General features: G+C 29.9%; 2 protein-coding genes, 1 long non-coding RNA gene and 1 other non-coding gene across 4 annotated transcripts; 3 read left to right on the top strand and 1 right to left on the bottom strand.

Annotated features, from left to right (window-relative positions):
• The first annotated feature begins 3,950 nt into the window (after nt 1-3,950).
• LOC105642487 (Tetratricopeptide repeat (TPR)-like superfamily protein) lies at nt 3,951-7,613 on the top strand. Its single transcript, XM_012227331.4, has one exon. The coding sequence runs from the start codon at nt 5,321-5,323 to the stop codon at nt 7,322-7,324; it is 2,004 nt and encodes a 667-aa protein (XP_012082721.1). The 5' UTR covers nt 3,951-5,320; the 3' UTR covers nt 7,325-7,613.
• LOC119370647 (small nucleolar RNA snoR86) lies at nt 4,330-4,452 on the top strand. Its single transcript, XR_005178207.1, has one exon. It is a non-coding gene; the product is annotated as a small nucleolar RNA snoR86 (small nucleolar RNA).
• Nucleotides 7,614-23,744: 16,131 nt separating the features above from the next.
• Nucleotides 23,745-27,748, top strand: LOC105642477 (beta-glucuronosyltransferase GlcAT14B). The gene is made up of 4 exons (XM_012227319.4): nt 23,745-24,561; nt 24,678-24,753; nt 24,846-24,961; nt 26,783-27,748. The coding sequence occupies exons 1-4, from the start codon at nt 23,982-23,984 to the stop codon at nt 27,295-27,297; spliced, it is 1,287 nt and encodes a 428-aa protein (XP_012082709.1). The 5' UTR covers nt 23,745-23,981; the 3' UTR covers nt 27,298-27,748.
• An 11,255-nt stretch (nt 27,749-39,003) lies between these two features.
• On the bottom strand, nt 39,004-41,777 carry LOC110010388 (uncharacterized). Its single transcript, XR_002285364.3, has 2 exons — nt 41,409-41,777; nt 39,004-39,190 (listed from the first exon to the last, which is right to left on the bottom strand). It is a non-coding gene; the product is annotated as an uncharacterized LOC110010388 (long non-coding RNA).
• Nucleotides 41,778-60,948: the final 19,171 nt, after the last annotated feature.

Here is a 60,948-nt window from a genome sequence, read left to right as displayed (position 1 = left end):
TCTAGTATGAGAGTTTAATTACACATAGTACTTAAATAAAACTCAACAATACTTGATAAATATTCCATAATCAATAAAGATAATGAAAGAAATAAACAAGATTAAGAGTTTAGAAATAAGAACTAGTGATAAATTGCTTGGATGGCTTCCTTGAAACTTTGCACAACTCTTGAATACTTAGCTTCTAAAAAAATAAAACTATGTACAAAACTATAAAATGAGAGATGAGAGAAGAGATGTAGAGTATGCCAATCCCTTTTACAATGCATCCTTCCTCTCTTTATATAGACTTTTTGGGAGAGAACTTCTACATTGTTTAGGGAATAAATTCCACCTTGTTTATGGAATAAAGTTCTCAATCAAGCCTTGAATTTCTCTCAATCATGTCTTCCATGTGCATAAATTAAGGCTTGATTTGTATGTGAAGAAAGTTGTCCAAGATTAGCTCCATAAATTGGTGGAAGTTGGTTGGCAACTTTTGACTAAGTTTAGGATTCCTTGCTTGGCACGGGCGTGCACTGTAGCACGGGCTGGGGCATGCACTCCTCTAGAAGTCTGATGCAATAACAGCATGGGCGTGCTGATTAGCACGGGCACTGTAGCACGGGCACTGTAGCAGCACGGGCACTGTAGCATAGGCGTGCTTAATGAGTTTTTACCTTATTTTTGTCCTTTTTCTTGCCAAACCCTACATTTTTTCTCAAAATCAAGTGAGTTGTGTTTCAAGGAAGCTTTTAAATAAAAACATATCAATGTTACATAAAAACTAATTTAAATAAATTAAAAGTAATAGAAATTTTAATCAAAATCACAATAAAAATACTATAAAAATAACACTTATCAGCTGGCAAAAGGCTTGGGAGGATCCTGCATTCAAGAGAAAGCAGGAGATATTTGCACAAAACAGGCGCAGTGAGACTGACGGTGATGGAGCAAGACCTTCTCGACACACAGGCGGATCAATATTTGCTATAGAGACAGCTCGATTATTAGTAAGTTAACTAGTCACAATATATGAAACTGATGTTTAATGAAAGGACACTATATATATTAATATATCATGCATAAAAATTAATTACAGGCTAAAGAATTAGGTCATGAGCCAACACCGATTGAGGTGTTTACATAAACTCACACGAAGGACCACGATCTTAATACGTTTGTCGACAGACATGCGGTAAGTGTCAATGTAAGTAACAATGAATAATATTTACATTTACCCTCTACTCGTTGCGAAGATGTACAAAGTTCAATATAATAAAGCTTGCAATTGCATTGATTAATTAATTTTTTTGTTGTTAGGAGAACTATACTACAGTTCGGGAGCGTCTTGTTTCTTCTTAGACTGATGAATCTGAAGCTGAGTTAAGAATTGATGAGGTAGCACTTTATCTCGAGGCTATAGGGGGCGAGAAGAAGAGGAAGGTATACGGCATCGGGTTTCAGGCATCACAGTTTTACTGCGGCTCAACAGCTCACGCTTCTGCAGCCAGCGCAGGACCACAGCCCGAGCACAGTGCCGAGGAGTTTACTGAATTACGGGCTCGTGTTGATGATCAGCAGAGACAGATTGCAGAACTTAGAGAGCATGTCATGCGGCTATCTGGTCACCCCGGTGCTGGTACTTCTTCCTCTAATCCTGCGCCTGCTACAGATCGAAATGTTTCGACATCTCAGCAGCAGCCACTACAGTCTCTTGATCCCAATGCTGCAGACGATACCTTGGTCACCCCTCCCGGCACTACAGCACATCCAGCAGGTACTCCTCCTAGCGATTCCGCATTGGATTGTGCAGATGAGCAACCGCGTAGATTTGATTTTGGACCTTTTTAGTTTTCCAGTTGTTTTTTGACATTGTTCAGTATAATAACAATTACATTTTTATATTGTTTTTGAGTTGTGTTTGTGATATATATATATATATATATATATATATATATATATATATATATATATATATATATATATATATATGCCAGTTTTCATAGATGCAATTTAAAATTATGGTTTTATAATAATTTTTATTTTTTTATTTTTTTTTAAATTTTGCAACCGATTTGCGACCGAATTTCATAATTGCGATAGACTTATTCTGCGATCAATTTGCGATAGCGTTTCCAACGGCAAACACAACCAAATTTTGCAACCGATGAAAAAATTGGTCGCAAAATTTTTTGCGACGAGCATTGTTGCGACCGATGTTTATCGGTCGCAGATCGGTCGCTAATTAAATTTAGCGACCGATTTCTTGCGTTTTGCGACCGATTGGTCGGTCGCAAAATGCTGTTTTTTTTTGTAGTGTAGGAAAATTCCACACAATTGAAATTAGAGACTTATACCTCAAAGGGGAGTGTTTCACACAACCTGCCCAGGCTGAGATATTGGAACTGATCTGACCCCGCAGCATGCTTAAGCGCGCTGGAAGAGACAGCTTTAACACCTTGAAAAATGAATTCATTCCTCCATTTCCAGATACACCATATAGTGATCATTAAAACCTGAAGAGGACTGCTATCCTGAAAGCACTCATTCACCAAAATAGTACAGTTTTGGACCCAGTCAGAAACCCCATATTGCATAAACTGCATCATTGAAGATCGGTCCCAACCATTGTCCCAGATTTCCGTTGCATAAGCACAATCACGCAAAACATGGGCACAAGATTCAACAGCCATACCACACAAGCCACAAGCAGCAGCAGTAGTAAATCCTCGCCGAGACCGCTCTTGATTAGTGATTATCCGATCATGTTGGACAAGCCAGGTGAACATGCGGATGCGCTGAGGGACTTTAGCCTGCCAGATTTTCACCCATGACGGACTAGAATTCCCTTTAACAACATTCTTTGCTAATCAATATGCAGATCTAACCGAAAATTCCCCAGTATTAGTACCACGCCATGCATAACAGTCCATAGCCTCCATATCCGACACCAAGGATATTGACTCCAATCTACGACACATAGCCACAGTTAAATACAACTGGAGCAAGCTCCATTTCCAGCCTTGCCCATCCCAAAAGAAGGCGACCTGCCTGATTTTAAAAAAACTGAAGGAATCTCCATTAATGCAAAATCCCTCAATGGCTGAGGCATCAACCAAGTATCTTCCCAAAAATATGTTAATAAACCATAACAGACAGCTTTGTACAAGCCTTGGCTAAGACAGCAGCACTGTTAACTATACCCCACCAAATAATAGAAGCATGAGCTTTGGTAAAGAACATAGCCATACCTGTTCTTCCTTTCACATATTTACCTATCAAGACCGAAGCCCAAAGCCCTGCATCCTCACGAATGAGCTTCCAGCCAAGCTTAGCAAGGAAAGCACTAGTTCATCTCCTTGCATGTGCGAATTCCCAGCCCACCCTTGTCAACTGGAAGTGTTAACTGGTTCTAGTTTACTAAGTGAACTGTCTTTTTCCCTTGGAAATCACCCCAAACAAAGCTTCTCGCTCGTTTATGAAATTCATCACATATCGCACGAGGGATATAAACAGACTGATCACATGGTTACGCAGCGCAGTAAGAACCGATTTAGCAAGCCTAATCCGGCCAGCTAAAGACAAATAATTTACCTTCCAACTCGCAAGATGAGAATCAATACGAGAAGGCATTGGAGCAAACGCAGACTTAGTGACCCGTCCATTAAAGATATGAACTCCCAAATAAAATGCTTTTGATTTGATTCGGTTTAAATAATTATTTGTTATAATTTTAGTCTCTAGTGTTTTGAATTAAATTTTATTTTAACCTTTTAATATTCATAAAAATTCTAAATTATTAAATTAAAAAATACTTTAATTTTTAAAAATTTAATTATTTAGTCCTTGTATAAAGAAATTATTTAAATAATTTCTTTATTTTGAATAAAAATTTAACGCGCTGTTGATGTTTGCATCCCTCCATCTAAATAGTTATTCCACCCAAATTTTCCATTAAATCACAAAAAAAAAAAAAAAAAAAAAGAAAAGCTGAGATAAATTTTTCAAAATGACAAAAATTGCCCTTACCTGCAAAAGACAGTTCATTGTCCACCTCTCTTTAGTCCAAACCCAGGCCCTCCTCGACTCCTTTCCACGGCCACCGCCATAGGTCACCGCTCTCTCCTCCTCTCCACCGCTCACGCACGCCGCCGAGCCAGCAGCCGGCGCATGATGCTTCGAGATCCCTCTGTCCGAGTTTGGGAAAATGCAGCGGAACAGCTTGAGGAGCGTCAGACCGACTGGTCCTAGTCCAAGCCGATTATTGTGTTCAATGTGTTCTGGAATTTGGCGTTTGTGGGGATTGTTGCAGTAGTAATGGGGTTGAGCGTCAAGGAGGAGCCTGAGGTGCCAAGAGTGTCAATAATGGGCGAAATTTGCATTGAAGGTTGGCGATACCATAGCAATTCTCCGTGCCTATCAAATCTTTCAATTTCGTTTTCATTATGGCCTCGAACAAGTTGCTACATTTTTTTGACTTGCTTATTTAATTACTTTTTCCAAATTGAATTGGTGAAAATATATGCTTTTTAATATTTCTTTTTATTCAATTTATTGTGAATGTTTTCAGTTTCGTTTTAAGTTTGTTTGGGATTATTAGCTGATGAATTAACCTATTTCTGTGCAGAATTCATATTGGAAATTAAGTTTAAGAGCTTTAAACATTGATGGTTTTTTGTATAAGTTCTGGTGATTGTTGGATGTAAATAGAAAGTGTTAGGTGGATGTTTTTAGGGTAGTTACTGACTGCAGTTATCAAAGTTGCTTGTCTTGGAGTTGGATAATTTAAAATGTTGAACCCAAAAGCATTTCAAGGATTTGCTTTTTTTCTGTATCCTTCATTTTTATAAAGCCAATTTGCAGAACTAGGGCGTCAAAAAAATGGCGTGTTTTGCAGTGAAGGTGGTGGAAAAGACAAGATCTGTGGCTATTATATTCCAGGGTATTTTAGTCATTTCATTTTGACTTAACGGGAAAAAAAGAAGGAAATTGCAGGAACTACTCAGAACAAAGGAAGCTAACGTCGGCGACATCCTGAGTATTTGTTCATGTGAATAGGCTATTTAGACAATTTCGTCGTTCTTCAGGACTATCTAATTAATTTCCCTTAATTTTTTAAATTGTTGCATCGTGATAGTATGAAACCTCAACACTTCTTTTTAATTAACCTGATGAACTGTCATCTTACGAATTTCTAACTGTCGAAATATGACATGTAAGAAAATGACAATGCCATTTTTTAGCCTAATGCTGACGTGGCAAGAGCTAAACTGGGTCGTCTTTGTTCTAGCTTAAGCAAAAGCGACCAACTTCCACTGGTCCAAAGGAAACCTCGTCCATGTCTTCGCTTTCTCTATCTGCTTCTCCCAGGCAAGTTTTAGATCCCGCTTTATCTTCCATCTTTTCTCTTCCATTATTACCCTTAACCAAGTCCCATATTTACACCAAGGCAAAACCCAGAACCCACTTTCTCCTCCTCTCTGCAACCAAAAGAGATGTCTGGACAAGTAACACAACCAACAATGGAACGACACGGTACCGTCCAAGAAGACAAAAAAGACAACCGGTGTATTTAGACCACAGTATAGACATGGACGAGCTATTGACCTCCATCAGCCAAACCCAAAACGAGCAAGAACTATACTGTTTGCTTTCGCCCTTCAAAGACAGGCAACTCTCTATTCGTTTCATGGTCTCGCTTCTTTCGCGTGAATCAGATTGGCAAAGATCCCTCGCTGTCCTTGATTGGATTAACGACATTGCGCGTTATTCTCCTTCTGTGTTCGCTTACAATGTCGTTTTGAGGAATGTGCTTAGAGATAAACAATGGGAAGTTGCACATGGCCTGTTCGACGAAATGCGTCAAAGAGCTCTTGCACCTGATAGGTATACTTATTCTACGCTTATTACTTATTTCGGAAAAGCGGGTATGTTTGATTCTTCGCTTTTTTGGCTCCAACAAATGGAGCAAGACGGTGTTTCTGGTGATCTTGTTTTGTATAGTAACTTAATTGAGCTTTCGCGCAAGTTGTGTGATTTTTCTAAGGCTATTTCCATATTTATGAAGCTAAAGAGAAGTGGGATTACACCAGATTTAGTTGCTTATAATTCAATGATTAATGTTTTTGGGAAAGCTAGATTGTTTAGGGAGGCGAGGATGTTGCTAAAGGAGATGAGAGAAGTAGGGGTCATTCCTGATACAGTGAGTTATTCAACTCTTTTGAGTATTTATGTTGAAAACGAGAAGTTTTTCGAGGCCTTATCTGTTTTTTCAGAGATGAACGATGTCAAGTGCCCGCTTGATCTTACTACGTGCAATATTATGATTGATGTTTATGGACAGCTGGATATGGCTAAGGAAGCTGATAGATTGTTTTGGAGTATGAGGAAAATGGGGATTGAGCCGAATGTTGTTAGTTATAATACCCTTTTGAAGGTTTATGGCGAGGCTGAACTTTTTGGTGAAGCTATACATTTATTTAGGTTGATGCAGAGGAAGGATATTGAGCAGAATGTTGTCACTTATAATACTATGATCAAGATTTATGGGAAGTCACTCGAGCATGAAAAGGCAACAAATCTTATTCAGGAGATGCAAAAAAGAGGGATTGAACCAAATGCCATCACATACGCGACAATCATTTCTATTTGGGGTAAAGCAGGGAAATTGGATAGGGCAGCAATGTTGTTTCAAAAGCTGAGGAGTTCAGGGGTTGAGATTGATCAAGTACTATATCAGACAATGATTGTGGCTTATGAGAGGGTAGGCTTGGTTGCTCATGCCAAACGTTTGCTTCATGAACTCAAATGCCCGGATAATATTCCTAGGGAGACTGCCATCAAAATTCTTGCCAGAGCTGGCAGGATAGAAGAGGCCACATGGGTTTTTCGCCAGGCTTTTGATGCTGGAGAGGTGAAGGATATATCTGTTTTTGGATGCATGATTGATCTTTTCTCAAGAAACAAAAAACCTGCGAATGTCATAGAGGTGTTTGAGAAGATGAGAAGAGCAGGATATTTCCCAGATTCTAATGTGATTGCTCTTGTTTTGAATGCTTATGGGAAATTGAGAGAATTTAAGGAGGCAGATGCAGTATATAGAGAAATGCAGGAAGAAGGTTGTGTTTTTCCAGATGATGTTCACTTTCAGATGCTGAGTCTTTATGGTGCAAGAAAAGATTTTGTGAAGGTAGAATCTCTACTTGAGAAGCTGGATTCTGATCCTAACATTAACAAAAAGGAGTTGCATCTTGTTGTTGCTAGCATATATGAAAGAGCAAATAGATTAAATGATGCATCTCGAATCATGAGTCAAATGAGCAAAGACGGAATTCTGAGATAATGACCGTTTTAGACGTTTAAATCTGTGGTGTCTTGTTGATTATGCCAATTGTTGTATAGTTCACCTTTCTGCACTAATTATTTTTGTGAATACTTTCTTGAAAAATTACATTTCTGTAAATACTAAGCCTGCTAAGCCTGCCAAAAATAGCACTGCTTTTGCGGACTTGTGTACTGTTTCTGTAGGGATGTAAACATAGCCTTCTTCCGAGCCTGGATAAATCTATGAATAATCTATATGGCTGAAAATTAATGTGATGTCGTTTGACTCTGGTGGAGATTTATTGTTAGTTTTTGTTGAGTTTGGAAGATTATTTGTTCAATCAATATGGAGAAACGCATGTTGCAGAAAAGAGAGCTTGGAGACTTATTTGTTGATCCAATATAAAATGTCTCATACCTGGAAGTGGAAACTCGTGTATGGTTTAGAGGGGATGTGTTTGGTAAGCTTTTAATCTGTAGGTTCATAGTTGGTAGAATTCCTAATTAGTTGTTGATTTCATCGTCAACTAGTTTTGAGAACTTTTTTCATATCAGATGCAGGGAGCAAATTTAACTATTATTTTATTTGAACTCCATTAACCTCAGAAAAATGACTATTGATAAAATTATTTTCTTTTTCAAATTAATATTTTTTAATTATTTTATTTATAGTTAGTTAAGAATAACTTTTTTTTTTAATTTATTGGAGATTTTTAAAAGGCGAAATAACATTGCAGGCTACAGTAGTCCTTTTCTTAATTCACTAAATTGGTAAAAACAACTATGATTAGTCAAAAAGACTTTAACTGAAAAAATCAACTAGACCACCACCTGATTGACAGTTAAACATAATATTTTTTGTTAAATATTATTTTAAAAGGTAATATATTTTTATTTATATAATACATTAAAATGAAAAATAACCTATTTACCTTAATTATTAAAAAATATACTTTATACATAATAAAATATAAAACAGTTCTATCTTTATGAATCAAAATAAAAAACAATTATGTTTTAACGGACATTTTATATTTTAACAGGAATCATTATCAAAATTTTGCTAAACACCAGTTTTAATTAGCTACGTATGAGCCACTGAACTAAGCGGGTCCTTAGTATGCTATGATTGAAGTTGTAGTTGCAATAACTACCAATGGTATGAATTATGAACCGCTGAACCAAACGGGTCCTTAATCTGCTGGGTTAATTTCACTCAAAAAGGTATTTTACTATTAAAACAAAAATATAAGGTCGAGTATTTTTTAAGTGATAAATTGAAGTTGGTATCCCATTAAGTGATTATCTCTATAGTTCAGACCCTTCGAGTAAAATTAACCAATTGAAGTTGTAATTGTGAAGTAACCAAATTGACAGAAATGAGGGCAAAGGATTCAAATAAACTCCTTTAATTTTGGATCCACCAAAAAACTTTCTTAAGGCTACTATGAAGATCAGGATCTAATTTCTACTGCAGAAAAGTAGTTCTGATTCTCTAACTTCCAAATTTTAACTTTTTACCGTGTTAAAAACAAAATGTTGTTATTCTTAAAATAAGTCAATTTTAAAATATTGTTGCATGCAACACGAAAACAAGATTACCCGATGATATAAAAAATTCTATGAGTACCATACTTTTTTTCTAAGTTGCAACAAGATAACCTAAATAAGAGTAATAATGAAAAAGTTGTGGCTATAGTTAGCATATATGTGAAGTCAATTTAAGTTTATATCACCCATGTTTCATTTGAAGAACACGAGCATAAAATTTTCATCGGTACTTAATTAAATTACAAAATTATATTAAGTTAATCGGAATTAACGAAATCATGTACATATTTATAAGGTGTGATATCAATATAAAATGACATTTTTAAATTGATATGCAACCTTCCAATTATGCATTCATATTATAGGTAATTAATCGAACTGTCACTTACATTTGTGCTCACATTCATAAAATTGAGTATACCGTTAAAAATACATAGAAAATAGTCATTTAGTAATATTTTGAAAATTCAAATGCCTTAACATTCCCTTTTGTCTTTCACTTTTTTCATTCAATGAGCAACTTTCACACAAATGATAAAGCTCATATGAGAACATTTTGAATTTTTTTATTTGACATTCTTCCCAAATTTTATTTAAAGTAATATTCTCTATAAAAAAATAACTAAATTAGAAAGTTTGTCTACAAAGAATATAGAGAGCGTACTTCACACATAAATAAATAAATAATCATCTAGTATAACTACTCTCGATTTTATGTTGAACTGTCATACCTGTCTGTTAGGAAAATCGCTATTCTCCCGCCCTTCGGATCGGCTTCAAGCAGGAACAAATGAGAAAATAAAATAATGACTGAGAAATTAAAAAAAATAAATAACACAATAATTTAACATGGAAAACTTCCCAAGTGGAGAAAAACTACGGCCATTGCCAAACGACAACCAAGAAAAATATTCGCTATGTGGCAAATTGTTACAACCACAATTACAAAATATTTTTCTACCCGACACCCTCAAAACACCCCAAATATTTTATACACCAAGGGACTCCAAGAGACTTGCTCTAAATCCCTAATATAAAACACATTCAAGTATTTTTGGTGTGTTTTGAAATCTAAACTTTGGCTTCCTTTTATAGCCAAACCTACCACCCTCTTTTGCTCATCTCCCTGATGTGGGATTGAGCAAAACTATTATTTTTTTTTATTTGTTTTCAACAAAGGCGACTAACAATCTCCACCTTGAAAATACAATAAAAAAAAACACACAACATTGTCTGCTACCGACAATCGTAATTCTTATCGTCAAGAATTATCATACTCCACCATAAAAGAGTATCGCCACTTGGAACCACTTTACCGACTCCAAGAATTTTCCATCGGCCATGTCGGATCCCGCTAATAGTTTATGGTGCAACCCTCCTGTTGACTTTTCCGAGAGTTCATTAGCCATCGACATATTTTTTCCACCACACACTTTGCATCAACTGTCAACCAATGTCGTGCGCATTTCCGTGGACCAGCTACCAATAATCCGTCCTCTTTCATGGCATCTCAACGGGTAGCAATCATGTCATGAGGACACACATCTCTCAATTACAAAGAGATCACATCATCTCCTTCGCCACAGGAGATCACATTGGCAGCAACAACGTTAGAGCTTCTAGCCGAATCAGCTCCACCGTTCGGGCAATCCTTCCTCACGTGTCCAGTTTGACCACAACCCCAGCAGACAACCTTCCTCTTTCCGGAGCTTTTATTCTTTTTCCTGTTACCGACAGATAAAGCTGAATCCTCATATGATTTATTTTTCATTTCATTCAGTCTTCTTTCCTCAGTAATGAGCTTACTAACCACATCCGCATACACCACTTTCTTACTACCATATTTCAGAACAGGTTTCATGTGCTCATATGTCGAAGGAAGTGACAGGATGAGTCGGAGAGCTTTATCTTCATCTTCGGTTTGCACTCCAAGAGTTTCCAATTCAGAGACGATGCTGCTAAGAACACTCAGGTGATCTGACAGCTTTGTACCTTCCGCCATTTTCAATGTATGAAATTGCTCCTTCAAATATAACCTATTGGATATATTTTTTCCCTGGTACAATTCTTTCAGTTTCTCCCACAACTCTTTTGTCGTGGACAATCCAAGCACATTAGCAAGAACATTTTTTGCTATACGCATGCGAATTTGACTTGCCGCTTTGATATCCAGCTCCTCCCATTCTTCATCGCTAATCTTGGATTTTCTGAGTCTCTACTGCCACTGTCTTTTCCTGAATTCTTTTCGCTGACTGGTTTACCCTGTAAAACCTTATGCAGTCCAGACTGAATCAACACGTCTTTGACTTGCACTTGCCACAATGCAAAATTCATTCTCCTGTCAAATTTCTCAATCTCACATCTCATAGCCGACATGCTTACTTATGCTTATAACAGTGAACCCAATAATTAATGAAGTAAACCGATTCAGCAATACTCAGAAAAGACCACAATAATCTCCTAGACAGTATTACCATTCCACGTAAAAATCCCAGTTGGGTGGAGGGGTCACAAGTGGTCCCACTTAAAATTCGGCCTTCTATACAGAAATTATGTGCACGGTATGTTATTAGAACTTTCGTACCAAAATAACTTCAATAATTATCGTCAGAACCTTCACCACCGGTACTCAAGCACACCAAAGCAAAGCTCCACCGGCTTCAAGACTTCCAAAACTCCACTTGCTTTTAAAATAAAATAATTTCTAACAACAGTATTTATGATGTGGAAGATCAGACTAAGCCGCAACCACAGTGCATACTTACAATTACAAGAAATTATTTTAACACTAAAAGCTCCGCCTAACAACTAGGCTCTGATACCACTTGTTGGGAAAATCGCTATTCTCCCGCCCTTCGGATCGGCTTCAAGCAGGAATAAATGAAAAAATAAAATAATGACTGAGAAATTAAAGAGAATAAATAACACAATAATTTAACGTGGAAAACTCCTCAAGTGGAGAAAAACCACGGCCGTTGCCAAACGACAACAAAGAAAAATATTCACTGTGTGGCAAATTGTTACAACCACAATTACAAAATATTTTCTACCCGACACCCTCAAAACACCCCAAATATCTTATAGACTTGCTCTAAATCCCTAATATAAAACACATTTAAGTATTTTTGGTGTGTTTTGGTGTGTTTTGAAATCTAAACTTTGGCTTCCTTTTATAGCCGAATCTACTACCCTCTTTTGCTCATCTCCCCGACGTGGATTGAGCAAAACTATTAATTTTTTTTTATTTATTTTTAACAAAGGCGGCTAACACTGTCTTCTAGAAATGCATTCGCTTCCCTAGCAACGCTGATTGAAAATCATATTAATGTTGGGTGACTTAGGAGTTAGGACCCAATAAATAAGATGGGCCCATATGGCTTGTGATCCATAATATAAATGGCTAAGTATCAACATACAAGGATACAACCCCCTAAATAATTTATTATTAATACCTTTAGAATTTCTAATAAGCACTTTACACTGGGTATATTACAATTTAAAATCCTCGATTTCAATTTTATAACCACGGGTTCCAATTATAAAAAATATAGAACTGAAATAAAATTGATTTTAGATGGTTTAAGACAATTTTGGAATGGTTTATTTCACTTTTATTCCTGTTTTTTTCCGGTTTGAAATCAAAATTAAATAATTTATTTTAAATTTTTGAAAATTCTTTTTTAGATTTAAAAGCTTTAATAAATAATAATAATAAATATTATTATTGAAAAGCACTAAACTAATTCAATAAAAATTCTTAAAATTTATTTTAAAAAAATTATAATAAAACAAATAATAAGTTGGAAGTTTCTTTGAACGGAATGAAACTTGAAATACACAGTTTCAATTATAGTTTAAAATTAAATATTATTGACCGCGGTTAGTGCCGGTTTTGACCGGTTTAATTTTGATGGGATTTCAGTTTAAAGTGAAACCGTGGACATTACTACTTTACACTGTAGCGTTGTTAAGTGATAACTGTTAATGTCCCCCTTTTTTTTTTAAGGTATGGTTTAGGTAGAAAAGTGTGAATTAAAATATGATTTAGGGATGAAATATATTTTACCCCATTTTTATTGCAAGCGTGGAAGTCATTTTAAATTATCCTTTTCTTCTGATTTGGTTTTCCAATACGGATTTTGTATTTAAAACTAGGTTTCTTGGAATCCTTGCTTTGCCCTTTAGTGTAATGTCCCCATCATACTTTCTGCAAAATTGCAGCCATCTTTTTTTTTTTTCATATTTCTTTTAATATGATAATAAATATATAATTCTTAATTTGTAAATTTATATCCCTTAAATGTGCAATTTAAAGGATTAAAAAAATTTAGATTTCTATTGATAAATCTTAGGTTCAAATTAATTTTAAGTGGAGTGGGAGAAGTCTTCAAGAAAAAGGGATCTACCAATTATATGGTTCATTTTTAATTTTTGATAAAATAAAAAAAAATTGTGATATTATAAAACTTAATTTATTTTTTTTATTCCCATTATATTGGGAAAATTAATAATAATTGAGACATTTCCTATACTAAACATGCATATTAACAATATTGATGAATTTAATAATTTTTTCATTAGGCTAGGTAACAACTCTATAATTTTTCATTTGTAGTAGGAAAAAAAGAAAGAACAATATAAATAATTAGTAAATTATGTAAATATTTGGAGGCAATCCGTGGATCAACAATAATTACTAGACTCATGAAAAAAAAAAAAGTGAGATCTTCCAATTTTTTTTAAGAAAAAGAAAAATCAATATACAAACTTCATCTCATGAAACAATCAATTTCATTTAGCACGTATGAAACAATCAATTTTTTGTTATTATAGCAAAACTATATATATAACCAGTGAAACGCTGGATGTACAATTTTATTGTTTTTGAAGAATTTTAAATGACATTACTTTTTAACAACAATATATTATTTTGAGTGCAAGAATCAAGAATATATAAAATTAAATTTAACAAATAACGAATGCAATGAATTTATCATTAATACAATAAACTTATCATTTAGTTTATTAATTATTAAAAAAAACGAAAAAATCAGTTGTCATGGGTAATAATTGTTGAAAAAAGAAAATGAAGAGTTTTATAATTTAGTTTTTTTCAAATTAGATAATCAAATAAAAAATAATGAAAATTTAAAAAAAAAAAAAAAGCCATGTAAATAACTACATTTCTCAATATTGTACCACATTATTAAATAGGATCCGGCTTTTATATATTTATATAGATAGATAGATTGCATATAGTATTTTGATTACTGTTATTGTTTATACCATTAGACGGTATAATGTTTAATTCATTCTAATGTTTGTTTGAGGAAATTATAAAATCAGTATATTTTGCTTCCTTTATTTAACCATTTATTTCCTTCCCTTTTGGTTTACTTATTTAAATGATTGTTTCCATTGATTTTAAATTTTAACTTCCCTTCGTTCCACTTTTCATAAAATTTAGCGGTTGAACGGATTTAACTGGTCAGTTCAATTTTTTTTTTTTATAAACCATCGATATTTATCAAAGACCGCCTAATCTGATTCGAGACTTAATCACAGTTAAAACTCTCTGTCCTTCCGTGCAGTCGTCAATTCAGTCTATTAATGAATAATTTTTGTTTGGTTTCTTATATTCCTCAAAAAAACAAAAGAAAATAAATAAATAAATGGATGTGTTTTGCATTTGACCTTGACCTGTAAGCTACTGGTATCTGCTTCTGCCCCAACAAGAAGTTGGTGAAATGTTAATATGTAGGTCAACTTGTAGTGCCTTTAACCAATTAAATTCAATGGGGAATCGTCAGCAATGGCAACGTAAAATGACAAAATAGGAACTAGACCAAATCTCATAGTTAGGTCAAATTAGTTGATAAATATATTACTTTCAATGGTTGAATTTTGAAAATTTTGGTCATCCACGACATTAACAATTTTAACTTCAAAATTCCAAATCATAAATTTACAATAAATTTTTATTTATCTAATAAATTCATAAATACTATTTCTGTTGTGCATTTTGTTTTAGGAAGAAGGTTCAAATTGCCTTTTGAATTTGAGGCTAAAATACAATTTATCCATCTTTCACTTTTTTTAACAAAATACTCAACCACCTTGAGCGTAAATTTACAAATTACTCATTATTTACTTTGGAGAGTGCGTGTACAACACACGGTCAACCATTTAAAAGAAATTAATGTCGAATTTTTTTTTTTTTTTAAAATGCTTATAACTGTAAAAGGATGATAATAAACAAGTCACGCCTCTTTTCTTACCCTCATTGTTTCATATATTCTTCTCAAGCTGTATGTTTTTATAATAAAAAAATAGAAAATCAATTTAGTTAATTAATTAAAACCCCAAAATATCATAAAAAAAAAATACAATTTTTCCTTTTTTTTGTTTGCGTTTGGTTTCTTTTGGACCTCTTTCTTTCTCTAGAATCTCAGAGCTTGCCCGTAACCTATTAAACAAAGCTCAGGTTTGTATTTCCATGGATCTATTTGTTGTTCTTTCCAATTTTCATTTTTCTATTTCTCTATCTTCTTTTATTTTTTTGGACGTTGTATTGTTTTTATCTCGTTAGTTCTTAGGGTTTGGCTTTTGAGCAAGATGCGATCTAGTTTCAAGGATTTTTTTAGTCTCAGTATTAATTTAGGGTTTAGGCTTTTTCTTTCACCTAAAGCATTCAGACAAGAATTTATAAAACATTTTCTTTAATTTTTTTTTTTTTTTTTGGTTTCTTGGAAATCAAATGAAGAATGAAATTGGACTCAAATGGTTGTAGATCGGAAATGGATTTATTCTGCAGACAATGAATTAAGGAGAAAACAGGAAAATCTTTAATGGAATAGAAAAGAGATGTAGAAAGAGAGACATAAATATAGGAAGAAATAATGAAGAAGAAGAACCAAAGGTTCATACACGTTTAAAAAAATAAATAATTCAACTCACTCACTTTTAACTCTGTTCGAAGAGAACGCGCGTTTACCAAGTTAGAAAGTGAATAATTTGTAAGTTTATGCTTAAGGTCTTCAGCTTTTTGTTAAAAAATGTGAAATATGGGTAAATTGTATTTCATCTCCAAATTGAAGGAGCATTTTGAACCTTCTTCTTTTGTTTTATGTTTTAATGAGTATAACTTCAATACTTGCGATGATAGAGATTCTTTCATCTTAATAGAGGTTTCAAGTTCAAATTTTATGTATGGAGTCCATTTAAATATTTGGAAAAAAATCATTTTGCCGCCCTTTATGGATTAATGAGGCCAGTGAACTTCAAATACCGGACGATTAAAATAAAAAAGAAGGAAATACTTATCTCATTATTTGTATAATAAAGCGACTTGAAAGATGAATTTTGTTTATGATAATTATAATGGTACATAAGTATAATGTTAGTGTTTTATTATGTTAAAAAATATGAATAATAATGAATATGAGGCTAATTATGATCACATCGAGGATGACAATAAATTCTGGAAGGGTTTGGTTATGGGAATTAAAGTTTACATGCAAAATTATTTGTTCGAACTTCGAAGAGTAGATTTTTATAAAATTAATTATAATTTGAATATACAGAATTTTTATTTTGGTTATAAATATCTTTTTTCCAGAAATATATAATGATTTTGTTTAATGAATAAAAATATTTCAATAATATTACACCCTTAGTTTATTCATATTTTCTTTACCTGATATTTTAGAATTTTAATATACAAGTATAATTAATAATTATATAAATTTTGTTATGATAACAAATTAATGTCCAAAAAAAAAAAAAAACTTTTGTCCTTTACATCAACTTGTCTCAAATTCTAACCATCAAACCATTTCGACGTACTTTCGACCACTTTGCCTCCTTAACTTTTGTAGAATTTTCTTCTAATTAAATTATATATTATTTTGCCTTTCTTGACTTTTGTAGAATTTTCGACCAAATACCAGAATCTTACATTCTGAAGTTATTTTCCCGTATGATTCCATCAACCAAATGAGTCTTTAGATTATTTCTAAATAATTACCATTTTCTTGGATCTTCTCTAAAATTATAAAACCTAATAAGGGTAATATCTGGTATATGAGAAGTTGACAGAGAGAAAAAGAGACCATTAACTCATATTTAGAAATAAAAAACAATTGCTCTTACAGTTAAAATGTTTGATTCTGTTTCCCAGCTTTTGGAAATCCTGACAAAAAATCTAATTTGTAGTCAAATAAATACTTTAAAATCTATCCTTAATATTTTTTGAAATTAATTTAATACCTGAAAAGTAGTATAAATAAGTTGGATTAGTCAAAGAAAAATATAATAAAGAAAAATATTCATAGACCATAATTTAGCTAAAGAATATGTTAGCATTTCAATAGGTCTTGCACCTTTAATATTTGGGCTACCGTCTATAATTATATAGCAATGCTTTCGACTATTAAATTAATAAAATTAAAAATTATTTGACTATTGAATTGTTTTTTTCAGAAGAAATCAAATTATAAATTTTATTATGAGGAAACTGTATACAGATATATGAGATACAAGTCAATATATTTATATATTTTTATATAGAAACTCTAATAATAAACCAGTTATATAAAGAATAAAAAAAAAACACAATTTTGTTTTGAAGTATCTAATCAAGTTGACAGAACATAATATTTGTGTCATACCCATAGGTGATCGCTTGCTCCACTTGGTAGCTATTGATGACCACTTTTTGACTCCATGGTCTTTCTATAAGTCCAATCTGATTATTTTCAAATTTCTCTTTCTATTGAAGATGAAAGGTGTATTTCTTTCTACATAATATCTAAATAATAAAATACGCTAGACAAAATCACCATAATGGTGCTAACAATAACTCAAAACTAAAACTGAGAACAAAATCTCAATATATAGGCAATAATAAATCTCAATATTTGGACCATAATAATTGATTTATATACAGATCTGAGGATTATTTATAAAAAAAAAAAAAAGAGAAATGGGTGACCAACGTGAAAGCTCGTCGATAACCGCTCGTGGAAGAAAAAAAAGAGAACTTTAAAGTTTTAGGTTATGAGAAAAAGAAAAAGCGGATAAAATAGATGCATTATTGAATTATTATTTTGATAGCACTTTTCATTTTTTTTTAGTGATGAGGAAGAGAATTCAAACTTGGATCCTTGGTGATAATACTTTTCATTTTCATTTCTTTTTCTAACTTTCTATATTAGAAATGTAATCCCCAATGAATTATTAATTTGATAGCATTATTATGTTTTCAATTTTCCCTTTATAATAATAAATAATTAAAGCATCTCTTGTCTCTCCACCACGAAATTATCGATCAATCCAGTCAATATTGCATGGTCTTATGGAACTTTCCTTTACTTAAGGTCGGCATTTTGAGATCATATAAGATTTTTATTTATTTATACTTGCACAAGTATCCACCCGTATTTTTTTTAATGGTCCATAAAATTGATTAATTTTTATTTGCTCTCGGAGGTAAAACGGTTGATCGAATTAATAAGATTTTTATTTATTACACTTTTCACGTTCCTCCTATCATATTTTATTATATTTTATTTATATGATTGATATTCTTCTCAATTCTACCTTACTAAGTAATTTTTTTTATAAAAATACTAATATACAAGGTTTTAGTTAGAAATTCGAATTTTGCATTTAGTTTTATTTATTTAGATCACATGATCTTAGTTTGTTATTTTTAGTGATTCAATTTTAATTTTTGTTTCAACGGGAGGTCACTTATTAGAATTTGATAATCGAAACAATAATATGACACTAAAAATTATATGAAAAAAAATCATGATTCTGAAGAAATATAATTTAATAATAGGATCAGTAAAGAAATAAAGATAAAATAGTGATGGAATGATCAAGTATAAAAGACTAAATAGTCAAATGTTGCAGTGTATTTAACCTTCAAAATGACTAAATAATTTAACAAAACTAAATTTCATAGATTAATCAATATATTTACCAAATAAAATGGATAAAGGTGTAATTATAATCAGGACTAAATAGTTATTCTTCTCTATTTTATATCAACTTTGAACTTAAAGAAATTAGAAAGAGAAGACAAGTGAATGATTGATTTGTTTAACAGTTAACATCTCTTATGTATTTATGAACTATAAATAAGGAAACAAATTCTATATTATAACGTGAACAAATTCTAGTTTTAGTTTTGATAATTACTCCTTCTATTTATAAATATAAGTCATTTAAAATTTTTTAAGAAAGTAATGAATTTTTCTATATTATAACAAAAAGTTCATTAATTTCGTTAACTTACCTTTTTTTTATTACATAATTAATAATTAATATATTTTTTTATAAATAAAATGATACAATTGAAAAAATTCATGAGTTAGTCTTTAACATTCTCAAAATGACTTATATTTCTGAACAAACCAATTATTAAAAACGACTTATATTTATAGACTGTGTGAATAATTAATTTACTACATTTTAGAGTTTTAATAGTAATATTGCACATATGTCATTAGAGTGTATATAAGATGTTCTTAATTAATTAGTTTGATAAATCGTCAAGTCAGTAATATATTTTGGGATTGTACAATGCAAAGTCTGTGATTTGATAATTCACATAATCATAAGTTCCTTACAGGCTTTTTACATCAGAAACTTAAGATTAATATTACAGTTAAAATATGTTTAATATAACATTGTTATTAATTTCTACTATTAATATGTTTAATTTTGCATATTGAGATATAGTGTAGTAATAAATGCACGTAGGATTCCAAACTTAAATTTATTCTTTCCTAGTATTCCTTCCTGGTAGAAAAATTATGGATCTAGTACATGAATTTTAGATTTCTCCATTTGCAATTATCTGTAATCAAGACACTCAAACACAAATTTAGAATTTATAGAAGAGAAGCTAGATCTTCCTCTCCGATTCCTTATTCACAAGGCGGTTTTCAATGGGACTAGCCAATATTATAATGAAGAATGTAGAGGAGACCTAACATATTTATATAGAATCTTATGAACCTTTCCATCACAAGTTCTTTTAGGATTACGTTTATATTTTGAATGGTTTTACCATATTGGCTAATTAGAGGTGCATAAGTTCACTATACAAGTGATCACATAAACACAAATTGTGCACGATATAAATATTCTTAAACTGTATTTATTCAATCTCATTTTCGCAAACTAAAATAGCCCACAATTAATAGTAGCCCATATTAAAATTTCTAACATCTTTGTCTCAAAATACAAGTCATTTGAGATTTTTGACGGAGATTAAGAAAGAAATTAATTTTCCTAATTATAATAAAACCAAGAGTAATTTAACAAAATTATCCTTTATTTTAAAACCAAAGGTAATTTATCAAGATAATTATTATATCTAATATAAATAAGGGTAAAATTAAAAAAAAATAACATTCATTACTCTTTTAAATACTCAAAACGAACAATTATCTTAAAATAACTTATATTTTGAAAGGAGGGAGTATCTTATTTTTGTAATTATTATTACTAAATTTGGAGGAATAATAATTTCAATTAAAAAAAATAACTATCATTTAAGAGAAATTTGAAGTGGAAAACAAAAGGGTGGGAAAGGGCTGGCCACTAGTTTGGTTTGCATAAGAACTAGAAGCAACAAAAGCTAAACATGAATGGCTTGAGAGTAGGTTCTAAATTAATTGGGTTCAATTTGATAAAAACTCGCTTAATTCAAGTTTGTTTATTAAATAAGCCAAATTTATTATTGATTTGTAAATGTGGATAATGGAGTCTGGTAGTGTAATCTGTTCCTCTATTAATGCTATTGGTGCTATCGATGCATATTGACGGAAACCATGTGTCGTATATTGCAAATTCTTGAAAAGACAATTTAAGTATAGAAAATCTAGAAAAGTTATTATTTTTTGGTCCAAATCAATTAAATGACCAGTTGTTATTATGAAAATTTATATTTTTTTTGTTAAAATCACCTTCAAGCGAAAGGATGTAATGTTCTCTCTTTTATTTTTAGTATTATCATTCAAAATAATATTTACAATTCTTTTGGTTTATTAAAAGATCGCCGAACTCTATTAGCTTCTTATAGTAAAGTTTTATGTCTGATCTAAATGAATATTTGTAATGTTTGATATTATAATTAACGAATTCTATTTTTCAAAAAAAAAGTCCCTATTTTTTTTTATTGAAACTACGTAGTTTTGAATTAGATTTCATTAACATTATAGCCAATTTTCTTTATATTAGTTTTTTGCATGACGTGCGTTGCACGTTGATTATACTCGTTATATACTCAATTGTTTATCTACATAAAATTAAAGTATAAGTTTTATTTAGATTAAAATAAATACAAGTGGTTAATTTGTATTACATTTTGTTGTACAAATTACTTGTAATGCTACTTCTTATATAATTAATTCTATTTTTATATAATAAATTGGTCTCAGAATAATGTTCAACATTGCCCTAGAACTAATCTTTTAGTCCCTAATTTATAAATGCAGATTTCAAAAATTCTGATAGGTGTCAAAAAAGAAAATCAAGTCATCACTCAATCTCCAACCTCCTATCCTCAACTCCAAATCAATATCTATATACAACTATAATGAAAATAATAAAAAATTATTTTTTACTGCTAGGTAAAACAAAAGAAATGAGAAAATGATTTGAATTGATAATGAACATCACTTTAGCTACAGTTACATTATTACTTTATCCAGTACATCAGAGAAAGAAATATATGTACATACAAACAAATTTTTGAAACCCTAAAAAGTAACCAAAACAATTCTATTTTTTTCAGTTTTTTAAACATTATTCTTTTAAGTCAAATAGATTTATGATATAAGAGAAAAAAATATCAAAAAATTAAAATATTTAATTATTTATAGGCTGTCTATTTATTGCAATGAAGTTATAAATATCTTACTAAATTAAAATGATAGTATTTACAAATTATTCAGTAACGAAAAAGAACATAAAAAATTATTATTAAGAATAAAACTCTTCTAAAACTCACATAAGAAAAAAAAAATTTCAATATATACAAATATATCAATATATCAATAAAATATTTTTTATATATTTTTTAAATTAAAAATTTTAATTGTTTGTCATCCTAGATTTAATTATGTAAATTCTATTTCAAAATTTACTTCTTAAAAAATATATTCAATCAAATCTTACAAACATAAAGAAAAGAATATTAATAAAAGTAATATACTTTTTTCTTCTTTTTTATCTCTCCTAAATAAAATATTACATATATTCTATTTGAAAATTTATTTTTGAAAATATATCCAATCAAATTATAGAAGCATAAAAGAATATTAATAAAAAATATATTTTCCTTATTTTTTTATCTGTCTCCTAAATAACATATTTAAATTATAATCAAAATAGAATTAAATATTTAATAAATAAAATATTAAAAATTTTCAAATGTCTCGTTATCATATATATTTATTAAAAAATAAATTTAGTGAAAAATTAGATTTAAATTTTAAATGCTTAATTATTTATAATATTTATTTAAAAAATAAAATTTTTATTCATTAAGAGACATGATGAGTCAAAATAATATTATGGGCAACATAATAAGGAGTAATCCTCCTCTAGACTCACTAAATTAGTGAAACACTTGCGGTCGAGAGGTTTCAAATTTGAGACCTCTCACTACTCAAATAAGTGAGAAAACAATTCGATCACTCATGATTGGCTTAAAAAATAATTTTTGCAAATATATCCAATCAACTAAAAAAATGTAATTTTTAATTGGTTATGATTAAGGTTATTTTAGGATATCCTAAATTTAACCAAGAGTGTTATTGAAAATCCCATTATTTCCCTCTATTCCCACTCTATATGTAGTATAGATAATAATAATATTTATGTAATAACTAATTTAATTAAATATATTATAAACAATCTTTCTCAAAAAAAAAAAAAAATTGTAAACAATAGAAATTAACTGTATTATAAACTAATTTAATGATATGATAACTATTTTGTATAAATTAACTATATATAAATAATAGAACTAATTATTACAATAATTGATTATAATATCATTACATTCCTATTATGATTAAACATAAATAATTACAAATGATACATTATATCAATTGGGTCATTCATAAATAATTTGAATTCCATTCAATAAAAATTTATTTGGCTTGACTCGAGTCCATTTTCTATTTCTATACAAATAAAATTTCAACGTGATTTTTAAATTTCTCTATCAAATGAATTAAAATTGAATTTGAAGAAATTCAACTGATTAAAATTCATTTAATAAACGAATTAAATTTAAACTTTTTAAATTCAATTAAATTTAATTCGTTTAACTATATCATCCTTTAGCACGTGCCTCACTCATTCATTCACTATAATCAGTTTTGAAGTCATCAAATTTTTTTAAAGGTTCAAAACCATCAATTTGATGGATGATTTTAACCAATTTTCTATAAATAAAAAAATAAAAAAAAGAAAATATAAAAATAGAATGTTAGAATCAAAATCAATAATCTAAGAATCAATTCAAAACTAGAAGGATGAATTCAGATTTTAAGTCCAAATTTATTGATTTTCTGAATTAAGATTGTCAATTCGATGAATCAAATCAATCACCTTTAAAAAATCAATCACCTTTGAAAAATTCGTTAATTTTTTTTTCATTAGAACTGTCGATCCTTTGAATTAGCCATCTCTAGAAAGGAAAATTAAAAAGACAAATGAATAAAATGATGGAAATTTTGTTAAAAAGGAAAAATAAATTAAAAAAAATAAAAAAACAAAGGTAATCCAGTGTTTCAAATATTTTAAATGAAAAATTCTTACACATACCACTGTTTTTTATAAATACAAAATGACAAATATACAGGCCTTGTCATCGTCTCCCACTCCCATCATTCACGTTTATTTATTTCTCTTATTAATTTACTCTCTCCTTCAAACATCAAATTACAGGTCTTCTGCAACCAATTTTCTTTCCCCTTCTGTCACGGCGGAGCTTGCCTTTACCAAAGCCGTCCACCACCTTCACAATCATCCGTTTTGACACTCCAGCTAAAGATAAAACCCCCTAATCTTCACCTACACACAACAATCCTCAAGAAATGAAGAGATTGAAGAGTTACTATATGCACTTGCGCCACCACCAAGCCATGGAGCGCAAATGGATCTTCCCATTAGCTATTGGGTCTATAGTATCTCTCTTTCTTCTCTTTCTCACCACACTTACCTCTCCTGATGGAACCCCATTACTCCCTATATACCGTTCTTTCTCTACTTTCAGTTCTAGATTTGTGGAACCAAAGCTGCAACCAATTCCTGTTTCTACTCTCCCTCCTCCTCCTCGCTTCGCTTACCTAATCTCCGGCTCAGCCGGTGATGGTAACATGTTGAAGCGAACATTGCAGGCGCTTTACCATCCCCATAACCGGTATGTTGTACATTTGGACCGTGAATCGTCGGTGGAGGAGCGGTTGGATCTGAATAATTATGTGAAGAATAATCCGGTTTTTGTTAAGTTTGGGAATGTGAAGATGATCGCTAAAGCTAATCTTGTAACTTATAGAGGGCCCACTATGGTTGCTAATACGCTGCACGCGGCGGCGATCTTGTTAAAAGAGGGTGGAGATTGGGATTGGTTTATTAATCTTAGTGCGTCCGATTATCCACTTGTTACACAGGATGGTTAGTGAAATGGATTTGGTTGTTTTATTTTTCTTGTTTTAAATTTTGTTTCTATATTTGGTTTGTTTTAGCTTTTAATTTACTTTTGTTTGATGGGTTTCTTTTTGGTTTAATAGATCTATTGCACACGTTTTCTTATCTGCCAAGGGATCTTAATTTCATTGATCATACAAGTAATATTGGTTGGAAAGAGTGAGTTGGAATTTGATTTTTCTGTTTAAAACTTTACTGTTTTGTAGTTTTCCAAGTTATGGGATTTATTGGATATATTGCCATATTTGTAGGTTTCAAAGAGCTAAACCCATAATTGTAGATCCAGGTTTGTACATGACAAAGAAAGCTGATGTTTTCTGGGTTACGCAGAGGAGGAGTGTACCAACTGCATTCAAATTATTCACAGGTAAAATTTTTATGATTTTTTTTTTTTATGTTCAATTAATGTGGGAGTTAGCTTTTTGTTGCTTTTGTTACATGTCGTTTTTGAGCTAATTAAAAAGCAAAATGCAAAATTGAACGAAGCAAAAGGGAGTAATGGAGGTCAATTTGCATAAAGGTTCCATGAACTCAGAAGGCAGAAAGAGCTCTGCTGAGAAACAAGATTTTTGTCTATTCCCTATGTTCTATTGATTTCTATTGTTATGATTGGGATTATTTGGTGCGATTGACTTTTGAGCTTCTTGCATAAAATTATTCTCTTTTTCTAATGGCGGGATTTGTTGATTTTTTCAATTTTATGACTATGTAGTATAGGTTGTGAAACTTGTGTGAGTATTCATTTGTTCTGTTTTTTCTACATTGATTATTGAATTTGTATCGGTCAGGGATGTATGATCAGTCTTACTAGTTGAGATCTAACATAATGGTAAAGTGAAGCCAATTGTTGATATGGTGTAAGAAGAACATTTTTTTTGAGAGCCAATTGTCTTTCTATATGTCTCTCACCACTTGTATGCAGATATATTTTTGTAGCATCAGTTGCTTGACTTGCTGTCAAATTTGTCCAGACCATATTATAGGAAGAAAGTGTTCAGAAATAAGTTGATCTCTTAGATGCTCTTAGACATATCATTATGACTAGTTTTCATCTCTTGATCAGATTTTGGGTCTGGTTAGCAGGAGGTGAAATTAGGATCTAAGGATGCGATTATGGATCATGATGCTTTTCTTTAATGTAGGCTGATCAAATTCTCTTAGTCGGTTAAAAGAAGGTTGGGAAATTTGGATCTGGGATACTGCAAACCACTTAAGCAAACAAATTAGTGTACAACTGTTCCTATATTGCTGATAGAGCTACTTATGAACTCAATCTGTTGGCTATTAGTTGAGATAGAACAAAGCTGTAAATGGGAATTTCTTTGACATTGTTTCCAACTTGGATATATGGCTCCCTAAGTTCTTTAAGTTTGAGTATGCTGCATAGTGAGAATGAGAATTGAAATGCCCTAGCATTAGATGGCAACTTACTGTAGACAATTCGCAAGATTTTAAAATTCCTAAACCTTTAATTTTGATTTCTAACTATCACTATTATTTAGAAAAGAAAAAGATTCTGTAGTTCCTTAGACATCTGGATCTGGCAAAAGGAAACAAGAAAAGCATTGAATGTGAATGCTTGTTTTCTTCAGGTAGTTTTCAAACAACAGTCTGCTAAAGCTTGAACAAGAAATATTGGTAAATATCGTTTTTCTTTTTGAGAATGCTAAATCATCAACATTTGGTTTGAAACAATTATGCTTGCAAATAACATTATGCTTCATTCTTGCTTGCAAATATATTTGACACTCGACAATGCGGATCGAAACAATTCTCTGTGCATTTTAGTATACTTCTATGTTTTGTAGAGTTGTAGGGTGAAACTTCAAAATGGTTTCAAATCTGTTTTTTGGAGCGAGTTCCTTTGATTAACCCTTGCAGCTTATTAAGCTCTACAGTTAAGACTGCTCGTTGCTGAGAAGAAACAAAAGCCTTACTTTATGATATGGCTGGACTTTCTAAAAATACCCTTAAAAGTTGTTTGATCCTTGAGCTTCATAGTTGTTGGTTTGAGTCTGATGCATGATAGCCTCACTCAGATCTTTTGGGATGCTGGAATTTGTAAATAATTTTCTTTCAAGTAATTTTGAAGTAACAAATTAAATTTGCAAATGATTATTTTATAGGGAATTGAAAATCAGCTTAATTGATGAGGTTATGCTAATATAATTTCTGTTTTCTGTTATAGGTTCTGCCTGGATGGCTCTTTCTCGGCCTTTTGTTGATTACACCATATGGGGATGGGACAATTTACCCCGAGTAGTACTAATGTATTATGCAAACTTCATATCATCCCCAGAAGGTTACTTCCACACTGTCATTTGCAATGCACAAGAGTTTCGCAACACAACTGTGAACAGCGACCTTCATTTCATATCATGGGACAACCCACCTAAGCAGCACCCACACCACCTCACCTTAGCTGACATGCAAAAGATGATCAACAGTAATGCACCTTTTGCAAGGAAATTCCGCAAAGACAATCCTGTGCTTGACAAAATTGATTCTGAGCTCTTATCTCGGGGTCCTGGCATGTTTACTCCTGGTGGTTGGTGCATAGGACGTAAGGAAAACGGAACTGACCCATGCTCTACTATAGGTAATACCACAGTCCTTAGACCTGGCCCTGGTGCAAAAAGGCTGGAGGATTTGATAAGTTCTCTGTTATCTAGCGAAAAATTCCGACCAAGGCAGTGCAAATAGCAACACTTTTTAAAATATAAGATATTATACAAGCCTTTGGGATAGTTTATATCAGGAGAACAGGGAATCTATGATCAACCAATCTGCATTCCTTCTGGTTTTCAGAAAAAGATTGGTGAAAATATACACAATTCTATGGCTACGGTTAGTGGCATGGACGAGGTGAATTTTGTGGAACGAAATCGATTACTGCACCTAGCAGTAGTTCTCCAATGTAATGTCATGGTGTAGAGGACTGAATTCATCCTTGTGACTAGGTGGCCTGAAAGTATTTTTCCTTTTCTCTTTAACTGTATTTCTATGACCAAACCATTCATTGCCGAGCCCTTAATCTTGTGCGTGGCTGATGGTGAAGTAGATGAACATTCGCAAGATTAATGTTAGAAAAAGACAAAAAAAAAAAAAAAAAGCATGAAATTAATGAAATTTTGTTGTACGATGCCTTGTTCCATTGTATGGACTGGTTTACCATCTGGCAAAATTTGTGTTGTGTTACAGCGATGAATTTTCGCTTTTGCTTTGATCCATCAAATATTTTAATTGAATTATATTTATTAAATATTTAAATTTGAAAAATTAAATTAATTAAATATTTTTTAAATAGTTGAAAATGTTGAAGTTGTCATTTCAAAAGCTATATTAATAGTTTGGAAATTTATATAATATTATTAAGATTTATAATTATAAATATATAATAAATCGTTTATAAAATTTAGTTCAGGTGAATTTATATATCCACGGTAAATAATTTTGCTCAAATTCAAATTCCTAGTCAAGCTTTTATTGTCCTGCTTGGACTTGAGTCTGATTGCTGGAAATTTCCACACTAGAATAGTTTTTGTTTTTCTATAAGAAACGTGTCTTGTTTGTCCAACGGCATTCTAGTGTGTAATCATTCTCAAGTACCAAACTTTGTCCACGGATGGATAAGGATTTCTGGTTTGATTTGAAATAAACTAAAAGAAACAAATGGAAATGAAAACCAAACCAAATTAAAATTAAAGACCAAAAGTCTAGAAATAATCTTTTTAGATCAATTATCCATCCTGGTATAAATTCATGAGCAAAATTAAATCTTCTTTCAAATTGAATTTTTTTGGTTTAGTCTATTAGACTTTTTTTTTTTATATTGAATTGGGCTTATATTTAGAAATTAAAAATAACTATTAACCAATTGAGAAGTGAAAACAATTTAAAATCCAAATCTAATTTTTGGTAAGGAAACAAAGTAGAATAAAATAAAAATGAAGTGCAATCACGTATTGGAGGTACGATGAAACAATAGGTTCTCTTTAAATTAGTTACACAGTAAGGATTGCTTTCTCTTTTTCATAAATTTGACAATTTGACAGAAATCTCAAATTTTAATTCTATGGAAATGTTTATGATTGAAAGGCAGGGATAACATTGTAGGCTACACAACACTTCACTTTAAATAACATTCATTAAATTGGTGATAACATTCATCACATTGTGGACCCAAATTCGAGACCTCTCATTCCCTACACCTTCGACAAGACATGGAAAAATCAACCAAGCCACATTTGATTGATGATAACTGTATTTTCACATGAGGCTCAATATATAAATTAATATCCATAATCTTACAAGAAAATTTTATAGTAAGAATTTCAATTTTTAAGTTGACCTGTGAAATCTTTCAACTCTTAGAACTACATTTATTAAATATTTCAACTTATAAAATTATAGTTAATGCATATAATTTTATATAATTTTTAATTATTAAATAAATGTTTAATAAGTGCAAGGTTATTTCTATCACGTAAAAGATATTTTATTTATTTTTTGATTTGAACTATCAGACAATGACTTTCATAATTTTTTTAATCATTTAATAAGTGTTCAATAAGTATAATTTTATGACGCTGCTCTTCCTCCCCCTCTCTCTCTTTCTCTCAAAATCTAAAACCTAAAACGTCTCTTTTCTTTTTCCACGGGCAGCCACTGGTGAGTTCTCACCAATGGTCACCCCTTTACTTTTTTGTTTGTTTTTCTTTGTTTGCAAATAATCCTCAGACATGTAAGTAAATCTGAATTATTGTCGCCCAAATATTAAGATTTATTATTTTCATATTTTAGAATTTTGTTCTCAGATCTAATTCTGAATTATTGTAATCACCATTATAGTAATTTTGTCTAGCGTTTTTTATTATTTGGATAGTTATGCAGAAAGAAGTGTAGATCTCCTCTCCAATAAAAGGAAGAAATTTGGAGGTAATCAGAGGACTTGTTAAAAAAAATGGAATTGAACAGTGGCCATAAATAGCCACCAAGTGGAGCAAGCGATCACTTATGACACAAATATTATACTCTGTCAACTCGATCAAATACTTCAAATCAAGATTGTGTTTTTTTTTTTAATTTTTTTATATAAGTGGTTTATTATTAGACTTTTTATACAAAATTATAAAAACATTTTAATCTGTATCTCATATCTATATACAGTTTAGAATTAATAAAATTTCTAGTTTGATTTTTCTCAAAAAAAAAAAAAAATATAATTTTATAAATTGAAATATTCAATAGGTGTCATTTTTAAAAGTTAAAATATTTAATATTTGTAGTTTTATAAATTTAATGATTACTAGATAAATATAAAAATTGAGAGTAGTACTAGACTTTTTTTTTTTTAATAGAATGTATTAGATATGAATTTATTTATTTGGTCTTTTATATAAGATTGCTAGGTAGCCATTGATATCAACTGGGAAGATCCTAACTAGACTACATATCAACTAATATTTATTTGCATTAGGCATGGTAGGTTTGGTGAACCGATAACTTCATTTCATCGAATCAGTGGTTCAAGTTCCTTCAAATCATGAACATTAATCATGTCACATCCCGACTAAGTAAAGCGGTTCAAAGTGAGCGGGTAAAGTAAAATTCATGGCAAGTTTTTAAGATAGCGAGACTAACGAGAGTAATGGAATGCGGGGCTAGCTAGAGTAGTGAATAATGATGAGGAGTTCAATGCATTAAATTTGGAAAATTTACTCGATGAGATGGGTTGTGTGTTCTATTGACCTCTTTTGATATTTGACCAAGTAAGTAGTTTAAACTATAGGGGAGATGCTTCCGGATTTTCAGTAAACCAATTATAAAAACTAGATTAATTTTTGTAACAGGCATGAACTAGTCAATCAAGAGTATAATGATGATATTAAGTTAGAAAAGATAGTTAAATAAAGGAATGGTTAGTAAACTAATTAGTGTTAGAATATATAGTTATAGAATTATCCACGAATAAAGTGAATAAGATATGTATGCTAAAATAAAAAAAGGTTAGATATAAGATGATATAGATTAGATTGCACAAGTAGAATTCTCATTTACACTTTTTCCATCACATATCCTGTGGATTTCAAGAAACCATACCACGATCAACAAGGGATCAAGAGAAGGAGAATATCTTTCGGTTAAATTATAAACTGTGAGGAATGTTAGATAATTTGAATTGTCCAATCATATTGCATTCATACATATATACATATTTGTAATAAGCATGCATACATGATTTATAATGCCATCTAATATTATTCTTATAAGGAAAAATTACAGTACGATCCCTGTGGTTTGAGAAATATAACTAGTCCGTTCTTATTTTTTAAAAAATATATTAATTTGTCCTTATTGCTTCCGTTACACTATTAGGTCATTTTATTCAATTTTTGCATCTTTTCTGTTAAGTTAACAAGAAAACACAGAGGTCAAAGGAAATATACTAAAATATTATACAGGAAAAATTATAGTTCAGTCCCTATAATTTGAAAATTACAACTAGTCTGTTCTTGTATTTTTAGAAACAGAAGCGATATCATCATTTCATAGGGTACATAACGGAAAAGATGTAAAAATTAGACGGAAGGACCTTATAGTCCGATGGAAGTAAAATACTCATTCCGTCCCATTTTGTTTGCATGGTTTGACAAAACACACACATTAAGGATTTAGTCAACAAAAGTTATTTTGCTCTTTTTATCCTTAACTTATTAAGATATTAATAAAAATCCTTCATTTAATGACCAATCATAAAGGTTATTAAGGGAAAAATAATTATTTACATATCTAATTTTAGAAATAATAACCTTAGGTTATGAAAACCCGCAATGAGTGACACCATATAGCTTCCGTACCAAGTTATTATTCTCATGTAATTTATTACATTTTTCATATCAAAAAACCCTTATGCCGATAGTGATTAATGAAATAAATCAATCCAGGGGAGAAACTCTGCTTGGAAGCATTAAGTTCGATAATAAATCATACTTTGAACAAAGAAAAACAAATCTAATATTATAAATTGGAAAAGAAATTAAGCTACATCAAACTCCTAGTATGAGAATTTAGTTCGACATAGTAATTAAATAAAACTCAATAATACTTGAATAAAATTCCATAATTAATCAAAATAATGAACGAATAAAATAAGTTTAAGAGTTTAGAGATAAAAACTAGGCAACAAATAATGTGGACGGCTTCCTTGAATCTTGGCACAAATTTTGAATGCTTGAAGTATTTTAGAGAGAGAAGAACAATAGAACAAGAATTGTCAAAAACCGGAGATGCCTTTATAATGAATGACCCCTCTCTTTATATAGATTTTCTGGGAGAAAATCCGACTCCGTTTAGGAAATAGAATCCTTATTAAGTAAGAAATCTTTTTGGAGATATGAAACTATTTAGGCTTTGATTTCTTCTTAATTAGGACTCTTCCATCTTCCTAAATAGGATTAGATCTTGATTTGTACGTCAGGAAAATATCTGAGGTGGGCTCATGTAAGTTATAAAAAACTGGCTAGCGTTCTCGATTTAAGACAGCACCTAATTCGTAGCACGGGCGTGCTGTTTTGCACGGTCTGGGCGTGCTAGAGTCTGAGTTCTATGGATGATTCAGCACGGGCCGTGCTCTGCGACACGTCCAGAGAAGAATTTGTGGCACGGGCATGCCCGATGCTAGGCTCTGACTTTCCAAGATGAAATGCATCACGAGCGTACTTAAGTAAGCACTCCCTAAGGTCTTCTTAGGCACGAGCGTGCTAGATAGCACGGGCTAACCGTGCTAGAGTCTGAATCTCCACTTGATTTTCCTTAAGTTCAGCACAGACGTGCTAATGTGCACGGGCAGGGCGTGCTAGAACCTGAGTGTTTTGCTTTATTTTGCTCATTTCTGTGCCAAAACCCTATAAATTTCTTTAAGATCAAGTGAGTTATGATTCAATGATGCTTTACATAAGAATATAAATAAAACTAAATAAAAACTAATTAAAGTAATTAAAACTACTAAAATTTCTAATAAAAACTATATTAAAAAATACTATAAAATAACGTCTATCAAGAAACCTTGCAAACATTTTGGGATATCCAAAAAAGGAATAACAAGCAAACAAAATGGGACGGAGGGATTATAAGGATAAATTAGTATATTTCCTAAAAGACAAGGGCGAACTAATTGTGTATCGCAAACTACAAGGTTCACACTATAATTTTCCCTTCTTATAAATGTATATCTTGAATTAATTAATTATGAGTTTTGCATTTTGATTTAAATATTGTTTGTGTTGTGCTTGGATGGTTTGAGATGAAGCATAATCACTGTAGATATTAGCTGCGATCAGAGTTGTCGTAAAGCCATTGGCAGAGATTAGAGTCCCCGTAATATTGATGGCAGTGGGTTAGAGTCCCTTTCCAATCGCTCAGCTAAATGGTGAGAAAAAATAATTTTGGCGGACTGTAATTGGGTGGGTATGTGCAATACAGGAGATAAAATCTATAAATTAGAAATCCTCACTTCATAAGACCGTGTAGGATCTAGCTCTACTCATTGAGTTGAGATGCTCACCTCTGTCTCAATTATATTTTTTTTCAAATTGCAGATTTAATCTTAATTCTAGTCCTTCTATAAATGACCAAATAGAAAAACTTGAAATATGATTGAAGTGAGCATAACATTTAAATCTTATTGTAATTTAGTTAGTTTCGCAATTGAGGAGGATATGTGTATTGAGATATAATATATTAAAGTTAATATTGTACTTATAACTTTTTTTTTTTTTTTTTTGGAAGTCAATATTGAACTTATAGCTTAATAATATGTATTAGGGGCAACTTAACAAATGACATAAATGAAGTTTCAAATTAAACAAAATGTCAAAAAAGATTAGAAATTAAGATAATGTCAATTTTTTTGGTAAAAAAAATCACTAATACCCAAAGTAACCTTAGTGATCAAAATCAACTGTTAAACCAAAACTAAGAGAGTCAACCCTAAAACTAATCGCCTCTCCTTCAACCCATGACAACGAGCACAACTTTCTTCAACCCATAAAAAACTTGGATCCTCCAATCTCCACGGCGCATAAACCTTGCGAAACCAGAAGAAAAATCTTCAAACTTATTATGAAGCATTTATAGAATAAAATTTATACTTTCATTTCCAAAATTGAAGAAAAAGCAGTCTGAGAATCTAGGTTTTTTTTATTAAACAGCACAACCTCCAAAAATCATCAAGCATTTATAGAATAAAATTTATACTCTCATTTCCAAAATTGAAGAAAAAACAGTTCGAGAATCTAAGTTTTTTTTATTAAACAGCACCAACCTCCAAAAATCAGAAAAGTTAGAAAAAAAAGACTAGGTATACATACAAAATAATTATGTGGTTTCATTTCCATAATTGAAAAAACGAACAACTGAAAAATTAAGTTTTACGATTTAACAATAAATATAGTATATATAGTTCTCTGGTTCAACGATAGATACAATATATATACATATAGGGTATATATAGTATATATATTATACAGACACACACACACACACACTTAATACACTTGATCAAACCAAGTAAATACAATATGTATGTATATATATATATATATATATATATATATATATATATATATATATTGTGTCATTATCAATCCAAACAGAATTGAGAGTTCTATCTTATCTCTTTAAAGCATAAACAACATCCGTGACGGTGATAGCTTTTCGGCGAGCATTGAATTGCTTATATGCTTTTATAAATACGAAATTGCAGAGGAGAAACGAAATACAAAAAAATAAAGAAATCATTGAAGAACAGAAACGGTTGATGCAATGAACATATCCGACAGGTAGAGGAGAAAGAAAACGAACATAAAGAAGAAATGAAAGAAGAATGAGAAATAAAAAGAAAAGATAAAGTGATCGCTTGCCATTAAAAATGGTAGGCTAAAAAACATCCAAACAGAAAATAAAAGCCATGTTAAGTAAAAGGACAAATAAATAAATCACTAATAAATTTGATATTATTTTAATTGTTTAGGTCAAAATGACATTTTTTTAATTAAAGTTTTAAAATCTGATATCTACTGTAATATCCCTATGTATTATAGCAATATGGGTCCAGTGAATTGTTGATATGAGTTATTTTGTTGAAATGAAATGGGCTTGATGAACCTTTGTTGAGATATTATCTTTTAATGTTGTAATGGGCATGAGGCAAGTTTATTTGAACATGAAAGCTTATGTACTATTTAAGGTTTATTACAACCTTTGGTCAACTCAAGTCCTAGCGCGGGTTCGGGCTAAGATGATGGATCGTTATACTTAACCTGTCCGTAAAGTATATGTTTTAATTTTATTTTTAGAGCAGACAATTTCAAACTAGTTTCAATTTCAATTGTAGTTCAAACTGGCCTGGACATGTTACTCACTATTGGGTGGTCGATTTGATTTGCTGAGGATGGGCCGAACTGTACATTGGTGTTAGGATTCTAGGCTCCACTTTGCCAAGGTCGCAAATTATTCTTCCAAGCCTGCATGGATGATTAATGGACCAAACCGAGTTGTAAAAGAAAGACCTAGAAATTGGTGATCATAACTAAATTGAACTCGAGTCAACCCAATCGGATTAATGAATTTGTCAAAAAGTTTAAAGTGGCAAGTATTCTCTTTAAAAATGAGATAATTAATTTTGCATTTGATAAAAAGAAAACATTTTCATGACAAAAATATTCAAATTCTCTAAAAATATTTTAATTGTCTTCCATTTATTTAAACAAATGAAACTTTAATAAATATTAACTAAATAATACATCCACAAAACTTTAATAATTTACCTATTTATTCTTTTACAATAAGAGTTAATTTAATCCCATGAGTAATTCCAACTGCCCTTCTTTTCTCATTAAAGAAAGACCAACTATTTCTAATTCCTATTTATAAAACAAAAATATACTCCATCTGTCCCATTTTGTTTGCATAGTTTGACAAAACATGCATATTAAGAATTTAGTCAATAAAAATTATTTTTGCCCTTTTTCACCTTTAACTTATTAAGATATTAATAAAGTCATTCATTTAATGACCAATTATAAAGATTATTATGGAAAAAATAATTATTTAAATGAATAAATTTAGAAACATTGCAAACGTTTTGGGATATCTGATAGATCTTATTTTTATAGTGTTACTAATATAGTTTTTATTAGGATATTTATGGTTTTAATTATTTTAATTAATTTTTGTTTAAATTGATTTATGTTTTTAATAATTCTTCCTTGAATTTTATTTAACTTGATTTGAAGGGTTTTTATAGGATTTTATTAAGAAATTAGCTAATATTTGCTTCAAAGAAGAATGGAGCTGAAAAAGGAAGAAAAAGAGTAGAAATACACTGAGGCAGTGGAGTACACGGCCTCTTCATCCCATGACACGACCATGTTCCAATAGTGCTGAATTTGTATCTTGGGCCGAAATTCTCTGCCAGCCTTGTGTTAGGAGTCAATTCTAAACATGTTTGTACATAAATTTACATGGAAACAATTGTGGGACCTTCTTTAATTGGTTTCTAATTTTATTTAGTCAATTGAGACTCTTAATTAAGAAAAAAATACAATACTAAATCAGTCTCCTACTACAATAATATTTCTTCCTTAATAAGTCAGCTGATTGGAAGATAGGTCTTGAAGTCACCCAATGAAGTCTATATAAAGAGATATCTCTACACAATAAAAGGATGGATACACATCACATTCATTATTCCATATTCTATTCTCTACATCGTTTCTCTTTACAAGACTTCAAGTAATCAAGTTAGAGATCAAGATTTAAGAAAGGTTACAAGCCAATTGTAGACTAGTTTTTATTTATAAATTCTCTTCTTGTTTTATTTTCAATATTCATGTTGATTATGAGAAATTTACAAGTTTATTTGGGTTTAATTTATTTACTATGTCGAACTAAATTCTCATATTAGGATTTGATCTAGCTTAATTTTAATTCTAATTTATAATATTAGATTTGTTTTTCCTTATTCGTAGTATAATTTATTATTGAACTTAATACTTGCAGACATAGTTTCTTCCCTGGATTGATTTATTTCGTTAATCACTTTCCAGAGAAAGGTTTTTGGCAAGAAAAAAGGTGATAAATTACATGAGAATAATAACTTGATGCGGAAGCTACATAGTTTGACTCTTGGGGAGTTTTAATAAGTTAATAACCTTAAGTTATGAATTCATAAACAAATATAAATTTAATGATTTAATTCATGTTTGATTGTGCTATTGGAAGATAGGTAATTAAACCGAGTGAAAATAGCTAATAATACATCGGGAGAGCTTGTTAGTGACTTTAAGGTTGTTTCTCCTTCTTGAACAATTAAAATTGATTATCAAACTAATAAATTAAATTGGATAAAATTAAGTGAAGTCAAAATTCCTATTAACTTTTAATCTTTGATTTCTTTTTCATCAAATTATCTTGCTTGATTATTTTTTATTCTCTTTTATTTCTTTTAAATTAATTTCTTAGAATTTATTCTCCTTATTGTCATTCAAATAATAGTAGGTTAATATAATTTTGATACTTAGTATATAATTCTTGTGGGAACGATACTACTCATTCTTTATTACTTGTTGCGATTTCGTGCACTTGCGAATTTGCCTTGTCAAGTTGTTCAATAAAAAATAACAAACAAATAAAATGGAACGAAATGAGTATAAAATATAAAACTAATCTAGTGGAATCAAGATATAATAATAGGTGTCGTTGCATATTTTACATAAGCAACTTATGAGCCTAATTATTAGGTGTTATACGCATCAATATAAGTCGTTTTGGAGAAGTTTTTTTTTTTTAAATGCATAAAAGTCATTTTGAGAATATTAATAAGTAATTGATAATATATTTTAAATTTTCATCTTTATTTATATTAAATATAATAATTTTTTATAAATTTTTAAAAGATAATTTAATCAAATTAATGAATATTTTTGTTATAATTTGCTAATCACTTTTTTAATTATCGCCTAACAACCTTAAACAATTATATGTGTGGATAGAAGGCACAATATTTTTCATAGTTCTTGTCACTGCTTAACTACTTAATACTTACTATTTATTTATATTTATATATCTAATTAATTAAATATATAACTTTTTTTATTCTCCACAGAGGAATTGATGGTGCTATGTGTATGGCAAGCTAGTTGCCACGACAACAGAATCTTGTCTCCTCATATTTATTTTTAGTTAAGAGTTGTACAATGACTTATTTATTAATTAAATAAGCTATATATATACATTACAACCTTAAACAACGACATGTGTGTTTAATTTGAATTTAAAAATAGCTGAAAGAAGGTGATATCTAGTGAAGGGAGGAAACCAAATTAATACTCTCCATTCCATAGTTTTGTCCTAATTTAACTTATATTCTAATATAGTTTAATTTATATTGTTACACTATAATTTTTATTTTGTTTTTTGAGAAATTCATAAACTTGTCCCATATTATATCAAAAATTAACTATTTTATCTCTCTGTTTCTTGAAATACATTGTTTTCTCCTAATGTATTGATTCTGTCTAACTATTTCTTCGTTCTGTTCATATTTTCATTATTTCCTGTTAAATTTAAAAGAAAAGATTAAATTACCCTTTTGAGTTCTTTAATGATTTCAAAGAAACTAAGCTAAAAGGCTGAAATTTATCTCTGATTTTTCTGAAATAACAAAAATCTAGCTACATTCCTTGTTTTCGTTTTCTCCTTATTTTCTTTGCAGCAGGACGAAATTTTTTTATTGTTTTCCTCCATTTTTGCTTACTATTTGTACTATATTGATGTCAACGACAAGGTTAAGTTTTAGGCTTGCTTCTGCCTTAATTGGGATTTTATTTAAAAAATTATTTCCCAATCTAATGCCGAATAAAAACTATTTATCAATCTAATATTTGTCATGTCATGGAGAGAGAGTGTGTTGTATTGAAACTACCAATTGAGTTGATGATTTCAGTGCAATAGGAAAAGTAAATCATACTGACAAGCAGTCAAAAAAAAGTAATTATATAAATAAATAATAATTTTTATTTTGTATTGAAACCATCAATTCAACTGGTGGTTTCAACACAAAATGAAAATTTTAATTTGTCAAAGTTGTCTTTTCACTAAAACACATAATTCATTTAGTGGTTTTAGTGCAACTATGGAAAGTGGCCACTATTAAGCAAAAAGTACACATGAGAATATTGTTTTGTAAATAGTCCACCATATTAACTAATGGTTTCAATAAAAAAATATTTATTTTCTCAAAGTATTTTTTTTACCAAAACAAACATAGCATCTGGTGATTTTAGTTTATAAATATTTCAAGTTAAGTAATAATAATATAAGTTTTTTTACACAATTACAAATTACTAAAAGTAATAAAGTGCTTCGAGTTTCACTTGTATTATGTTAAAAATGTCTTAATAATTAGTACATGAAAGATTAATCATATTAATGTCTACATGTCCTCATGTACAATATCTTGGAGGCCTTCTATTATAATTTAGGTTTCGGCATACTGCATCTTCTCTGATGTCTTGATATTCTTTTCCATATACTAGAAACATACACTAAAAATATTCACTGCATCTAAAAAAATATAACAATATATTCTAGAAATATATTAAAATCATATACTAAAAATATACTATAAATATTCCCGGCATCAAGAAAACAACATCTAAAATATTATATTAGAAATATTAACAACATCTAGAAATATGTTGTAACTGTGTAAAAAAACTTATGTTGTTATTAACTTAAAATATTTATAAACCAAAACCACCAAATGATATGTCGGTTTTCGTGAAAAAATATATTGAGTGAATAAATATTTTTTTTTATTGAAACCATTAGTTCATTTGGTGGACTCACCATTCTCGCGTGTAGTTTTTGCTAACTAATGGTCACATCTCATAGTTGCATTAAAACCACCAAATGAATTATGTGTTTTAATGAAAACGCAAATTGAAAACTTAAAATTTTGCTTTTGTATTGAAATAAAAATTATTATTTATTTATATAAAAATTATTTATCTAATAATCAAAGCATTAATTAATGCATAAGTGGAAGATTAAAGATTGATATAGAGTATTAATTTTGTTTACATTAAGATTTATGTAATGGTAAAAATAGTCTGACTAATACATTTGTTGAGAAAAAAAAATTAAATAAAGGTAAAAAAAATTTTAAATATTATTCACTTTTAGAAAAAGCAAGAAACATGACAAAATTTTGACACAATATCAGAATGAGAGGTAGGATAAAGATTAAGGGACGAAAAAAATTAAAAAAAATAAAAAAAGCCATCCTTTGTTTGCTACAGAGGAATATAAAATATACATAAAATATATTGTATTAGATAAGAAGACAAAGGGTGTATATTTACAGAATCTAATTTAAAAAATAAATAAAATAATTCCTATCTACCAAAAAGAAAAACAAAAATGATGAGAAAAACACAAATGATGAGATAGTCTTATTAGCTCATAGATATTGACATCATGTGGATGATGATGAATGAGGCATAACTACAAACTTGGATTGATCAAATTGGATTAATTAAATAGACCTTTCCATGTTGTATGGAAAATGACATCCACCTTGACAAAGTCAAGAAATTAATAGGTAGTTGTTTACATCTTTATCATAATTTAGTAAAAAAATAAGGAATTTATAGCATAAAATATATTATTTAATTAGACATATTATTAGTATTTTCAGGGGACCAATTTGAATACTTCAAAGAAGTTTTACATATTTGTAATTTTTATACTTGCAAAATTTTTTTTAAAAAAAAGGGGCTTGCCCCCCCTTAAAATTATCTCTGTATGAGTGAAATTCTTGATGGGAAACCTTTAGAATATTAGGATTTTATAATTGCAGATATAATGGGAAAAAATGTAAATTACATAATGATCCTTGGTATACAAAAATATTTAAAAAATAAGTCTATTCAAATATAATTATTAAGACTAACTCAACCGATAGACAGTGATGACGCAATTTAACTGATCGATTTCTGAAGATTTTGTGATCAAAGAATTTATTAATAAAATATTCGTCAGTAAATGAAGAGCCAAATATTATCACTTAATTTTTTTATTTATTATTAACGGTCTATCAACCTATTTCAATGGATCAAAAACGAAAAGTATAGATAAACTTATTTTCATCGATATTTTCTAATTTGCACATATCCCTTACCCTAAAGGATAGGTGGAATCTCTAATCAGGTAAGCCACTGATATGCCTTCAAACTGTCCTAAATCTATTGGAGAGCCACTGAGGGACCTACCTATTTAGCCTAATTAATCAAATTACATTTACATACATTGGAAATTTATAATTTTTATGGTGTGTGAAGTCTAATTCATAATGCATTTTATTCTACCTAACAAGTTAATGGCAAAAAAAAAAAAAAAAAAAAAAAGTTTGCTTGTATCACACATGAAGAAGGATCGTCGAGTGCCTCCGGGTCTTGAACTTGTGACATCTAGATCATAATAACTTTTAGGTTATAAGTGGAGTAACTTTGCCATTTCGATATTCTCTTTGTAATATAAATCAAGAAAAAAAAAAAAAGCAATGAATGATAGCAAAAGGTATAAAAATGGAGATAAAATGATAGAAATTATAAATTAATATAGGGAAAGAAGGAGGGGATGGAGAACCAGTTGAACAAGTAAAGCAAAAATAACAAAAAATTTGCATATATCTATTGTCCTAACAAAAAAACCAGGATAATACGTAAAAGAAAGAAGATTAAGAATACCTGCATTAATGAGAAAGTTGAGAAACTATCAAGAAAAGAGATGTTGACAGAGGAGAGGATAGAAGTTGTAGGGAATCTTGTCATAGGACGCTGGCACTTGCAAACACCTAGTTTATACAAAGGCGTGCAGATGCCACCGCTCCTGCGACAAGACTCCCTAACCCCTTTTATTTCCCACTATTTGTATCACCAATCTCTTAAGGTAAAAGGAAAGGATGGAGCTATGCAAATAGAAAGAGGTAGAGAATATGGAGGCAGGCAGGGCAGGGTGCTTTTTGTGTGGAAGTTCTGGGCTATGTATATAGGTGAGGCAATCGTTTTATGGAGAGGTCAAGAAAATCAAGCCTCAATTGTCTTCTAGCTAGAGGAGACACATGCGTTCCACTTTCCATGTCCAAATTTGTATCGAACTTCAGTATACATGAAAAGTCTTTCGTCAACTGGTTTGCAACTCTATTATTTGACTTTAATCTTATACCTTCCATGTGTCCCTTCTATAATGGGTGAATGGACCTCATTATTTAGGTTTTTCTAATAATATTCCAATTCTAATAGTGGTCCCTTTAACACTTATCCCTACATATATAGTTTCACATGTGAAAACAAAGTTTAAATTTAAATAGGATTGTGACTAAGTGCAAATCAGATTAGGCGGTTTCTGATAATAAGATTTGAATACCAATTGATTCCATTCATATAATAAATCAATATAAATAAAATATTTTTTTAAAAATTATTCTCATTTTATCTTTTTCTCCGGTGAAAAGTCGAAAATACACTTATTTTAATAAAAATTATTCTTTATAAATTTAATATATGATTAGACTCGTCTACACGAGGCAATACATTTTCAAATGTCCTCAACGCTCCATAACACCTTGAAAAAGAGTGCCAAAAGGTTCTGAAAATCATGAATTTCAAGGAAATGAAGGTTAGAAAAAGGGAAATTGCATCTCCACACACAATAATCATGAACAGAAGTATTTAATTGCTATATATATATATATATATATATATATGTTGTGAATATGATCTTGTTATGTTCTAAAGTAACTTTTTTAACCTTGTCTTTATTTGTTAGCAACAAACTTTAAATTAAAAAGAAAGAAAGAAAAAGAAGAAAAGAAGAAAAGAAGAAGTGGTAACATATGTTGAGTCCATGCATGCATGCTAAAGTAACAATTTGCTAAACATTGAAGAGCTCTTTTATTGGGAAATCATTAAAGAGCATTTTCTTTATTAAAATTCTTTGGTCCTTTCATGGTGGGGTCTCTTTGAATATTCAATGTTTTGGTCCTCTTGATTCTCTTTGAATACTCCATCGCTACACCTTCTCGATCTCTCTTTCTTTCTTTTTCTTATTGGTCAATTTTCTCCCTTGCATTTTAAATCTCAATAATCTATAATATAAACACAGATACGATCACATTTACATGTATATATTGACGAAAATCTTAATAAAAGTCCACCCCAAAACATCTCTCATACAATACCAGTATAAATTCAGGTTTTTCATACTCAGGGCAAAGCTAAGATAATTATTTTAAGGAGCCAAATAAAATTTTTTAATTTTTTAGGGGCGAAATATAACTTTTTCTATATTTTAAAGACTGCAATGTAATTTTTTATAAGAAATTTTCCTTTTTAAATTTGTCTTGGAGTGTTTAGGGCCCTTCAGAGCTCAAAGCTCCGCCCTGTAAATATCGTATGTGAAATTTGAATCCAAGTCTCTAAGGAACATATGTTAATAAAATTCATAAAGAATTAAATTTATAATAGGTTTAATTTACTTTAATACAAAATGAACTAATTAAATTACTTTTTTCGCCATACATATATACATATATATTTTTTTATTTAACCAATATGAAATCGATTTTTAATTATTTTTAGTTTATTAGTCAATTTGGTCTGGCTGCTAGTAATTGATTATACCGGTGAAGAACATTGACTCAGTATTATTAAAGAGTCTCTTACAGATTGTGATATTTGTGACATTGACGAGTTAGCTACATTTCCACTAAAATCTAATTTTTTTTGAAAAAGAGTTGAAATCTTTAAAAATTTGTTGAAAATTTATAATTTTATATAATTCACTTCGTACAATCCCTTTTTCTATATTATCTTCTATAAGTAAAGACATTAATGTCGTACTCTTGCATTGTTAGAATAGAATATATAATTGTTTGTTCGATGTCGTTTTTATATGTGGAAGAAGGTTAAAGGTTGCATGTGAAATGCATGGCTCGGAATAATCAAAAGTTAATAGGTAATTAGCTGTATTTACTCTAGAATTTGGACTTATGTGACCAAATGCCAAATAATAAAAACTTAATTGGTAAGTAACTATTTATTTCCTTATGTTTGATAATATTGTTATCATATCAATTTGTCTGTATTAAACGATCAGGGCCGACTTAGCTAGAATCCAACATGTCGGCAATGGCGGAATTAGAGGTGAGTCAACGGTCTAATTTTTTTTTTTTTGAAATTTATCTTATAAAATTTTATTTTTTACTTATAAAATAGTAATTTTTTTTTATACTCTGTAAATTTTGAAAATTTTTTTATACCCCTCTAATTAATTTTCTGGTTCCGGGCCAAAAATTTAAATAGCCGTATGATTGTATAATTAAAAAAAAAAAAATCAAATTGCACTTGATAATCAATATTCATGTTTAAAATATACTTAAAATGGAATTTAACCATCATACATATATGTAGCATATAAAAAAACGAGCATGTCGCTCTTTTAAGTCATGAAAATAATTTATAATTGAATCCACAGTAAAATTTTTCAGTAATTTATTTCTTTATAAATTGTAACAAATAATTAGAAATGAATTTATTTTCAATCTTGTTACGAAGCTTTGTTCTTAATTATATTCATAGTTGAAAACAATCGCTCTGTAATAACTGTAGAAACTGAAAGAGTTAGAATAATAGTCAATAATTTATATACGAGTAGATAAATCTCAAACTTTCTTGTTTTCACCATCTATTGACACAAATCAAAAAAATAGTTGATAATGTTTCAAAATCAGAAGATTATCGCATAGGATCAAAATACTCAAATTGCATCCTCAATTGCATCATCTCCTATTCAGCAAAGTTTGAGGATAAAGTTTTTGTACCAATTGACATTTCACCTATGGGAGAAAACCGTGTGGGTTTTGCCAATCTAGTAGGGGATAAAATTGGCTTCATTCTAAGCGGATAATTTCTATGATGGTTGGAGTCGGTCATGACATTGACTGATACACAAAATGATTTCACCTTTGCAATTAAGTCATCTCACAATTTGAATTAGTAACTTAATAGACGAAACAAGATGCATTTTATTTAAAATGTCTTGAGATTGAAATTGTAAAGTTTAGCAAAGTAAATTTGAAAGCTCAAGAATTCTTCTCATAAAATGTAAAATAAAAGCAAATTCAAAAGAAATTGATGCCTCATAAGCTGCATCTGCATCTCCATACTGAGTTGTACTAGCTTCATCATCAATGATATTCAATAGAATTTCACATGTTGCACTAAATATATTAATCAAGCTAGAAACATATCTTAAATACGAACTCCATTGAGTATCTCCTGGCATTTGCAAACAACTAATTTGATTAAGTCCTCTCCGACTTTGAAGCTAATTAATAGCAAGTAAATGAATAATGTTTCTAGTATTTTTGTTGATCATTATGCACTACATTACGCATGAAACTCAACTTAGTGAAAAATCATGAATGGAGATAACTTCTTTTGGTATAGCAACTAATGCTAGTTGCAAATGATTTGCCATAAAATGAATATAGTAAGCATAAGGGTATACACTTAAAATCAAAGCCAATAACCCATTCCACTCTCCTCTTATATTATTTTTACCACCATAACCTTACCCTTTGATGTTTTAAACATCAAGATTATATTGAGAGATGACAAAAAAAAAAAAAAAAAAAAAAAATCCTTCTTTTAATGTTAATACAGTGGTGTCCGTAACATGAACAAGCCCCAAAAAATTGCCACAAGCTATGGCTGAGGAACTTCAAGCATTAACGGAAAGACATGCATGGGATTTAGTTGATCTTCTTTCTAGTAAGACACATATAGCGTGCAAATGGATCTATAAAATCTAGACTTGTTCTGATGGCTCTATTAAGCACTATAAATATATCAATAAAATATTATATATTTTTTAAAAAAATTAAAATTTTAAACCATTCGTTAATCGCTAACAAAAAAGTTTCAATATAAATAGATATATAAATATATCAATAAATATTATATATATATATATATATATATATATATATATATATATTTCAATTAAAATTTTAAACTGTTGGCCAATCATAGAACACATGTTTATTTTGTTTAAAATAAATTTTGAAAAGTAAAAATTTAAAATTTTAAAAGGTTTAATTATGTGTATTCTATTTGAATTTTTTTACATAAATCCAATCAAATCATACAAACATAAAGAAAAAATATTAATAAAAATAATATACTTTTTTATTTTTTAATCTCTCTCCTAAATAAAATATTAGTTATATTTGAAAATTTATTTTTAAAAAAATATGTCCAATGAAATCATACAAATATAAAGAAAAAAAAGAATATTAATAAAAAGAATATTTTTTTATTTTCTTCCTAAATAATATATTTTAAATTATAATTAAAATAGAATCAAACATTTAAAAATTAAATATAAAAATTTTTAAATGTCTCCTTATTATATATATTTATTTAATATTAAAAATAAATTTAAAAAGATAAAACTTAAAATTTTGAAATATTTAATTGTCTATATATATTTATTTAAAAAATAATTTGTATAAATATATCCAATCAATTAATAGAAGGTAATTTTCTAATTGGTTATGACTAAGGTTATTTTAACATATTCTAAATTTTATTAAGAGCACCGTCGGAAATCTCATTATTCCCCATATTCTCACATTTATATATATAGTATATAAAAGAAAAAGAAAAGAACCATATAAACAACTATTTGATTAAATTAGACATGAATTACCTTTGTATTGTAAAGCTTAGTACTTATGTGATGTGACTTCAGCTAAAAAACAAATAAGCAAAGAAATTGCAGGATCTCTTGTCGCCGGAGGATGGCTCTAGCTATGGCAGCCTGACTGCCCGACGGAGATATTAACAAGCTAGCGCCATCTCTCCGGCGACAAGAAACCCCGAACTCCTCTAATAATATACTATCTCCTTTCTCTTCCTTAATTGTATACATGCCTTGAAAAATGAAACATATGTATTAGGTATTTATAGAGACTGCCAATTGTTCTTCTTGTTTGTCTTTCCGTCCATTGTCTTTCCAATTAAATGAAAGGAAGTTACCTACTAATTTTCAAGGTTTTAGAATAATTCTAAACTTGTTGAAGAAAATTCCAGGTTCGTATGCATCAAAGTCATACATTATATTTTTTTCACTTTTGATTTTAAATTAAATACTTTAGATCATGTGCTTATGAACCTTCCAAGCAAGTGTTAAAATGTAAATAAACATATCAAATTAATGTGAAAAGGAGAAATTTAATTATTTTTGCTTATAATTTAATTATTTTAAATTGATCTCTTCTCAAAAAAAAAATCTTAAACTAGTTTAAATTCGGTAAGTAAGATGTGATCTAGTTAATATTGTCACTAACATGAGGTCTCAAATTCGATGGGTCAAGAAAAACATTATTCTCTGTTTGTATTGTTCATAATATTATTTCGACCTATTGAAAGTTCCAATGAATAAAATGAAATTAGATAGAGATTTATCACTCTACCTTAATTGCAATAAAGTTACTGAATATTGCAAGTAACCAAAGATGTCATGCAATTTTTGTTCAATTTGTGTCACATATGCAGTGTGCTGCATACTGAATATAGATTAAAAATTTGGTATATCATCAATTTATTTGTTGACTTTTATCATAAGATGGTGAAAGGTAGCTAGGGACAGACCCTTATTCCTTTTTTTCCAAAAAAAAAAAAAAAAAAAAAAAAAAAAAAAAAGGAATAGAGATACCAAGCGCATGTAAAACATGGCTATGACCTATGGAATTTTTTTTGATTATATATATAAAAAAAGAAGTACAAAGAACATCATGATCAAGTCAATAAATAGGCTATGATTCTACGGAAAATTAATGGTGGTTGGTTCTTCTTTTCCCATTATAATAATTGGACTAAATAGATAAATTAATAGGTAATAAGATGAATTCAAAATAATTTAATAGATTTCAAAGGACATTCTAATAATTAAGACTTAGACTTTAACAACTAAGTTTCGAGTTTGAATTTTAAACGTGGGTCAATTTTATAGAAAAGTTTAATAAAATAATAAGAAAAGTAGGGAGAGAAGTATAAATATAATAGAGGGAAAAATATGATTTTTATTGATTAACACACATATATATATATATATATACATGAGTGATATACTAAGTGAGAAAATAGATTCCTAAACAAATTAAAAAGATAGACTTCACGCTAATTAGAAATATAGAATTCCATTCTAATAAGACTTCACTAATTTTATAATAAAAAGACGATCCTCTCATTATTGAATCTAACTCGAGAAAAGCCCTATGTTGGATTCTTCAAAAACATAAACATCCTTGGTGATTGTAGAAAAGATTCAATAAATTTGATAAACATAAACATCTCTTATTAACCATGTAGAATTTAGACACATTAATAAAGCTTATAATTATTTTGTAGATTGTTTGACAAACAAGGGCGTTGAGCCGACAAACCATTTTTAACTTGGATTTAATAATGATTTTTTGAAATGTCTTACATTTCCTTAAGTTTGTATTATTTTCATTGTCGTTTCTCAATTCAAGCAATGCTTATGTTTCGGAATTAATTTTGTTTAGATGTGGATGCATAAGGATTCAATACAAAAAAAGTGCAAATTAGTGACCGATTTTAATAACCGACATTAATCGATCACTAAACAGTGGCAAAGCTGTGACAATCCAGATTTGAATTTTTTTTCAATAATATTAGCTAGGATTTAGTGATCGAGGATATTTCTAATAGAAATTTCGACAAATTCACAATCCATTGTTAGATTTGGTGTCCAATTTAGGTGGAAATGTATGAAATAGATTAGTGACGGAACAACTACTGATATAGCAACAGGGTGACATTTATTGATAGGCGCAAATATATTGCTAATCAGTAGTTAAATCTGTTGTAGGGATCAATGTTATTGTATCAGCGATCAATGTAGTCGTCGCTAAATAGCAACCGATGATTGTTCCATCACTAATATCTTAGCGATAAGAATTTTATTTTAGCGACCGATTATATGTAAGTTGGTCGCTATTTAGCATTTTTCTTTTGGGTAATTGATTAACTTTGGTTTATATGTAGGCGTAGATGGATGTTTGTTTGGGTCAGTTTTAAGGATTGTTTTGTGCTTGCTTTTAATTCAGATGGTTTGACCAAGTTGTTTTTTTACCTAATATATTCAGATTAGGTTTGGGCATAGGAATGAGCCTATTGAGTTAGGTTATTAGGTGGATATATTAATAGATAATATATATAAATAAAATAAAGTTATATTTGCTTATTAAAACAAAAAATTCCACAAAAAAGAATAAAGATTCCAACCACATTTGAATTATAATAATGTAATACATTTGAATAATTAAAAATGCAAAATGCATAAATTTAGCTCTGTATTTTATGAAAAAAATTTTGTGGCACCTTAAATTTTGCAAGACACCTGTTATGTTCATGAAATTGAAAAATTTAATAATATTGTGCACCTCTCCATACTTGCAGTAATGATTTTTTTGTGCGTGTTTTTGACTTTTATATACAAAATATTAATTTGATGTGTGATTAGTACAAAATAATAATTTTTACATTTTTCAACTATATAATAAGTGTTTAATAAATCTAATTTTATGAATTGGGGTATTCAATAAAATAATTTTACAAATTGAAGTGTTAAATAGATAAAATTTTATAAATTGAAATATGCAATTGGTCAAAGTAAAATTAAATATGCCACGAAATGTTTTATGTAAAGAAGGCGGCTAATTAAGTGTGACCAAACTGGAGAAATTTTTGCTAGCAAGTCATTAAATCTATTTAATTGTCCTTTTTTTACATAAAATGTCATCTTTTCCCCTTAAAAAAAGAAAAAAAAGAAATTCCAATTTCCATAATCTTGACCATAAGAAAGTTCCAAACAGGCGGAATGGTTTATACTTTACATAGTCTTGGTGAAATTATCTACTTAGACAACATGTGAAACATGGCAAATGATTCTACTTGTGGAAATTTATAAATTGTCGAGCAAACAAATTCCATTTTAATGGAAAATTTAGTATCACTTTCAACTTTTATTTTGACTCGTTGAACACTTTGATTTATAAAATTTCACCCATTAATATTTTAATTGGCATATTGAACAACACAATTGTAAAATTAAGATTGGCTAAACCCTTTTTAAATAATTGAAAAATGTAAAAATTATTATTTCAAAAATTATACTAACTACATTTCAAATTAATATTTTGCATATAAAAGATAAAAACCTTAAAAATTACTGTTGCTAGCATGATAAGTTATGAGACTATTAAAAACAAAAAGAAGTTCATGGTACTGTAAATTTATTTTTTTTTTTTTAAACTTAAAAGATTAAATTATGTATCAGGCGCAAAAAATGGTATTGTTGCTATAAATCAGATAGTCTTCCAACTCGATGATTGTGCAGCTGATTCCATGATAGAGATGGTCACTACAATGTAACTAACTAAAGAAGGGGCAACACAAAAAGTACTCTGTTTCTACCCAATTTGATCTATTCATGCGTCTCTAGAAGTTCGATTTTGTGATGACCAAATGCCAAATGAATTGGAAGATTAAACCATGAAATAACAATTGAAAGTAACATGAAAATTTGACTATCTTCCATGGAAAAAAAGTTGTTAATTCTTTTTCTCAAGACAATTTATTTTTCATTTTTACTACTATTTTGTTTGATATAAATAAATTAGATGACGTCATTTATATATATTTATACATTTCATATTATCACAACTCTGTAATAAACTTCCCACTTGATTTATTTATTTATTTATTTTTAAGTCAGTCATGATATTAGTTAAGAAAACAACTCTAAAGTTTTAATAGTCAAGTAAACTCTATTGAAGTTGCAATATATATAATTAATATTATAATAATATAAATATTGTCAATTTCTTGCAATTTCCCGGTTGGCACAAGAAAGTAGAATTCTTTCGCATGCGACAGAGATCAGCACAACTATAGCTGTAGCTCTAAGTTGATAAATAACTTGACTCTTTCATTTCCATGGAAAATGGAAAATTGCAGAAGAATATTTCTGTGTTTAGATGTGATTACAATTAACATATGCTACTTATAACTTTGTTCAAATTTAACAGATTCAATGCGGTCGTGCTAAGGCTCCATTTGTTTCCGTAAAATAATTTGCAGGAAAATATTTTCCATAATTTTCCATCGTTTGGAGCATTCAGAAACAAATGAAGCTAAGATACATTACTATTATACTCAATATCCCATGAAACTAAACCTATTTATATTTTTAAATCGATTAGAAAATAATTAAATATAGTTTGAACAATAAATTTTATCTACCAATAAAGTGTTGATTGGAATAGTAAGCCATCTAAATCTTAGTAAGACTGAGAACACAAGTCCGATTCCTGAGAAATGCACTTTGCTAACTATATCAAAAATATTTATGCTCTATGGCTTAATGGGGATTACACATCCTAAGTATACCAAAAAACAATAAGGCTATGTTTGGTATAATGTTATCAATCATGTAATGAAATGAAGATTACATTGTTTGGTTAGACTTTTTCTAGACAATGTAATGTAATTGAGATTACATGTGTAATCTTCATTACTTAATTTGATGTAATATTCATTATATTAAAAAATATATGTATTGCCCATTACATCAAACACATGTAATACCAATTATATCAAGTTACCGTAATAAAAACTTTACCATTCAAGGTTATTTAACACTACCACTTCACCACCGCTCCACTACCACCACTACCATCACCACTTAACCACTACTCCACCACTCCTACCACCATCTCCACCACCGCTCCACCACCACCACTGCGCCATAACTACCACCACCCTCACCATCACCTCAACCATTACCACACCACCGCTCCACCACCATCATCACCACCATCGCTCCGCCACCACCACTGTGCCATAACTACCACCACCCTCACCATCACCTCAACCACTACCACACTATCGCTCCACCACCATCACCATCACCACCGCTCCACCACTCCCACCATCGCCACTGCGCCACAACTACCACCACCCTCACCACCACCACCACTACCGCTCCACCACTCCCACCACCACCAGTGCTCCACCACCTCAACCACCACCACCACCGCTACTCCATCACCTCAACCACCATAGCTCCTTCAACTCATCACCACCACTGCTCCACCACTATCACCACTGCTCTATTGCCTCTACCTCACCCACCACCACCACCTCAACTACCATCACCACCACCAATGCTCTACTACCATCATCACCACCATCACCACCACCTCAACCACCATCATCAACACCACAACCATCACTTTGCATTGCTGCTACCACCACCTCAATCACTCTACCTTGACCACCACAATCAGCACTCTACCACCACCACCACCACCACCACCACCACATAATAAAAATTATATTTCGGTGTTTAATATGCAACATAGAATAAAAATTTTATTTTATTATTTTATTTTATTATAGGAATGGGAAGAATAAAATGAAAAATCACTAGAAAGATCGAAATACCCATAATTTTATATTGCAATTTAATTTATTCAATGAAAACATATGAAAAAAAAGTTAATTTCTAATGACTGAATTAACTTTTATTTTGTTATATTACATTAGGGGTGAGTATTTGGTTAGGTCAATTCGATTAATTCGATTAATTCAATTAGTTCAGCCAATTTGGGTCGGTTAATAAATGTTCGGTTAAAAGTTTGATTAAAAAAAGTATAATGTCGGTGATCGGCTAAAAATTAATTTAACCAAATTAATCAAATTAATCGACTCTCAAAACTACGTCGTTTTGGTTAAGTAGATAATAAAATTAAAAATTAAAAATATTTCAATTTTTTTAAATTGATTCAGTTAAAAATATTTCAATTTTAAATTAAAAATTAATTCGGTTAAGTAAAAAAATTTCATTAATTTATTTCGGTTAAAAATTTTACTCAAAAATTGACCGAATTAGCCAAATGATCATTCCTAAATTACATTTTCTTCGGCTTACCTTCTTTTAATTTTTTAGTTCAAATGAATTTATAAATCTAAATAATTTTTAATAGCTTAACATAATGAATAGCTTTTAGTTCAGATATTTCTTTTGTATTAGTGATGACGTGGTGGTGGTGGAGTGGAGTTTGAGGAGGTGGTGGTGGTGGTGGAGTGGTGGTTGTGGTGATGGTGATGGTGGTGGTAGTGGTAGTGGTGGACTGGTGATGGTGGTGTCATTGGTGGTTGTGATGGTGGTGGTGGTGGTGGTGGAGTGGTGATGGTGGTGGTGGCGTTGTGATTGGTGGTGGTAGTGTTTTAATTGCATTACATTACATATTTACAAACAAATATAAAAATGGAATAATGATTACATTCCATAAATTTTAATTAATTACAATTAGCTTTTCAACTATGTTTGGTTGGGGGTAATTAGACTAGGGAAGTGCAACTTCCTAGGAAGTGCATAAAGTACTTATGTTTGGTTTGCATTATCAATTTTACTTCATGGGAAGTAGATCATCCAACTTCTTTTACCCAAGGGAAGTCTAGGTATGGGTATGGATATCACTGTAATTTGTAGTTTGAGAGTAATTCCCTTCTCAGGAAATTGATTTGCATACCAAACACATACAAATTATACTTTTTGGAAAATAATTTCCTTAGAAGTGTATTTTCTAAAAATTATACTTTCTGGTAAAACAGCCACATTGAACCAAACGAGGCCTAAGTATTCCAAAATCTAGGGTTTTAACTTTTAACAGAAAAGGAATAGAAAAACAAATAAATACGGTTAGGTAATTAGTGAGGAAGAAAGAGAATCACTTGAGATTTAACATTGATGAAAAATATTCCCATAAGAAATATCACAACAACAAGAAGATGACGGCCATGCATGCATAAAACACTATAGCTCATTTTAGTTCAAATAATTCCACAAAATGTGGTGGAATTCAATTGAATTTTATGTTTTGAATGTTTCATTTGAAGAAATTTAGAATTCAATCTCTGAAATTCAATCTCATGGAATTGGTCTTAATTAAAACCTATTTCTATCAAATTTAATAGAACTGTATGTGAATTCTACAACAGTGACACCCACAGTCTATGGCTGCTTCTTGTAACACCCAACTTTTTGTGAAATAATCCAAATTTGTCTATGTTCAAAGCACATGTGAAACATGGCTTAATTGGATTAAAGTACTTTCTAATGATTCTGTGGAAATTAATGATGGTTGGTTTTCCTTTTTGCAATTGTAATTTATTTATGATTGGATAATATTAGTTATTGAATTAAGTAATTAAATAAATTAATAGATAATAAGAGGACTCTAATATTAAGTTTTAAGGGACATTCTAACAATTATAAGACTTGAGATTTTAATCAGAAAGTCTAAAGCCTAATTTTAGATGAGGATGGGATTTGCACATAAGTAGATATATAGATTATCTCTATAAACACTGTAACTTTTTTTTTTTTCTTAGTATTGTAACTCATTTAAAACTAAAAATTTTATAATAATAATAAAAAATAAAGTTTAAATTCTCTCGCAAAAGATTTTGAACTTCACACTTTGCAAGTAAAGTTTATTTGCAATGTAGAAAATATCAGATTTTGAAAAACACTAAATTTATATATAATTGAATAATTAGATAATATTAGATTTTAAACTCTTGGCATTGCAAGTAAAGTTTGCCTACATATTCAGAAGGTTTCCCTAACAAAAAAAAGAATACTTAGAAATAAAACAAAGTCTATATTTACTCCATCCAAAAATAATATATGAACCTTAAACTTGTGGTCAAGATATAAGGAAGATGTAAAAACCCTAGCCGCGTCTCTCTCTCTCCCTCTCTCTCCTTTGATCCTTTTAGATTGTTCTTTTGGCTAGTCCTGATTATCTTCTTCGATTGGTGATGATTCATTTTCATCCTTTTTCTTTATTTTATTTAAATTTTTTCAATAATTTTTAAATTTATGATCATTTAAAATAAATATTTGATTTTAGTCACTCAAATCTATCATAATTTATATATCTTGAGTGAATGTTTGTGGTACCCTTTTAGTGGGCTTGTGTTTTTTGATTTACTCTCTTGGTGGGTTTGTGTTTTTTGATCTATTGCGTTGAGGAGTTAAGGAGGTTTTATGTGTGTTTTTTTATTATTCCTTTTTTGTTGGCACTTCGAAATATAAAATACATATCTAATTACCTGTGGTTCAAGACTTTAAATCTTCAAGTTTAAGTAATTTTTTTTTTGTTTTTTTATTATTCCTTTTTTGTTGGCACTTCGAAATATAAAATACATATCTAATTCCTTGTGGTTCAAGACTTTAAATCTTCAAGTTTGAGTAATTTTTTTTTAAAAAAAAAATGACCAATTTTCATTTTCTATCAAAAATATTTCGATTTTCTATATTTGTATTTTTTATTTTAATAGAAATATTATGTATATTATATTATTTAGTAATGAATTGTCAATTTTCTTTAAAAAGAAAAGAACAAAAAAGATATAAGCAAGAACTCGAAATTACATTTCATATTGCAAAAATTAGCAAAAATTTTGAATAGAAGTCTCTTGAAATCCGATTTTTTTAACACTAACTTGACATATGTTTGAGCCAAATTTGAAAATTAAGAATCGAAATTGTATGAAAATTCTAATTATCATAACCTTTGTGTGAAACTTCCGCGTTGATTTGTGAAGTTAGTCACGAAATTCCCTTTCAACTTTTAATAGTCAAATAAACTCTATTGATGTTTCCTTAAGGCCTTCAAGAAGCAGATGGAAATAGAATATAAATAATATACATAATTTGTCCAGTTCTTGCAATTTCCTGGTTGGCACAAGAACATAGAAAGCATTCACATGCGACAGAAATCATCACAACTATATTTCAAATTGAATAACTAAATTGACTCTGAGCATTTCCTCCCTAACTTAATGAGTTCATCGATAATCTTTATAATTTTAGGGGTTTTGATTCATAAAATACAAATATATATAGAGAAACAGTTACAAATCCTGAAATGAGATTAATCTCGTATCCAAGAAAGATAGGAACTACTTGTGAATAAACTAAAAAAAAAAAAAATCAATTATGTAGTTGCAATTAATACTGTGTTACTTCTTAATTATGTTTTTACAAATACAATACTATTTTTAATTAATATTTGAATTACTACATATAATGCTGGTTCTGCAAGTCTGAATCCTTGTATCTTTTGTGCGCTTTTTATACATTTGAGAACCTACCTTCATCTTCAACCCTACTCCTATCGAGCTGTGTATACATTCTGGAATTAACTTCAAGATATTAATTTCAGAAATTCAATTCTAGTCAATAAAACAACAAAAAAAAAAAAAAAAAAAAAAAAAAACAAATGAACTCACTTGTCAATTGAATCGCCTAACCTTTGATGTTAGCGTGCATTCTTTCCTGTTGCTTGCGCACTTTTTCTCTTCCAATTCTCATGTTCATACAAACACAAAAATAATTAATTAATTGGCACCTATTGGTCACAAAGCATCTTGGAAGGCCACCGCAATGGTGGAGAATTGATTCAATGATGGGAAAATTGAATGGGGTGCATTTTGTTCATTTGGGAAGGGAAAAGGAAAGGCTGGCCGATCATCTTCTGCTTGGTTGTGATTCCTCCTCGGTTTTATATTCTAGTTCGTGTGGTTTTTCATCTTTGTTGTTGTTTTCCTTTACCGCTTCCCATCTTGTGAGGCTGTGTGTTTCAGGTGCTTCTCTTTTGAATTTTGTTGTAGAATATTGGGTATTGTCTGAATTTTAGGTTGGGATGTCAGGAGAAGCCTGTTGGCTTAGGATTAGATTGATTCAACTCTCCCTAATCTACATCATTTCCTTTGTTTATAAAATCTATTTCTGTTTGTTGATAAGAAAAAAAAATGGCACCAATATTTTATGTCAACATTCTCAACAAAAATAAAGTTAGCAAGAAACCATTTGAAAAAAATAAAAAATAAATAAAAAGAAAAAAGCTGCAACTTCTTTTTTGAGACAGATTGTTCCTCTGTCTTCTAATCCCACAACTCCATGGCTAGAGACATGGGCATTCTTTGATTCATAGAATAGTACGAAATAAATGGGGATAGAGTAGAAAAGCATAAATTAATAAGAGGATCATCAATCCAGTTAATCAAACCCAAGATTAATAAATATCAGCCTTTCAAATTAAGCAGTCAGACTAATAAAATTATGGGTTATAACAGAAAAGGAACCGAAAATCAGATAATTAGCCTTTGGTAATATAAGAGGAAGAAAGAGATTGTTATCTGACAATTACCAATGATTAAAAAAAATGCCAAAGAGATATTATGAGCACAAAATAAAATTAGCAGTAACAATAATAAAAATCAGCATATGATGACAAATTTCGAATAGACAATCATTTCAGATCACTAAATTTCGAGATAAAAATGAGCTTTTTACCACTGCAATTTCCCTTCGTAATCAGTGAACCAGTCCAGTAGAGGTTGAAGGTGAGTTCTGTCGCGGAGAGACGGTGCTTGTCGCCTGCTATATTTTTATTGGGCACGAAGTATGCAACAAGTACCGTCTCTCCTGCGACAGAACTCCCCATCTATCCTCTAACCCATTTCCAACTCATTTGCATCTGCAAAACAATCGAAGAAGAGAGAATTCTATACTATATACGTATATGTAGGGATTTGAGGACAACTACATTCCCTCGATCGACTTCTCCTCTCTTACTAGACACTAATTCTTGTCTCCTACCATCACTCCTTTATTTGTGATGCCCTAATCTTTGCAGACTGAAACTCCTATATATAGAAAACTTGTAAAGTGTGTGATGTTAACAGGAATCACATGATGATGGTCATGCATAAACCACTAACAAATATATATATATATATATATATACATATATATGTTGGGAGAGAGAGAGAGAGAAAGAGATGCCCCTTTTCAGTTTTTGTAATTAGACAAATTAGTGTCACAATTAATGTCCACTTATATATTATTATTGTGGTCATGCCTCTCAGGGTATATGCATGCCAAAAGAGAAACAAATATAAATATATCACTCATATACATACATACATATATATGCCTCTTAGGATATATTCTTTTTTTATACTTGTACGAGATATCTAAGTCTGTATCCGTTTAACGGTTCACAAATTTAATTAATTTCCGCTCACTTTCAAAGGTAAAGATTAATCCGAGAAAAATTTATATTGCTGAAAATTAAACTCATGATCTAAACTAGTTGATCAACCCCAAAATTCCTCTTTGTTCCATTCGGATTCATCATATAGTAGTTAATTGATTGAGTACACGATTTAGATAAAAAGGATTGATGGTGATAATGTCTTCATCATTAGTAAAAATATTCAATAATATTATATACACTTTTTCTATTTAAATTATATCCTAATTTGAAAATTTATTTCGTATTTAACCGGGCGGTTATGATTAACATTGACCGCTAGTTAACTCTTAGCAACTAAGATATTTTATACGGCCAAATGTTATCTGTTAAAAACATCAATTTCAGTTATAATTTTAAGTCATCAAACATTTATTTTTCGGACACGATCGTAAAGGTTATGTTTACCAAACAATCCTTGTGATAGGGAACTCAATTATTAACTGTTAATTTTCAATATCCAAGCATTGTTTCAACCAATAGATTTATCAAACACACTTAATTAATTCCAAAAGATCAAAATGCCACTTATTAATTTCAAATCATTTGCCCAACTGGATTCCTTATATCTCTGATAACAATAGAAAGAAACTGTAGTAATTACAAAAAAATCAAACTGCAGTTATAACTTGTAATACCATTTGCCAGTTTATTCTTCAAATACCTATTACAGTTGATTGGTTTGCAACCTTATGAGTTTGGTAAACTATAACTAATTAAATTAATGACTTGACTAGCCAAATTTACAAAAAATGAAAAATCAAACTAATTCCGCTTGACTTTTAAAAATAAATTTAAAAATTTGGCATATAATAAGTCCAAATAAATTTAAATCTTAGTCTTAAAATTAGTAATAAATTTTCAATTTTAAGTTGAACATATCATTGACATTAACCCTTTCGGAAAGGAGAGAAAAGAAAATATTGGAGGAAAGGGTTATAATTTGTTAACCAATTTGAGGCATTTGGGTAATTTAATAATGAATGTAATTTCCACTTTCCTCCATCATTTTCTCTCCAAATTAGAAAGGTTCAAAACATGTAATTCCGGATGGAAAAATAAGTGAAAATTGTACTTTATTCAATATTTTCTTCCTCCTTCGAAAACTAGGAATATACCTTTCCTTATATAAAAAATATTCCCATTCAAACAAAAGGTATTAAAAATTAGTATGATGGATTAGGCTGAAATTCAGATTCTTGATCTTAAAATATAATGCTAAGTGTTTGAAAGCATGGTGATTGACCTAATCAAACAAACAGAAATAAGTTGATAATTATTATATCAGTGAAGAGGAACTTTATCTAATGGAGTGGGCAAAAATTCTGATTCTTTAATTTGAACCTTCTAATGTGCCTCATGCAAGCATAATAATGAGTATTAACAAACAAGAGACAGCACTTTTAACATTTGTTGAAGGCACAAATTATTTTTTGGATTTTTAATCACAAATATTGCAAATTTACTGGGCTAGAACTAAATAGTGTTCGCACAAAATCGACGCACTAAGGGGTAAATAAAGTACTCTTAGTGAGTATTTGCTCCATTCATAAAGATCAAACTTTCGACCTCATTTAAGGAAAAAGAGTGTCGAACTACTCATCCTAATAAATTACTTTTGTTAATTTACCATGTGAATGACAGAAAATATATATGAGATGTTCCCTTGACCAAAGCAAGTTTTGGCTGACATTTTTTCTTTTTTTTTTTTTGTATTATTCCATCTTTAGTAGCTTCTTTTAAGTTAGCCAATTAATTACTAGAAAAAGTAGGATAAGAATGGAAAATTTGATAAAGGTGATATAATGACTTCCAATTCAAAAACAAGAAGAAATATTATTGCCATTGCTATCATAATATTTCTTTTTCTTCCTTTGGATTCTCTCTTAATTATAGTTTAAAGATTGTTTTATTATTACAATTCTTGTTATTTTGAGAATGATTTAAAAAATAAATGTTAATACACTAACAAGGTTGTTTTTTATGATAATTGAAGATATTACAGATTAATTAAAAAATAAGAGTAAAAATTGCATGCAGGAATTTATAATTATTTGTAAATTGATTCGTAAATATCAACAACCATAAATAAATAAATAAATAAATAAAAGAAGGATTAAATGTTATTTTATGTCACGACCCGTTTTCGTGGGCCGGATCGGCACTAGGACCTGAGCGGACTTAAAGCCTCCAAGGCCCGTAGTAAGCCTTTATTAGTAAAATCCATATTTATTCATAATGGTGGCTACAGGCCCAATAACTTTAATCCACAATTATAACAAAAGTACAGTTCATATATTGTCTGGCACTAGGAGCTGGGTCGTGACATTTTTTTGTTGGTTATAGGAAATTTGTTAATTTGAGGTGTTCAAACACTAATTCATTCGTAGATGTATGTTATATGTCCATTATTTTTATCAACAATAGATGATTAAATGCTCAATGTGATTTTCAAATCTTTAAAATTTTATATATAAAAAAAAATTTAAAGCAAAAATTTAATATTTTCCTCTTTCCCATCATCCCGTTGTTATATTAATAATTTCTATATATTACATTCATTTTAGAGAGGCCCAAAAGTCCTTGCATAAAAAAGGTGGGTCAATTTTAAACACAGCAAAAAAAGAAGAAGTTGCACATGTTTTGGAATTTTGAAGGGCCGTAATAATAAAGAAAAAGAAAATGAAAATGAAAGGGAAAATTTCTTATTTACATATTCAACCTTTCCTTTTACATATGAGAATTTCATTTAACAATTGCAAAATGTGTTATTTAAAATGAATATAATAGAAAAATTATATGAATAAAATCATTTTTTAATCATAATAATTATTATCTTTCGAGTGTGAAAATAAAAACTCGATTATTTTTTGAAACAGATAGAATAATAATTTTAAAGCGAATAGTAAAGAATATGTTCAATTCTTCATAAAATAAATATATAAAATTGCATATGAAAGGCATGCCTATGGTTTCGTCAAGCCATGCACTTGAGAAGCAATTGACTACATTTTTTTCTT

Source organism: Jatropha curcas, chromosome 11 (genome assembly GCF_041381405.1).
Source record: "Jatropha curcas cultivar XTBG-Jc1 chromosome 11, XTBG_Jcur_1.0, whole genome shotgun sequence".
In the NCBI taxonomy this organism is placed as follows: Eukaryota; Viridiplantae; Streptophyta; class Magnoliopsida; order Malpighiales; family Euphorbiaceae; genus Jatropha; species Jatropha curcas.
Note: the sequence above shows the minus strand (reverse complement) of the source record. Positions and strands in the feature narration are given on the sequence as shown.

Excerpts from the sequence above, each read along its gene's own strand:
- LOC105642477 (XM_012227319.4), top strand. The coding sequence starts at position 23,982 with ATGAAGAGATTGAAGAGTTACTATATGCACTTGCGCCACCACCAAGCC. Across the intron at positions 24,754-24,845 it reads AGTAATATTGGTTGGAAAGA|GTTTCAAAGAGCTAAACCCA; the intron begins GTGAGTTGGAAT and ends CCATATTTGTAG. Across the intron at positions 24,962-26,782 it reads TGCATTCAAATTATTCACAG|GTTCTGCCTGGATGGCTCTT; the intron begins GTAAAATTTTTA and ends TTTCTGTTATAG.
- LOC105642487 (XM_012227331.4), top strand. The coding sequence starts at position 5,321 with ATGTCTTCGCTTTCTCTATCTGCTTCTCCCAGGCAAGTTTTAGATCCC.